Source organism: Gallinula chloropus, assembly GCF_964237585.1.
Source record: "Gallinula chloropus genome assembly, chromosome: 5".
Lineage (NCBI taxonomy): Eukaryota > Metazoa > Chordata > Aves > Gruiformes > Rallidae > Gallinula > Gallinula chloropus.
The window spans coordinates 7273545-7345633 of NC_140090.1; the positions used below are offsets into that span (position 1 = coordinate 7273545).

General features: G+C 38.7%; 1 protein-coding gene across 1 annotated transcript; it reads right to left on the reverse strand.

Moving 5' to 3' along the window:
* Positions 1-237: 237 nt before the first annotated feature.
* On the reverse strand, positions 238-51654 carry R3HDM1 (R3H domain containing 1). Its single transcript, XM_084264770.1, has 26 exons — positions 51602-51654; positions 50299-50509; positions 43147-43188; positions 42610-42699; positions 37271-37385; positions 34851-34929; positions 33234-33293; positions 33013-33153; positions 30413-30521; positions 30221-30316; positions 28841-28878; positions 28708-28758; positions 28330-28556; positions 25414-25671; positions 21817-21971; positions 20270-20371; positions 16892-17146; positions 16270-16390; positions 12018-12172; positions 11311-11450; positions 9014-9117; positions 5327-5496; positions 5000-5144; positions 3456-3538; positions 2657-2741; positions 238-1663 (listed from the first exon to the last, which is right to left on the reverse strand). The coding sequence occupies exons 2-26, from the start codon at positions 50467-50469 to the stop codon at positions 1296-1298; spliced, it is 3360 nt and encodes a 1119-aa protein (XP_084120896.1). The 5' UTR covers positions 50470-50509; positions 51602-51654; the 3' UTR covers positions 238-1295.
* Between the last annotated feature and the right edge of the window lie 20435 nt (positions 51655-72089).

The window sequence follows — 72089 nt, forward strand, 5'->3', positions numbered from 1 at the left end:
TGATAAATTCCCCTCTCATTTTACTTATCTGGGGAAATATCTAAAAGTGATAGAGGGCAGCATAATGTAAATAAATGTTTCAAGAAGAGGAAGAGCAATAGTGGTTCATTGAGAAGTTCTACTATTTGTGTTGTTTGTTCTTCCTCACATCTGAAGGGTTCCAAACCATTAATGTGTGTTCATCCAGGCTTCAGGAGACTCCTAGAAGTTTAAACAAGTGCACTGAAAAAGTTTGTGTTTGTAAACATTTATTTTCTTGAACTGAAAAAGGCTTGCATCAGCACACATTGTACAGCCTTGCAAATTACACAAATTGAAAAAAGTTTGTTTCATTTATGTGCAATGAATCTTTAATGTCCAGTGAGCATCTGCAAATGAAAACTTAAACCATTAAAAAGGTTTCCAGCACTTATCAAACAATTATCTTAGCGTGAAAAGGAAGAGAAAGAGATCCATACTGGTGGGAACACAATTAAAGTGCAAACATTTTGTCACTTGTGAAGATACACTTTAGTTTCTTCACACTTTTGCTCAAAAGAAGAAATATTAGAATGTGATTTGGTGAACATTCTTTGTAACTTATTCATATTCCCCTTCAAATAATTATTAAACTTGCTGGATCAGAAGTGAATCCTTTAAGGGTACAACTTTCTTTTAATTTCTTTTGACACTTCTTGAATTTCAAAAGATAACAACCATCTAAGGAGTTAGTTACTAAAATAATATTTTTTTCTTAAAAACCAAAAAAAAACCCCAAAACAAAACAAAAAAAAACCACAAGGGACAAAGAACAGGTTAACTTGAAGACCTGGAGTAGTTTGCTATAAAGTAAGCATAATTCCTTGAAAATGGTTCTCTTTTCCCCTCCACCAATCCTCAGGTTCCTGCCTTGGAATGGACAGCTGTGTGCTGGCTGTGAAAAGGGTCTATAAAATACAAATCTGAATATGGATTTCTATGAACGTTTGCTGTACAATAGAACTTTGGATCTGATACAAGAATTCAAAAATATAAAACAAAACTACTATAAAAGTAGGGGGCATTTCAACAGCATTCCTTGTAGAAAGCTGCCTGTCTCAAAGATGATTCCGTGCTATTGTCTGGGATTCACTCTTTTTCTTTTTTTCTTCTCCATCTTGCTGGATCACTGGGTTATTTATTCTTCAGTGGCTGATGTCATATGACAAAACATCCCAGGAGTCTCTATGAAGAGAACAGAAACCCCGTAACATCAAGCCAATCAAGGAGAGGAGGACATGGAAGTAGTAAAGGCTGAGTGTCCACTGATGTAACTGCTACTGAGAACTAGCCCTTTCCAGAACATGAAAGTCGTAGTGCTTCTTGCTTGTTCTCAGCCTGAACTTGTTCACTGAGGTACTACTTTGTTTCTTCAATGCATTCTGAGCAGCTGACATTGTAGGGAACGTAGCTAGAACGGTGTAAGTGGAAGCCAAGTCACTAGGTTTGGATGGCTCAGTGTTCACGCTGTTATCTCCGCTGCCACAGTAACGGCGATGGTGCTGCTGCTGCGTTTGTAGACACTGCGAATCCCTCAGCCACCGAATCTTGGCACCAACTTTTAAAAGTTCTCCAAATAGTTTTTCTGCTTCCATACGAGTTATGCCTTCTGGCAGTTCAGTAATTTCTAGAACCTTTCCTGCAACTGAAACAAGAAAAAACACTGAATCAAAATTGGGACGTTGTACTTCATGATACAACAAGCACAATGGAAAGTGGGTTATTTCCTACTTGTACCTCCAGCTGGCTGCTACCAATCACACAGGCATTCCAGTCCTGGTATTCTAGAGAACCTGTTGCTTTCACATTTAGTACTGCCTATAAATAAAAGCTGAGAATACAAAGAGGGCCCTCAAAAGAGAGAGGGAAAGACCAGTAGAAAAATAAAGTGATCAACACCTCATTTAGCAGCAGGCTTGAGGCCTCACTATAGCATCTGACCGGCTTTGCCTGCCAAACTGTTCATGCATCACTCTGCTTAAAAACTAGTCTGTCTTCTCTCAAAAAATCCTCGCCAGGAATTGATAGAAAAAGCGGATTAATCTGTAACTTTCTGCAAAGAATCAATAGTAGGTAACACTTACAATAAAAACTCTTCCTAGAAAGATACAAAGATAGATTATGTCATGTTTTCTTTGCATGACATCTTTAGATTAGCTCCTTGGAGTTGGTATAGATCTCCTAGTATGTCCTCCAAATCCACGTGCTTATTTGTAGTGAGGAGGGAGGGGAAGAAAAAAGAACCACCAACTAATTTGTGGTTTGTTTGATTTCACATTTCACACACATAAAAGGAAGCAGGGGTATGTACATCTCATATAACAAAATTTAATTAACGATAGACCATATGTCCAGTACAATGACAAAGTTGTATTTCCTTTTAGCTCTGTTCAACCCTGATCTTCTCTGCTCTCTGTTCCAACTTTCAAAGCTACACTTAGCTCTTTTAATCTCCCTCTCTCCCCCTCTCCAAATCAGGTCTCTTCTCCATTGTTACATTCCAATGTTCACTATGTCCATTTCTCTCCAATTACTCTTCAGTCTGGCCCTCTTCTCACCTGTGCTTTTCTGGTTACATTCCCAACCCACCACCACAACTCATTTTGCTGGAGGACACCATCAGTCAGCAATTCTGTACCTGGTTCTCCGGCACCAAGATCTGCTGAGGCAGCCTTCTTTGCTGGTTTCTTTCCCCTGTTTCCATGTCTGTTTCCAGGTTGACACTGGAAAGATTGACAGAAATTATCTATTTTTATGACAACACACCAGTATCTTAATACTTCTAGGTTAGTTCACTGAAAAAACTCTTGCAGAGGAATGACTGGAAAAATATCCAGTGCTACCATGGTACAGAAAAGATTTACATCTCCAATTAGCCTTGGAGTTTAGCAATCCTGCAGTTAAACAGGCAATCCTTGGCTTCAGAAAAAAAGGAGAAAGTGATTAAAAAATAAAATCACCTTAAATCCACCCCACCACCACGTGATCTGGCTGATCTCTGGTAGAACTGAGCAAGGTAAAGGTGAGGGAAGTTGTGTGTCTGTCCCAAAAATTAAACAGATGGCAAAACTGTTTATCTTTGCAAACACTACTATTTTGGGCTTTTCTTACAAGAAACAAACCCACACGTTGTTTAGAAATACCCTTTTTTTAAAAAAAAAATTGCTATTCAAATAAAACAGAAGCCTTTTAGCAAACATTCTCTTTGGGATTTTTTTGGAACTGCATGGGAATTGCTTAAAAAAATTTAAAATTCCATGACCTATACTGTGCCTACAGCCAAATTTCAGGCAACTTTCTCACTTTATTTTTAATACAATAAACAAGAACAATGGGAAGTATCAACACACTGTCGCTGGAAGCAAACACAAATCGCCCTATTCGTGGTGGTTCTAATGGTGGTGCTGGTGTTGTCAAGGGATTGTTCTCTGTAATACCTGTTGGCTTGGTACTTGTCCACGTAATAACGATGGAGGATTGTATTGCAGGGGTTGGCCAAGCAATGGGTATCTGGCATCTCCTTAAAGAGAAAGGTAATTAGAAGGGGTTTTCTGCTACATGAAATCTTCCTCCAGGTTGCTCTTAGGATGTCTATCTTACACAGAAGAGAAAGCATAATAACCAGGTACAGAGAGAGGTGTATTTGCGTAGGCTAGCAAGGATTTGGTACAGTTAAATAAATGTCAGTCACGTATTGATCACAAGGTGAACAGGTACAAGCTGTCTTGCATTTAAGTATTAAGCTGAAAAACACCAAAAGCTTTTCTTCACTGCAGTCTTATTTATAATCCTCTCATTTCAAAGTGAGCTTAATAAGGCTAAAGCTCCTCTCCATGTGCCAATTTAATAATTTTCACGGTGATATCCCTAATTAGTGCCAGGTACATCTTCACATTCCTATTTGCTCCAGGGATCCACAGAGACAAGGGAATAGAGCTTTTTATAATCACAGAAGATTAAGAAAGCTGAGATGCAGACTTTGCAGCAGGCAACCTGGACCTTTTGCCAGAACATAGGAATACCAAGCAATGACACGAACGTCGTGCAGAAGATAAACCAGACAAGAATAAGATTTTCTTTATCAATGATGAAGATATGTAGAATTTTCTGCAAGCTTGGCTTTAAAGTAAATCTTTCTGTCAAATATATCCATTAATTTTGAGTCTGGGAACTATACCAGGGCCTCTTTGCTCACTGACTTCTTTTAATAGTTACATTTTAGATGTTATCTCCTATAACATTTCAGTGAAAATTCCCTATTTTCTGTTTACATGGCAACAGGGGACTGAGATTTATCTATAAGGAATTTTTTCGGTCTTTGGCTGGGTACTACTGTCTGAAATACTAACTGATGTAGCAGCAGTACTGGCTAGGAGGGGTTTTGGTCCCACCCTGCTCGTTTTTCCAAGAAGGAATGAAGAATTGTCACTTAGGCAGTGGTTTGATTCAGTGCATCATCAACTACTACGTGAGCTTGGCAATGCATTCAGCTTAGCACTGCACTCCTACATCCTTTCTCCCAAAAGATAATACGCCTACCTAATGTGTTAAGATCAGCTAGTCCCACTTGATTTATTTCACCTTTAGAGCTCTAAAATTATATCCCTTGTGATAGTGTGTCTCCAGCTCCTATATTTATGAACAAAACTTGAATCTAAATTATATGAAACATTTTATTAATATTTTCAGTGTTGAAATAGGGAATTTCTCATATGAGAGGAGTGGTGCATTATAGAAGCTCTCACAATAACAGGAAGATCAAAAGCTTTTGAGAGTACAGGGGACAGTATCAGTGCAGAGAGAGATAAGATGAAATTTTCCATGATGCTCAAAAGTGGGTAATTTTGATGACCCTGCTTCAATAGCACTACTATCAAAGCACGGCACAGTTCAGCAGAAAATCCTCTTATAACTTGTGTTTTAAAACAGTCAAATACCTCCCCTCCTCCCCATATTTAAGTTAACTAAACCAGAAACATACCTTGTCCAGGGACAAAAGGTCTAGAAAACTGGGACACAATAGAAAGGGGTGTTAACGTGGGACGGATGTTCTTCATGTTTGACAGCTGGGCTGGTGCTGGTGATTGGGCCGGTGAGGTGACAGGGCTACCTAGTTGAGGACTATGCTGCAACTGGAACAAAGAACACATCAATGTTTAAAAAGCTCCTACAGTGTTCAAAGACTGAAGCTACTTTAAGTACTATCAGAGCAGATTTTTAATCAACATAGAACTGTAGAAAACCCACACAAAGATGTGATTTATGCAAATTATAGCTAATCCTGGAAAACAAAGCGACACACTCATACCTGTGCAGTGCTGTCTAAAGTGCTAACTTCTGTGGACTTCTGCCCTCTTTGATGATCACAGTAATATTTGTTCTGCTTCCACTGCGGAGGTGAATGGTTCCGAGGCTGAGGGTTGTTAGGGATATTTAGCTGCATCATAACTACTCCTCCACCTGGTGGTGTTGCTACCGCTACAAGACAATCAGTGGATACTCTTAGTTCATTGTACATTTCCATTTCAGCAGAACAGACACAAATTTAAAGAGTGAAACATAATGAATGCTTTGCTAAAGAAGCTGAATTCTAGAAAACTAGAGCAGTGTCTTCTGTACAATTACATTTCTACTGGCAGATACATCTGTGATAGTTAACTTAGAGAGGACTTCCCAGGACTAGAACCACCACAAACTCATTACTGAATGTATTTTGAAAATAAATAATTCCATTTAATAGTAGCTGAAAGCGATCAATATTCACTGTAGTTGCTGTCAGAAGAATGTTTTTAAGAACATTATATGAAGCAAAAATATGCTTTCTTTAAAAACAGAAGTTCCCTAGCTAGTTTTATGTGATACACAGCAACATGGACTCAAGATGTTTCCTTTGGTACACTGGTGTTCATTAGAAAGACCAGGAATCCATCTTCAGTCTGATGCAAAATTACCCTCATTGACAAGCTGTAGATGAGGACGATTTCCGGGCAGGCACTGCACGTGGATCCCTGCACTCTGTACCACTTAGCCACAGAAACACCAGAGTCAGGGAGCACAGTTCAACATCCAACCTGTTCCATAAGGTTTCACTCGAGGAGCTGTGATGAGAGGCTGCCCAAGAGAGAAGCCGCCTTCCCCCTTTCACCTATCCCAGGTAATTTATGTTTACTGGTAAATGGTTGTTTGCAATTTCTGTCTCTGCTCTACCCCAACGTTTACAGCATTTCTCAGAAACCACAATTAAAATACACAGTTTAAACAACATTTTATCATCCATATTTAAAGACGAAGCCTACAATCTTCTCAATTTACTATCTGCATCATAGCATCAGTTAGGAGCAGCTACATGCAGACTGTAAAAAGCACCCATATTTTTAAATTGGGCTATTGTTTTCATTACCCCGTGGCTCCACAAAAAGAAATAAACGCCTTTGAATACGATTTACAAAAGCTAAAGTAGTTTTAATATTAAGAGTTTGTTATTCTACATTGTTTGGTTTGTTTTTCAGAAGTCTTTACTACCTTGATATTTATAAAAATAAGTTAAGCAATACTAGCAATGTCTTCACACTTAGACTTCCATTCTAATGGCAAGAGGTTCTACCCATGCGTTACAGACTGAATTGGAAGCATCAGCTACCTAGCCAAGGTTAGCAGAGGGTATAAGTGAGGAGTCCCTGCTCTGTCCCTCTAAAGGCCCCATAGCAAATAGAACTAGTTTGTTGTGCAGCAAAACACAGCACAGCACTGTGCATGGATACTACATAATCAGGAAAATACCTAACACAACAGAAACGTAGGCAACTGCTACATGTAAAGCTGGGATGTACCAGGCAAACATCTACACACACAACATTTTACACAGGAAATTTGTTCTCGTTTCAGTAGTTTCTGTATGTATTTATAAACATTATAAAAAAGAAAACTTCCTACTTCCAGAAAAACTTGTTCTTTACTCAGCTTCTAGTTCAACAGCATCTCAGTAAATGAAAGCAAATAGACTTTTCCTAAACAAGCAAAACTTCCAAAACAAAGTGCCCTAGATAGAATGCATAGTCAGTTTGCAGATGTTTTTATCACCTGAGAAGGGAATCTCAGAAGAAATCTTGAAAAGCTTCCCAGATTTACAGTCTGGACCTCTAAAACTTCTTCACATGAGAAGAAACACAACTCTGCTGCTTGTCTATGCATATCCTCACTGCCCTTACCTCAGTGGCCTTGATATATCACCTCTTGCTCACTGAAAAGCATGCTTTTCTTTATTCTCTCAGAAGTTGTTCTACGTCATAAAGTGCTTCCCCCTTCCTCAAACTTCTTTAAAATACTGTTTACAGGTTTGAACTGGGCCTTCAAAGCTGCACAAAACCAGCACTTCCAGGATAGATGGGAAGGTGGAAGAACAAACTAGTGCAAGACTGATTTTAGACATCCTGAAAATGAGCATCTTCCAGAATTAAAGCCCAACAAATCTGAGCAAAACCACACCCGCCTGTGAACTGTAACACAGTGCTAATCCAGCTATCTTGCCACTTAACTGTGTATTATCTACTTATTAATGAATGGGCTGTAAAAATATTTTTGAAGATAAATGTTCATAGCACATCTGTAGTGGAATCTAGGTCATTGACCTAGGGCTGTTTAATCTATTACTTGCTTGCAAAATAATGACGTAGCAGTATTTGGGATTACCTCTTGTCAGGCAACCAAACCTCTGCTGTATCTAATTCCCACTGGTACAAGACAGACAATACAGCTGTGATCACAGCAATGTTCTGTAACTTCTTGTTTGGAGACTAACCTTAGTGCTCTCAACTTCCTGACCAGTCCATCAATTTCATGGTTGTAAAGTCAGTTTTAGTGTTTGGACATGAACATTTATAAACATTTCATGGATATGACAAGCTCTCTGTCACTGAGGCTGATATTTATAGAGCTTCTAAAAGTTACCCAAATGTTTTGTTGATCAAAACATTCTGAACGTGATTTAAGTGCTTCTGCTAAGTGACAATTCAGTTCCAAGCCTATTCTTTCACCTTAGCTCCAAGTAGTCATTTTAAAAGTTACAATAACAACAATTCAGATGAAGAATTACAAAAAAGGATTTGCAGAGCAGGTACTCAGGCTTCAGTTTTCTAGCAGTTAGCCATGAAATCAATCGGATACTTTACAACAGATTTCTAGACAGAGTGGCTTAGACAAAAATCCCAATAAAATATACCTTTTATTGGCTGCATGATGGACAGACCAGTGGGCGAACTTTTACATGATGAGGGTGGAGACACTATGCTGTAGTGCACAATGGAAGCAGCCTGTTGTGGCTTTGACTTTGATGAAGGTGGCAATAATGTAGGAGGTGATGGCTTCTGACTTGAATGGTTGCTATAAACTATGAAAGTAAAAGCAGTAAATAAGGCTACCATAAAGACAAAACCAAAACAGCCCCACACAACTCAGGAGTATTTTCATTTAGCTTTTCAGCAGATCAAAAAACTACTACTTTGCTATCCAAACCCTTATGGCTTTCACCCTCTTCTCAGGAACTCTGAAGCAAATTGCTACTCCTACTCCTTTCAGTGAAACCTAGAATGCCCCCTGAGTACCGGAGCCAAGTGTACTGCTTCCTAAATGTACCTTGCTCTTGTTCTATCAAATGCAAACTAGATACCAGATTTTTCAGAGCCATGTAGATATTCAGGAACAGGGGAAAGTCATTCTGCTGAGAACGTATGTTCCCACGTCTGTCTCAGTGCACAAGCAGCATGCAAGGTATCGATGAGCCATGTAACTGAACTCTAAAGCAAGGAACTTGAGAGCTTTCAGAGATAAACGAACCAAGATGTCACGTTAACCTGCCACCAGCGTAACTTCAAAGAGCAGGAGGAGACAGAAGGCAGCAGTTAATTTTAAATGAAACCCTCAGTAGCAGCTATCCAATCACCCAGCACAGTAACTCGACATTTTTTAAACCTTTCAGTAACAACTTTATTCCCCCAACCTGCGCACTGCTGTCCTTGAAGCTGCTGAGAGTTGCATGGTGATGTTGTTCTAGGAAACTGTATCTGCTCTGATCCGGGAGGCTGCAAATATCCTACTGATGGACTGTAATAAAAAAGAACATGACAAACAGGCATTTGTGTGACACTCATTTAGTTAATCATGACTGCTGCATTTGCTGTCTACACACTAAAAATCACTCAGATCATTCATTTTAAAATCAAAAGCATTTCCATCTACCCCCCCCCCCCCCCCAATCTATTTGTTCCTCAGAAGACTGAAGTTTCACATCTCTTCCTTGGCAAAAATTTAGCCCCCGCACACATTAAGAAGCTGTACTAACCTATTTTGATAAATTATTTTTGTGTCAGTAGTGCTATATCAGTATAAAGACACATAGAACAATATTAAAAAGACAATTTGCTGCCTTGCCCAGTTAACCAGAACTGAGTCTCACCAGGGGACCTGCCATGAGGATTTCAGGAGTCCCTCAGCTGGAGGCTAGCCCCATGCAGCTGAGCCAGGCTGCTCAGCACATTGACAGAGCACTCTGCTGCTCCTTTCCATGGCTTTACCAAACACCATGGAAGAAAAGGAAGTGACTCAAGGAGATAAACCACCTTTCATTTGTTTGTAATATGTAGGAAAAGGTTAACTTTACAAGTTCATTTATGGCAGGTACTTTTCAGGGCATTCAGGGGTAAAACAGGTAACTAACAGACATAGGTCTTTTCACTGACTGATTGTACTGCCAAAGCCAGAACATCGTGCTGGTGAACCATAATCAGAACGGTGCCTACAGAATTCTGTACTTGATTTTTGTAGTAACAGATAAAGGAAACATTTTGAGGGAATGACAAAAAAATTGTAATATTTTATCATGTCAAATTGGGGGGAAATGTAGGTGCCATCCTGTTGGATTTAGCATTTTTATCTATGTTGTCATCATCACGGGAAGTTTGTCCTGTCCCTTGTCCCACAGTTCAATTATATAATTTGAATTTAAAGATTCCCTTCCACTAAGGCAGACATGATTCATTGAAAACTAAACCAGTGGGGTTTATATCTGCATGGGCTGTGTGCTTTCACACAGAACCTCATCTGTCTACTGATTCGAGCTTTGTGACCTGTAGGTTTGAGATTATTCAGTTCCTGCAGAAAAGTATTCTGTGTTCCTTGTCCAAGTGCTGCAATGTAATTAGCTTGATGAAAGCAAGATGCTGCTGTTAGTTGTCACTCTGCTCTGAATTCCTAACAAATGTTTCCCTGTTCAGAAGGGAGGGATGTTCTAAATGACAGGAAAGATCAAGAAACAAAACTTACTTCAAAAGAAGTCTGGAATTTTGTCTACCTATGGCATCTGTAGTTATATTTGAGGTTCAGTGAAAAACAGGATAAAAAGAACCTTCAGATACAAAGAACAAGAATTCAGATTTAAGTAGGTGAAGCCATGCAGCGATGACACAAATACTATTTAAGTCGCTGCACTCACAATAGGATGAAGCAAGTGTCATCCTGCTGCTGCTTAAGAGCTGCATTTTTGAATGATGCACATCTGTAAGTTCAAAAAACCAGAGAAAGAAAAATTTCTAACAAGCATTAACCATAATGAATTCCTGTTAGGTATCTGTCCATATGTTCTCTCCCAAAGTCTCCAACTGTGATGGGGACACAGGTGCACACACAGGGAGGTCTGTATGTGTACATCAATTTGCTTTTAACAAGGTCAGTAAAAAAAGTTATTTATCAAACAAAGGCTGAGCACAGGAAAACATTCCTATGTCTGGTTCAGAGCCAGCTTCGTGCCAGCAGGCCTCGTTAGCAACACGGAGGAAGTAAGCTAAGCTCCTTCCAGACAAAGCTCCAAAACAGGAAGGAAGCTGCCTTGTTCTGGGATTCCAATTCTCTTCTCTCTGCACCTAATTAAACTTCTACCTTGGACAAAGGCAGTGAACACAGAAACACAGATAGCCACCTTCAGTGTTACTGGCCAGAGGCACTGCTGCTGAGCACACAGTGCTGCGCGTACAGGACAAGGAACGCAGAAAACTCAAGATGTGAACCTGTATAAACTATTGCTGATAGGGAAACACCTTTTCCAGTCTAACCAGCATGCCCCAATGAAAGCAGCACTGGTTGTTTTAGTTAACTGTGTCAGAGCAAAAAGAAACAGCTAATCATATTTCTCTAAGTCTGTCTTTAAAATACATTTTAATATGTGCAACGCTATAGCAGATCCGGGCAGTTATTACATGGCAATTAAGCCTCGTTTCCAAGAAATAACTCAGGTAAACTCACCTTAAATTATTCTGTTGGCCCGATGGAATGACACTGTAGTAGACTGTTGTGGGCAGTCCTTGGTTTGACTGACTGGGAATTATAACGGGCTGTTGATATGTCTGCTGGGGCACTGCTTGGGAACCTTGAGGCACCGAAACCTAAAATCGAGAACACATTAAGATTCTCTTCTGCAGAGAATGCTTCCTTCTGCCTCTCGACCATCACCTGGTTTATGTAAGAATGTTTAAAGAAAGAAACAGACACCAAAAGATCTAGAGTCCCCTCAATCCAGAGGACTAGTGATAAGAGTAGTTAAGACACTTTACTAAAACAAATAAATAAATAAAAGTATCTTCGCCCAAAATGGAAAAGTTTGTTCCAAGGGATTCTATAAATCAATAATTTTCTTTACAGCAGAGACCAGGGTGACAGGGAAGGAAGCTATATGAGCTCTTTCTTCCCTGTCCTCTGAAACATAATTAGCACGGCACTTGGCATTTAACAGGACTAGAACTTGTACACTTGTGATAGATTTTTCTCCTCACTTCAACCGTGGGATTTTTTGTTCGGTTGGTTTTTAATTGGTCCCCAAAGTCACCTTTGACAGCTGCCTGCAGCTTCCTACTATTTACAAAGCAATGCACTCTAAAAAAACCCCATATAACTGGACAATATCACTCAAATTCACAGAATAGTGACTGGAAAGCCATGAATAAATTACCCACCTGATAAGATGGCACTGAAGGATATGGAACAATCACACCTTGAATTTGATTCCCAACGTTGTTGTGTTGGCCACTGACTAGATTTTGATTCTGAGACTGCTGAACTCCGACTAAACCTTGGTAGTTTTGCTGCTGGTTAGGCAGAACCTGGTAACCTGAAATTATACATTTAAGTCTTATTTTGAAATAATGAACACATTTCATGCACAGTGGCCTATGTGAACATGTACACGTAGCATTTTCCAATGGCTTTTTACATCTAGCAACTTCAGAGAAGAGTTGAACTCATCATGCATGTAAAAACAAACCAAGGGTAAAATTAATAGATCTATTCATTTGGATCCAGCATGAAACACTACACATACTATCTGCAATGCTGCTCTCACATGCTTGTGATATTTGTTTACACTCCAGAGAGTTACATGCATTAGCACCTCGATTTGACAGGTGAAAGCTGAAAGCACTTGAACTGAGCACGCGAGACAGTATCAGAACCAATTACTTCTCTCTTATTGCGACAAAGGCCATCCCAGGTACTTCAGCTTTGAAAGCCTAGGTATCTTACAGTCTACTAGTACCTCAGGTGTCCCAGGGATGACAGTATCTTTACTATGATTCAAACCCGAATCATCCTTCGATAAAATCTGTGTAAAGTATGTGTGCAAATCTTTTTTAAAAGGGCAACTGAGAAAAATCTTCCAGGTAAAAAGCCATCTTCATCAACAGTGGAAGATATTTCCTATTCAAAGTTATCTTTGGGGGGAAAAAAAGGAAGTTGTTCATATTCACCCCTCTACCGGGCCTTGAAAAGCATTTAATATTAACAGATATCCTCAGCTATCTTTCAAAAATGGCTTAAAAAAAACCCCAAATCCTAAAAACCAACCCAAACCAAGCACAAGTGCTGAACAGGAAATCTGTGCATTTATTAGATCTAAGCCCTGCCTATTTTTTTCTTTAAAGCATATAGTAGTAACTACTACCACAACCAAGACACATGCAGAATGCAAGTAAAATTCTTTTCTGCCAAATTCTATTATACAGGTACGTGATACTTACCACATCAGCAACCCCCCAAAACTAACAGTGTTTGAGACAAAGCCAGTTATCGCTCCAGAAAAACAAAACTGGGCTTGTCAAGATGCACTGATGGCAAGAAGAGTCTGTGTTGAACTTCAACATTCATATTCTCTGACCTTGACATTCCCCATCCTCCCTACCTTGCTATGGAACTATGATAACATAAACAGAGCTGCAAAAAAACTGACGTGGACTTTTTTTTTTCCCAACTGTGCTTAACAATTGCAGGGTCTATTTTGAAAATAATTATTCAGTTAAGAGAAACCACTTTTTTCTGTAAACAAAGCCCAGCAATGTTCATTGATTGCATACATACAGGGTACAATGCACATTGTGGGTTAGCAGTCTCAGCTGGCTGTCTCTATAGAAATCACAACAATGAAGACTAAAAAAGACTGTTAATATAATCAAATATTGCTTCAGAAAATTAAAGAGAAGCAGCTTCGGTTTGTTAAACCCGAGAGAGCTATTCATTAGAAGCACACAAGGCAATATAAATATTTTCAAAGCCTATACAGACCTTCAGAACCATCAGGATTAGTAATTAGAATAACTGAGTGTGAGCTCTGCACAGAAATCCAGCTCACATCTGTAACCAACGAAAGGCTCAGATGTACTTTGCTACAAAACAACCCGTGGCACCTAAACCAAGCAGCAGAGCGCGGAGCTGTGGTGTACCACACACCCAATCCACACATCTGCAATCCAAACCCCTCATTTCCCAGGAATTGCAATGCTGCTGTGAAGAGTTTTCAGCATTTTTTCCGGCACTTCCAGAGCCAGACATGATCAATTTTGCAAGCAGAGAGCAGAGGAACAATATAAATTGATTGCCAAGAAGGTTCCCCACAGCGTTCCAAGGAATGCTCTATTTTTAGCTTCACGAGTTCACCTCTGCATAGAGAGTGGTCTGACAGAAATGCAGCACTCAGCAGAAAACCCACACCTGCCACAGCAGACTGTCTCATTACACAGAAACACTCTGAAACAGTAGATAAAAAAAAGCATATTTCTTAGTATTCACATAATTAGAAAGAAATCAATGTTAATGTAAGAAAAATTAATAACTTGCAGGCAGTCTCATGGTAAAAGGGTCTCTATTATCGTGACAAACAGAAATGCCCTTTTCTTAAGAGTTTTCTCCCAAAATCTTTTGGCCCAGCAGAAGCATTCTAATTAAAAGTGATCCCACCCCTCTAACATTTCACGCGAAAACCCTTTAAAAAGGAAGCCAGGAAGCAGCTGAAAAAGAGACCGGTTCACTGTGAGAAATGTAAACCTCTCAGACAGTGTTACGGCCCCGAATCCAACAGCTCATACACAAAGTGAGGCCACCCCACAGCAGTGAAGTTGTCATCTGTATTTGTGTTTGTAAAGTTAGTTCACAGTTAGTAACCACTTTGTTATGAATAGAGTAAGACCCAGAGCTTTGCTTAACAAGATCCAAGCATTCCAGATGTAGCTTTGTGTCAACTTAATACAAATAATTCAAGGTTTAAAAGAAATCTACCAGAGAGGATTTCAGAATACACCATCTCATGAGAAGTTTACAGAACAGAAAACATGATGTGGAACCTCCCATCCCTAGAATTCTGATAAAGCAGCAAATGAACTCAGCAACGCCTAGGCAGCAACTTGGGAGATTTCAACTTGGGAGGTGCTGTTGCTAGTAAAATACTTCTCTACCATTAATGCTAGGTAACTGAACAGGACTGCATCGACTTCAGGACTGGACCACCCCCTTGCTACTTAAATATGACCCCCTCATGCCAGGGTTACCGGTACAAGGTGTGTTACCAGAGCAGCCAAGGAGCTGTCTGCACAGCTTGCTTTTTTTGTTTCTTCTAGGACACAGATGAGAATTTTTTGCTGCTGCTGCTTTTTGCTCTGTCCACATTACAGGCAGTGAAATTCAGTTACAGAGCTAAAAACATACAATTAAAAAAGCTTACTTACCTAACGATTCTTCCCCTTGTGCCTTGGTGCTGATGCACCATCACCCCATGCTTTCAAATTCAGATTGCTTTGGTTAGCTACACTCACACACCAGGCTCTCTCCGATTTAGTGTGTGTGCTATTCACACAGGGAGGTAACCCAGCTGAGCCTCAGACTCTTTGCTATTAGTAGTCTAGGCAGGACAAGTTCCAAGGAAGAGAAGCAGGTTGTGTAACAGTTGGATAACACACCTTTAACACTGATGAATGATTTGCAAAACAGAGTAGTTTGTTTTCCTTTGAAAAAATGTCAAGATGCTTTCACTTCTGAAGAGTGAGAAGTGCTGATCTCTTATCCCTTTTGCAGTAACCAGGTACTAATAGTATTTTAAAATGATCCCATAGCCCTTCCACCATAAGCAGGCATCTATCTTGATGATTCAGCAGTGACAATCCTGCCTAAATTTCTGAACTGAACCCTGAATAACACCTTAAAGCGTTGCTGTTGTTGGAGTATTTCCCAGAAGGACCGCAGAAGAGGGAGACACCCCTCTTATAGGCTACTTCATACAACAGCTATAAAGAAATCCACTTAATGTTTGTAAAAGCCGATCATTCTTCCTATTTCTGTTGAGCAACACGGAGTTGGGGGCAGGGGGAGGTAATGAAAAAAGACTCCTTCTTCCCAAAGGAAACTCCAAAGGACACCAAGTCTAACATATATATACACTACATATTCATAGTACAAATGTCTGGCTTTTAAGGATCTCTGCCTCCAAGCAGCACTAGTTACTTCTGAAAGTTTTGACTGTGAGTCAAGGTATTACTCAGAAGTAAATTTGTCTCAGGAATCCAACTCTAATTGAAGTTGTCATAACAATATTTTATAGTATAGATTATTACAATAATGGTAGGTACAGTTACAATTTCTAAGGAAAAAAGACAAGAAGAAATGGAGACAAACACAGCTTGATAATATTGATAGGTAACTCAGGAGCAGTAGAAAAGTCTTTACTAGAAACAGGGAAAGCAGAAAACTTATTGTAACCCCTCAGGTCTTATTGTTAAGGTACGTCTGCAATGTTACCTCATTTAAAGGTACCAATTAATTTTACTTAGTGACTAACTTTGAAGTTACTTGCAAAGTTACAAGTTTTTTAAATTATTTGGTTCTAAACAAAAAGAAAAAAAAAAGAAATATAATCTATAATTAAAGAAAGAAAAAAGTTCAACAAACCTGTCTGCTGCCCAGGCTGTGCCAGTGGCTGGTTCTGCTGCGTGCTGTAATGGACAGAAACGGGCCGGTATTGTTGACTGGAGTGCGGGTACTGATTGGGGGTACAGTAACAAGCTGGCATCTAAAACCAAACAGCAATTAAAGAGATGCATTATCTGCAGGTTTATAGGAGGCAGACATCTAAATGCAAAAAGAATCACGCAATAGAAGGAAGATGCAAAGCTTATTAAATAGTTTAACAGTTAAAAAATACTTGTACTACACAGATTCCCTCCTTAACAGCTGATTTCTTCTACCTTTACTGCAGGAAGTAACAATTCCCACTTCCTACAAAAGAAGATCTGAGACTCTAGAAGACTACAGAACATGAGCTTTACCAGCTACAGGTAAATAGGAAAACCTAGGTGATTACATTCTGAAGTAAACTGAAGTCAGTCATTTCTGTCCAGCTTTGTGTGAACCCAGGACACTTCCAAAGTGCTTAAGCCAGAAAAATCCTTCAACTCCAGAACAAATGCACAGTGCTGCAATTTAACACACCACACACAGAGGTCACTAACAGAACAGCATGATCCATTTTTAAATACAGAGTTTTGGGCAGATGAAAACAGAGCCACTGTACCTGTGGCACAGGTTGCTGCACATATCCCTGCTGCTGCAGGACTTGCTGGTTGACTGGGTGGCTAGATGTCGAGTAGCCTGGAGCAGAAACTGCTTGGCCAGAGGGCGGTGGAGCAGCTGCGATGATATAACCGGGCTGCTGTGGGGGCTGGAGCACGACAGTGGACTGGAACATAGCAGCGTGAGGTTCCGCTGGGTCAGCAGGCGGCTGGCGGGCAAGACTCATATGGCTAAACTGTGATCCTAGGTTGTCTTGCTGTGATGGTTAAAAAAAAAAACCAAGACACAAAACATTCTCAAATGTACATGAAAGAAAGAAAGATTAAAATAACCAAATAGTTAAGTTCCAGATATGCACATCTCAGATTACCGTGCAATAGCAACACCAGCCAAGGAACAACAGGAAAGAACAAGATGGAACACAGTAGTAAATGATCTTCAGGGCTGACAGCAGGAAAGAACATCCATATCCAGAAGCTTTACTCATTTCACAGCAAATATTCAATTTTTGGATTATATCTGCCTCTATCTAGTTACTGTATGACTTCAGTTGTCAAAAATAAAGTCTGACTGGCCTCCAAAGCTTGAGTGAAAACATCTAACTCCAGTTAAAACAGCAGAAGGCATTAATATTGCTGAAGTAATTTCTGATTTTGAAAGCTTAAGTTAATGAGGCTCTAATCCTGAATAATGAGGTACATTCCTCTAACTTGGTATTACACTAGATGCAAGGATTAACTTTTCTTAGCCTGAAATCAACTAACAGTCACAAGAAAGGTATACCAGTGGGTACCTAGTGTCCATATTTTATTAACATCTGAAACTACAACACTCCTTGCCCTGAGCACTGCAGGAGCAATGTGGAATTCCAAACTTCAAACCCCAAGCTCCTCTTCCTTACAAGCAGCTCAGCATTATCACATGCTGGAAATGAGAACTTAATGAGTATTGCATTTTTTTTTTTTGCTGAACAGGAAGATTTGGTTCATACTTCAGAAGTGGACTCTGCAAACGTGGAGGAACATTAAAAATGTTTGAAGACCAACTGATCTTAGATCATTCTGAAGGAGGTAGGAGTTCAATCAAGAAAGAGTAAGTGCAAAATCTCTCTTTTACTGATTAGCTGTGCTCATTTTATGACATTTTATTGTTGCGAGACTACAGATATTCTTAGTATCACTGAAAATATTAAAAGGGACCTACAGTACAAGCACGATTAACCACCAAAGCATGGAGCTACCACCAACTGGATGAAGCAAACATTCCTGGTACTAACTGAAGATGGGCTGCATTTAGATTACAAACCAAGACCATCAGCCCTTTTCACTAACTGAAGTGACCATAGGCAGGAATAAATTATTGAAATTGCCAGTATTTAACCCATTTCCTGCATGTGAAAGGTTCTGAGAAGTTTCATTCTCTGCTTTAACAGGGGTTGTGAATGACAGCCCCTGAACTAGCTGCACTACCAGCACTTCAGTCACATGCTGAACTCGTGTAGGAAGCTGACACTGGTTCATTAACCATTCTCATTTGAGGCTAAAGAGGTAACTTACACTGAGTGAAGCCTCCATGCGTGCAAACTAGAAAGTAACAGGTCAAAGTGTGGCTAGTATCAAAACATCCTCCATGAAGTGCAGTTTCCTCTAGGATGGCATGCTCAACACACAGATAACAGTTACAATATAGCTTTAATTATGTGCAGGGTATTGCATTCAGATGAATCTGTATCTATCACTAGAAGATGTTTCTGATTAGTGTTCAAATCATAACAAAATAAAGCCTCTGAATACACAGTGAAATAGCTATTGTGTAACACTGCGGTGAGTTACCCTTGGCTGGCTGTCAGGTGCCCACCAAGCTTCTCCATCACTCCCCCATCCTTACCAATAACCAGGGAGAAAATAAGATGAAAAGCTTGTGGGTCAAGAAAAGGAGAGATCACTCACCAATTACCATCCAGGCAAACCTGACTCAACCTGGGGAAGATTAATTTACTAACCCCCCCCCCCCCCAATTAATATCAGAGTAGGATAGCAAGAAATACAAACAAATCTAAACGCAGCTTCCCACAACTCCCCTGCTTCTTTCCAGGCTCAGCTTCGCTCACAGCTCTTCTACCTCCTCCCCAAGTGTCACAGGGGGACAGGGAATGGGGGTTGTGATTGGTTCCTAACACTTCATCTCTGCTGCTCCTTCCCCCTCACTCTTCCCTGCCCCATTGTGGGTCCCTCCCATGGGATATGGTCCTTCAGGAACAGACTGCTCCAGTATGGGACCCCCATGGGGTGACAGGGCACACCAGCAAACCTGCTCTGGTATGGACTCCTCTCCATGGGCCACAGCTCCTGCCCTCCACAGGCTGCAGCTTCCTTCATGGAATCACTGCTTACTCTGGAGTGGGATACTACATGGGCTGCAGGTGAATATGTGTTCCACCATGATCCTCCATGGGCTGCAGTGGAATAGCTTGCCTCACCATAGTCTTCTCCAAGGGCTTCAAGGGAATCTCTGCTCCAGCACCTGGACCACCTCCTCCCTTTCTTCCTTCTGAACTTGGTGCCTGCAGGGCTGTTTCTCTCTCATCTCCCTCACAGCCGCTGCACAGGACTTCCTACCCTTTCTCCAACACATTCTGTCAGAGATGCCACCAGCGTTGACAAGTGACTCAGCCTTGGGCAGGACAGCGTCAGTCTTGGAACCACCAGAAATTGGCTCTGTCCAACACAGTGGCAGCTCCTGGGCTGCTCTCACTAGGCTTCAGTTTCAATTCGTGGGTTTTTCAGGGTGTGTGTGTGTGTGTTTGTGGTGTTTTGTCTGGGGTTTTTTATTCATGTTTTTGTTGGCTTTGTTTTTTCCTTAAAGACTAAGATATACTTCATTTCCAGCTTCTATTTATTAAACATGGGATGTCAGTGAAGTGGGAGCATTAAGAGTTTTGGCAAAGAGGACAGAACAAGGTAACCTCAAAAAACCAGAACAGCTGATCCCCTAAAATGTATTAGGGTTCAGCAGAAGAGCGAGCAGACAGAGAAACAAGAAGGAAGGATGGAAAGAGGTTAATTCAGACGTAGCAAGGTACTGACTGGCTAACAAAACAGTAACAATGGTCCTTTACAAAGGAGAAATAATAGATATCTAAATACAGAGATACACAGATAGAGCCTTAATTATATACATTTCTGCTGCACTTGAAGCAAATGCATTAACATCTCAGAACTATTCCTCCCCCCTCCCTCCCAGGTAATGTTTGACTGTGACCAAAAAGCTAGCCAGTCATTACACTGGTATCACACAGCACTTACAACCAACCAAGCAAAGGTCAGCATCCACTAAAGATTAACCCACACAGAGAAGAAATGAAGAGAAGATATAATACCACAGAATATTGCTGTGTAGAGGAGACTGGCAGGAGCGGGGGTGGATAAGAGACTGCAGAGTACTGAACAGGCTGGGAAGAAGGCTGCAGAGGCCGCATAGGCTGAAGAGATAACAGGTTTATAAACATGGTTAACATCAGGGTAAGAGAAGTGAGAATAAAGTCAAAGTCTTTTCTAATAGAAAAAGCAACTATGGTCCAGAAAAGCAACGATGCTGCATTACTACAAAGGGAATGGATACGTCTTTTTTTCAGCTCAAGACTGCACAGAATTAACACAGAAGTAGTTTTCAATAGCTGTCTCCCAGCAGAAACACATTTGCTTTACTGGTTATATATCCTATTAGCTATACATCAACAAATTGCTTGAATTTAACATTCACTGTTTCTTTTAGAGGGATTTATGTAAAATTATAAAATAAAGCCTACAAATTCATTCTAAAGGCACCTTGTTTCAAAGTATCTAAACCAGAATTAATTTACTACTAACCACAGACTAAAATGTACTACTTGGGTTTAGTCAACAAGACTAAAATATTTTCTCTAGACTGTGGCTATCTGAACATCAAACAGGTGTCACTGCTGAGAATATTTTGGACAGGTTCATTCTCCATTGAGACAGCAGTCCCAGCAGTAGGAAGGAGTTTGTGAATTAGAGTGCAAATGCCACATACACACTCCCATAAGCTAGGTAGGGAGAGAGACTACAAATGAGCCTTTTCCAAAATGGACCATCTCTACTGTGGCATGTGCAGGTATCCTGAACAGGAGATTTAAACAAGGAAGCGGAACAAAGATAAATGTTTAGATGAAGTTCTATAAATAGCTTTGTGATAAAATTTGAGGACATCTTTCAAATGCCACAGGAGACTATAGCCAGTAGCTTGGCGCCTGAAACAGCTGCTGTGAAAAGAGGCAGAACCCTCCCTCTTCCTGCATGTATATGCTCTTTACCTTTCTTCTTCAAGGGCTGAGGTCATCTTTAATCTGTCCTGTTTTACTAAATTTCTCTTCTATGAGATTAGGATGAAATACATCCTGCACTGCTCACAGAACTGCATGCTGAAGAGTCAACCAAGGTGCTGCTAAAGCAGCCTTCACAGTCTACCATCTTAAGCTACTTTTGTGCTACACATACTGCTTGTGCAGTACAGCCCAAGAGTTCATCTGGCTGAAAAATAATGCCAGGTCAAGGAGACAAAGATTTCAGTTCGATTAACTCTCTCCCCAGATTGCTAAATAAATGACTGTTAATGCCAGGGGTAACCACATGGCATAACTAAGGACAAAGGCAGAGCCTCTTCTCCAGAGCAATCCAGGCTACTAAAATACCTTCTAGATTCCTAAGAAAAGGCTGCCTACCATGGTCAGTTATCAGCAGTTCTGAGGGCTGCAGGGGGGAAACATCCAGTTTCCCCCTATCTGCACAGCCAGTATTTCTTATTCCATGCTTCAACGCAACAAGCCTACTGCTGACCCCTTGTTACCAGACAGCATCCTGACAGCATCAGTTGTCAATACAAGCATCATGTGTTTGACATGTGCACCTGTGAGAGGATGTGATTAGCCGCTGGCTGTTGCTGAGGTGGTGCAGGAAGAGGTGGCTGTTGCGGAGGTCCAGGCACTTGGGTCCTAACAGGTTGCTGAGGCATAGGAGGGTTGTACACAACTGGAGTGCCGTCTGGATTAAGGAATGGCTGACCTGGGAAGTTGAAAGAGAACACAACCAAATGACAGCCAGTTGCAGCATCTAGGTTTGGAGAAAATAAAGACAAATATATTTACAGTAGGCAGATTGAATAAATTAATAAAATTTAAAAAAATAAACAAAGTCATATTGGTTTATGTGGAGGATGATCTAAGCCAAATCCACACAACTGCACTCACAGCAGCAATGACTAAACATTTCACAAGCTACATGCAATTAAACCCCCAAACATTTAAGGTAAATAAAGTTATCCCAGTCTCTACCTAGTGAACACAGATAAATATTTGCTGGTCTTGAAGACTCGATTTTAATAAAGTGGATTGAAAAGGGTAGGAGTAATAAAGAGAAAAACCTCCTGAAAATGCTATTTTTAAGGACCTTTTAAAACACCATTAAATGAATCTCTTTTAACCAGAACACAGGAGAGCTTAAAGGCAAATATTTAAAAACACAGATAAAAAGCAGCTGCTGCAATGGCATTCCCATAACTGCTAATAAGATTACTGTCAAAGGGCTCTTCCCCTACTCGTAGATAAACTGGCTTTCCGCTTTCAAATTAAACAATGTATTATTTTTTTCCTATTTAATAATTTGCAAGTTCAATATTACAGCAGTGGAGTAATGGAAAAAAAATTAAAAATAAATTACTTAGAAGTAAATTATACACAAACAGTGATTTATTTTGGTGCCTGGGTTGGAAATACCCAAAACAAATCACAGGAACAACAGATTAGCTAGCCAAGACCAGTGTCTAGCTGCTTAATGACATGTGCCTTTCAATGGTTTATTTTGACATTAAAGGTCCAAATACTGATGTATATTTTTCTCTTCTCTGATGTAAATGTTTTCTAGTCTGAGACTCTTTCCCAAAAGGTAAAAAACTGAGACTAAAGCCTATGACAGGACCCTAGTTGGGGTGCAAAGGAGATGAAAGCTGCTTCAGACTTCATCACGCCATCGTACTTCACACACTTATAGAATGCTTTGGGTAAGGAGGGACCTTGAAGACCATCTAGTCATGCTCCCCTGCCATGGGCAGTGACTACCTCCACTATACCAGGCTGTTCAAAGCTCCATGCAACCTGGGCTTGATTTAATTCAACTGGCCAACAGAGCAGTGTAGCAGATACTGGAGAGGGGCCTGGGGCAATTAATACAAACTCTAGACAGGAAGCACCTACAGACTTGCAGAAAGAAGCTACATATTATCAGTTCAACTGCAGGTGATCAGGCTACATTCAATGTAGGTGAATGGATTTCTCTTTGGTGCTCAAGAATGGGGAATGTTCACACTAACACAGAGTCAGATATTCTTATTTCCTTCTACAACTTTCTGGTAATTGCAGGAGCCCCTCCTTGTGTCCTATAGTGGCTGAACGAGTGTCTCGACCATTACTGTCTTCAGCTACTGAGAACAACACTCTTTTTGACCTAAGCTCTGAGATCCTCTGTCAGAAACACTAATCTATGGTTTTTGAACTCTGTCACTTGGAGCAATAAAGCCAGGTGAACAGTTACAGAATATGATAATTTGAGTACATTGTAAATGGAAAGTTTATCTGAACCTGGGTATTCCTTGTTCTGGACTATTAGACAGTCAATTAGACACTAATAAAGACTTTTGTTAGAAAAGGCTATTAATGACTGGTTTAAATACATTAAAAATCGACACACTGTAGGAATGACCACAATGTCTACAATTCTGCTGCCTTTTCTGAAGAGGGTGCAAGTTCAAGATGTTTTCAGAAGAACAACTTTCACAATCATGTTTGTTTGCCCTTCCCTGTCAATATGTGGAAGGCCCATCAATGTAACAGGGAAAGTGACCAACAGTACAGGAGGAAGAAAGTGAAACACATCAAGTGCAAAAAATATGGAGGAGGACAAAACTGAAGTGAAAAGGACTTAAAACCTGCTACTTTTGAAATGGCAGAAATCTACCATGTTTCACATGCAAGCACTTCCAAGCTGATGGTGTCATTTCAGTGCCTGCAATCTCTGTTTTGCTGTGCAGCAACTCTAAAGACTGCGTTGTGGTCGTGCTATAATCTCATAGAATGACACACACCAACGTTCTTCATACCTCCTGCAGAGTACAACTACCCTAGTGCATACAGACACTAACCCCACTTATTTTTCTACAGAACTTGTTCACTAATTGTATTTGTCTTCAGATGGTCAGAGGGAACGGAAAACCCTTGTCTAAGCTGCACAACTAGAAAACCCAAGTCAGTAGCACTACAGTCCAGAACCCAGAGCTAAGTTGGCAAATGCATCCTGCTCCACATCCAATGTCTGTCTATGGAAATTAAGACATTACAGCTACTCATTTCTAACCAATGTTTTTAGCAGGCTTGGCTTAAACCATTCATTCACACAGTGGGGTATTTAAGAGGAAACTTAGTCAGCATATCAATATGCAGAATTGTTAAAATGAAAAAAAGCACCTCATTTTCTACATAACTGAAACTGATTTATATTAAGGAAAAAGAAAATTAACTAAAAGGTTTAACATTGGAATAGGTAAAGAAATAACCAGTCATTTTAACAATCCCAATGATAAAAACTTAGTTTAAAAGATCACAGGTTTTATCTTAAAACATAATAAAGTCCATCTACGGAATGGTAGGGAGTATTTTCTTTTTTACAAGAAAAGCAAATTTTTAAAATGACAATGTAATAATTTTTCCAAAGATTACTACGTTAGATAAAAGGTAAATGAAAATCTTCAGAATTTCTTAACTTCTACAGCAAACTCTAAGCTTGCCCAGAGAATGCTAACTAGCCATTTAACCCACCCATCTCCTTGCATCTACTTTATGAAATATCAATTTCCTAATACTTACTAAAATATCAGTATTGGCCAATTACCCCAATATCCATTTAATCCTGTTTTAAATTGACAAACAGACATTTGGAAATAGCATGTAACCTCATGCTTATTTCTTTCACTTGTATTAAGTCAGTGTCAGGAGCACAGAGAGATGAGACTATGCTGCCACAAACAAAGTGAGGGATGATAAATTCTTCCAAGTCAATATAAATACTTCTTCAGGCTCTCCCCTCACAGAAACTGTTTTATAGTAGCACAGGGACAGACTTTTAATTAGACTTTTCCCCCTTCTGAAAAAATCCGAAATGAATTTTAGTTCAAGTTATTCTGTGTTCTGGATAAGAAATCAGGATTTTCTTATTTTGTGCAGATCACTGAAAAATTTACATACAAGTTAAAACTCTACCAGAGAAAAGCAAGCAAGTTACTTATTCCTTTGAACCTAGAGTCATGCTTTCTTTTCAAATCAAGTGCACTGAACAAACACAACCACAGAGAAAAAGAAAGAAAAAGGACAACACTGACATTCAGCCTTATGTAAACACTCGTGCATTTTTCTCCACCTTCCCCATTGAACAAAAACATCCACAAGCTTGTACCAACCTGTTTGAGGGTTGATCAGAACACTGCCAGGTGGTATGCCTGCCGCTTCCAAGGGAAGCAGAAAGAAGCTAGCGCTAGTAGGTGCCACTTGCCCGCTTACGCCGCCACCATCAAAGGAAAGAGAGTTACTAGTGCTGACAGTTGGATAGACGGCAGGCGTGCCATGAGAAGGCTGGCTTAGAGCTGGCACTGGAAGGGGCTGCTGGGTGTGAGAAAGAGAACCCGTGGATGACCCTACACTACTAGAAGACTCTGAACCTAGGAAAGGAGTAATGAGAAATTGTTTTTACCTAGAGACAGAAACATCATGCTCACTTAAAAAGTATATATACGTGCAAACGCTTACCCTTAAAGCTCAGTATTTAAGTACATTATTAAACAGTGGCCTTTTCAATGAACTCCCCCCTTCATCTCCCCTGGAATATCATTACAAGGTCCCTTCTGCGAACCAAGGGTCAATTCAGCACTGCTTTGCACTGAAAGTGAGGTTTTTCGTATCTAGCTGATGTTCTGGACAGAAAATACATGCCTGCTTATTCCAAAATGATGGATGCACATGTGTCAGCTGGATTCACCAAGTGATGAACACACAGCCTGCAACTACTGCACATGTGCAGGCCATAGGGTAACTAACGCACATGTGGCAGGCCCAAGGTCCCTTCAGATATGTTTGCTTAATTCACATGCTCTGTAGATAGAGCCTGTGTGCAAGCAATGACCATTTTCTTTTCACTAATAGATGCCAGAGATCATCTCTGACTCACCTGCTTGACAACTTGCAGAATACTAAAACCCTCTAAACAATTTTTCCCTCCTCTGACAATTTTCAGACTGAAATCAAGAAAGCAGCTGGAAAAAAAATATGGTAATGTGGTAGCTTTAGCCTAGTTTTATACAACAATTGAAAGCTCAAAAGGAGCATGAATAAGTGTGTGAAAGCAATAATAATCTTACAGATATGACTGACTAAACATTGCAAAGCAGTGAAGAACCAGACCCCGAGCTTTCTGAAAGCCAAGGCATGCAGCTAAAGCAATTTTCCCAAACTCCAAAACGGAGAGATCTGTAGAACTGCACTGATCCTTGATCGTTATATACCCAGAGATCTAGGTATACAGTTTATCTTTTTATTAAGTCTTTGCTGTGATAGCTGCAGTACTTGGAAGCAAAATGTAGTAGTTAAATTTAAGAAGTCTTCATTAGCAGCCTCTATACAATCTAGAAGAGAATGCAAAGAAGGGCTGTGACAAAACTGATCTACTGAAGTTTCTCTGCAGCCCTTCATAAAAATTTCAAATTGTGACACTTGTACTTGTGTGTATAACAAGATATTGTAGCTTGAAGCATTTGCTGATGCTGACTGTTAACCTTTTTTCATTGCTAGATGAAGTGAAACACAAAGCTATTAATTGTAACCTGGCCAAAGCAGCATAACCCAGCTCTGTGAAACAACCTTCACCTGACCAGTTACTCTGATTAAAATTTGTTTACAAGCGCATCCACTTCTAGATTGTGTAGAGAAATTTGGCTGAAGCCATCCTAATTAAAGCCAATTATACCCTTGATCAAAATGAACAAACAAACCAGTCTCAACACATGCAAAAATCACCACAACCTGTAACCACCATCAAGACAGGCCTTCTGAACTGTGAATGTTGACTCTCAGAATGCCAAAATAAAGTTTCCAGGAAATGATAAGAATCCATGTATATTCTTGCAATTTAGAAAACAAAGGTTTTTAAGACTGTATTTTATATATAAGCTATTGTTGGGTTGTAGTTTCTTTACAAGCTGTGCCAAACAGCATTACTACTTTGCTAAACAAAATACTTCAACACGATGGCACAACTTCACAGCATATGCAGGAGCACCTTGGGATGTTAATTCTTCCGTACAAGTATACAACAGACAAACAGAATTTGTACTACAGTTGTTTCACTGCATTAAGATGCAGAAGTGTGGTGATGTGCCTATAAGGCAGTGGTGGTTTAAGGGAAAGCAAAAGATTTAAACAGATCCTCATAACCAATAAGCTTTATCAATAAGAACAAAGCCAAGCATAAGACAGGCAAGCAACGACATGCTTTTTTCACAGTTATACTTCCAATTCTGAAGTAGTGGATCTGTAACCCACCCATGTGTTACAAGCCTCAAAATCCTTCATAACCAAGACTGTCTATTGTATCAAATTATGTTGCCATTTGGAATACAAGTATTTACCAAGTTTCATTTTTGTCCCACAGCAGATTTATATCCCTATTTTCTGGGATTTTGGTTTGATGTTAATTACAAGTTAACACACTTTGAAACTCAAGAGTCATAGAACACATATTTTCAACCCTAGCATTTCTGAATCTTACACTTTGTTCCACTTATCTGATTTTTCAGCAATCTAAAAATTAACTATGCTTTTTAGTTATATTCAGCTAAATGTAGCAACGGCAGTAGAAGATAACACAGCAGAGATAACTAACAATTCACAGGCTTTAATACTGGTTTTCCTAGCCAGTAGGACAGCAGTGCATGGTTTCCCAAGACTGCACAAGGCAGCTTTGCCAGGCTAAAACTGAAGAGCTCATCTCTAAATTTGTATTTTGACCAAAGTACTTGTGTTAATAAACACTCCCAGACATGAAACACATTTAGCTTACAGCCATCTATAATGCACTTTAAGTTCTAATTTAAAAGTCAAATAGTTCTCATTTAATTTGTTACCCAAATTCTACCTCTCTGAGGCAGTTAAGCACCACAGGGCTGTGTCTGTAGTCACTCCATGTACACAGCACCCAGTGCATCCAGAGGGAGTTGTACTCATGGAGCACCTACAAGACTGAAGCCTCTACACATGTACCCATCTGCCACACGCATCGAGTATCACACCATCGGAACAATGCATTTGTACCAAGTGTATTATACCTGTCTTAGACAGCCTGCCTGTGCTTTTGCTGCTTCCAGAGCTATCTCCTCTTGTCAGAACTGATATCCCACTGAAGCTGCTGGCTTTCGTTACAGCTGGCTTCAGATTGCGGATGGAGCTATCCGAGTCGGTGCTGCTCCAGGGACGGGGTTCACAATACTTCAGCTCATTCTCAGTACTGCTCTGATGGCTGTTGGCTGATCTCCCTGACGTTTCCTTATTGATTCTGCAAGTTATAAACTAAACTTTTAGCACAAGCATCAATTGCAAAATAAGGGAAAATAAAAAAAAAAGAGGAAAAAAAAGAAGAAAGAAAAGGTGAAATGCATGCAGAATACTTTAGGGTTTTATTTTATTTTAAAGAAAGTATCAAATACCTAAGTATCTGTCGTCTTTGTTGTGTACTATTAGTTTCTTCCTCCTGGATTCTGTTGACATTTTAATAAGATAGCTTAATATTTATTAAGCAAATAGGAAAATGAAACAGAATTAAACTGCAAGTGTTCTTACCTTTTATCAGTGAAATAATTCTCTTGGGAACACAGGGACTGAGGGGCAAAGAAGTGTAGAAATTAATACAAATTGCATCTAGAAGCCCTACTACAGTGCAGTAACAAAACATGCTGCAGTCTGGAGTCTTCTGTATTATACATGGACTTTTACAGCACATCTCTTTAAAATAAGCTGCCTGAAACATGAAGCTCCTTGGTGTATAATTTCCATGTTATGGAGAAAAAAGGCTATATAAATAATATAAAACAAGATAAAATGGCCCATCTGCAGGAAAGAAAAGTTAGCAATGGAACAGTTACAACGCTGACTATTCTGTTTATATCCATTTTTTTCCTGAAATTACAATTTTTCCATTGCACCTTTGCTGCCTTATGTGTCTTCCAGATGATACTTCACCACAACTCTGTCAACAACACCCAACTGAAAGTGTGAAGTAGAAGACTGTAGTAATTGCACTGAATTCTTTAGGCACAAAACCACATTATGCTAAAAACCAGACAGAATATACAATCAAAAAGGCTATTATTAACCTCAACCATGTTGTCCTTGACTGAGACCTCAAACATTTAGCACAAAACTTCTAAGGGTACAACATATGGTAAGTGAGCATGCAAAAGGTTATTTTATATCCAAAGGGCCATTCTTTTTGTTCGTAACTAAGGTGAACAAAACCAGGCTTTTGGAAAAAGATTTGGATATAGTCCATTAGCCTCTCAGAGCTCATTACTCTTTTTTCAGAACATGAATTTGGTTTTGGATGTGCAAAAGCTGCAGATAAATGTCAGAAAAAATGGATTATTAGAAGTAACATGTATTTTTGAAAAGGTATTTGTTCTGTATCACTCAATATAATAAAACATAATCACTATTTGTGATTGACTTATAGTTTACAATGACACCTTGATAACACCAGTCAAGGGAGACTGTGTTTCTACATCTCTGACTGCAATTTCATACATGAGAACTCAAATCATTTTACTCTGACTAGTCACAAGATAACAGACAAGAAGTCAGAACCCCCTCCAGTATTTTGGTTTTCTTTTTTAAGTAATTATTTCTCTGAGTAACAACTGAAAATATCACAGTAACACGACTAACAGTAAGGAGTAAATTAATGCACTGAAATAGGCAATGCTAGATAATGCACCAAAATCCTTCTGGAAGGTTGCTTGAGTTAAAGCAGTAGTGATTAGAGAAGACAGGAAATTTCTTTGTAACTTCAGTATCACTCCAGTTGCACTGATGATTCCTATCTGCTCAGTACCTGTCAGATACAGAAAGTTTCTGGAAAAAAGTATCTTTTAGAAGAATCCACATGTGCATGTATATGTGCAAAGTATTAATACAAAATACCATCAGATTTTCTTTGATACATACATCTTGTGCAAATATTCTTTCTCTAGCTCTCTGATATTCTTCTTCACGTTCTTCTATGGATTTACTTCTTCTGTCATCTTTTAATCGTATTCTCATCTAAATTAAGTGATACAGTGTCAACTTCTACAGGAAAGTAGCAAAAGTGGACAATAAAATACAGCAAGTGGAAGGAAATAATCTGTATGTATTTACCTGGTTGTCATCTTTGTCTAAACTAGAGTTATCTCTTTTAAGGATATACCGCTTCTGGAAATCATCGCTCTTCTCATCCTTTATATGCTCACAAAACTTTTGGTCAGGTCTATGGAAAGTTGCCAAAAAGAAAAGATTTATGGTTTTGTAAACATATACTATAGACTGTGGAACAAACTGACATATACTCAAGATCTATATTAAGTATATGTAATATTCTAACTGAAGTGACAGGTTGTTGTTGTCCAGGCAATGATAAAGGTACCAAAGACATGAGATTGCATGTACCCCTGAAGTCTTGTTCCTGAGGCATAACAAACCTGCTTTCAAAACCTCTTCCTCCTTCAAAGCTTTTCCTTCAATTTCCAATTAAGATGGCAAGCAAACCACATGCCCTTGGGGAATCAGAAGTGCTCTCGAATCCAGACTGGTGCCATGCAAGGGATACTGGGCATGCATGGAAGAGAAGATAGGTGCTTTCTGCTAGAGCTGTAATACCTCAGAATTCATTTCAAGGGAAAACAGGAGAAGGTAGAGGAGAAAGCATCGAAACTTACAAACTTCTAAAACAAAATTAAATAGAAGTGAGCAAGAGAAGAATAGTACAATGCAGGCAAGCAAGAGCTTCACAAGACCATAGTGAGAAGATGAAGCAACAGATTATATATGTATATTGTTTTGTGAAAGAACATAAGGTGTTTTGCAAACTCTTGTTATTAAAAATAGATACCAAGTACCTCAACAATAAAAAAGGCTGCCACTATCATAAGAGAAGTTCTCAATCAGGAAATATTTGTCTAATAAAAGACAAAACATGTATACTGTTCTCTACTTCTGTTTCTTTATTCATTACCCAGGACATCTGTATAGAGTCAGGAGATTTCTCTATAAAACAGCCAACCCTAACTATTAGTTACTGGATGCCCAAACATAATTAGCAGGCATTTCAGAGAACCTTTAGACTGTCTTACCTCTTTCTTTTAAAGGTCCCTGAATTTACTGCCCTGCAATCACCAACTTCCCACTCCACTGAGACGTCCCAGTATGCACTGGGTTGTTGATGTCAGTAACATCACTGATCGGCGATGGAGCCGGGAATCTGCCTATGAGGAAAAGGTAAGTTTGGGTTTATTCAACATGGAGCAGATCTCCAAGGTTTTCTTTCTAAATTCTTATTTTATATCCAAAGTGATTTAAAATAAGAATGCTGAAAACATTAAGAATCTTAATGTCTGCAGGTTAGATGAAATGCCTGCTAATTAGTAACTATACCTAGAAGGGGCTTCCAGAGGCCATATGCCATTTATATATGGTCTAGAAAAAAATGCATTCAAATGAAGAAATAGCTTTTAATAATTCTTATTCCCCACTTGAAGCACTAGACTGAAGCTTCAGTCTAGAGATGCTGACAGATGCAAAGGCAGATTTGAAATATATGCCTTTGTAAGTCAATTTAGATAGAGAATGTATAGCCAAAGCAAAACCATATACATGAATATATAAATTATTCCACATGTACTTTAGACTTTATATGTTTTTCTATAAATTTTTGAGGATGAAATTGTTTCAGTGAAATTTCAGTGTAGTATATTATTTCAGTTGTGATTCTAAGATTAGGGTGGCTTATTAAAGGTTTTTCACCCAAAGCTATAGGGAGTGTACAAAGAGACTGGGACTAGCACGCAGGAGCTGTAACCTCCCATTTCCATGTCCAAATCATACAGTACCTTAAAAAGCCGACAAAAAATGGTGTCTGGCAAATGTTTTAAGTTAAAACTAGGAAGTAGGTGGTAGAAATATACCTACACAGCAGTCCTTTGTCCTACTGAGAGAAAAATGAGGAGACAGAGCAAGTGCAGAGGACAGAGAGAAGAGCTGGGTCCTTTAAATGAAAATGTCATTTGTGCATGGGGTTTGGAGTTGCTGTGGTCCCCAGGGCTACTTCTTTTATAATATGGATTTGCCTTGTGGTTCTCCAAACACTCCATAGCCCTCATAGTAAAGTACACACCATGACTGGCTAACCTGACTGACACTTCTACTGATGAGGTGTCTCTCTTCCCTGCTATGTTTAGTTTGTAAGGCCATGTGAGATCTGTAAGCAACACTACTTCCACAAAAGACTTCAATGCCTGAATTCTCCCAGTAGATTTTTAGAATACAAAAGCCCAAGTTGTGCAAGACTTGTCCCCTCTCTTCAGCAAACCAGAAATAACTCTAAGTTAAGAGGTGGTTCTCCTTGCCAAAAGAAACAAAGAACATAGTTTGTAACTTTACTGGTATAAACCTTCAAACAGATAAATTTTTTATATAAATTCTTATTTCCTTGAAACAAAGTTAGCAACGCATCCACAAGAAAAGCAACAAAGTCTTAATTTACAGATGACATCCCCTTTTCCCCCAGAAGTAGTTTAAACAAGAAACAGATTGCATTATTACACAGAGCTGGAAGTCGAACAGTCAAGATCTTGCAACTACCTCTCCTTGCTGCATGGTTCCCAATGAGCAGATTGGTGCTACAGATGCAGCACCAGTTCACTATGTACCCCAGGTGTTAAACCTATGTGCCTAAAAACTTTTTTCAAGACTGTTACACTTACATTCTTGTATTGCTAGTTTTATTTACTATGACTGACTTCCCACTCTGGTCCACGTTGTGCTCTAATCCAAAGTAAGCAGCTACCCTGTGCAACAGCATTCTATGGTAAGATGTCATTGGGGGAAACTTTTTCCTTGGAACTCTGGAAAAAAGGAACAGTAGCTTTATTAAGTACATAGGAACACTCTTGAATTCTTTTTCCTATAAGAGTACAGTACTTACTCATTATTACCAATGAAATCTAAAATTTCCTGTTCTAATTTCAGCAGCATCATTCTGTCCCTGAAAATAAAAACACAGCAACTCACATATGAGACACTCCAATAACTGCAGCTGTATTCATCTTAAGAATACACAAAGATCTGTGATCAAGGGATGATGGCAGACTCTAAACAGGACCACCAGGTGTCAAACCAGTATTTTTAGGACAAAGTATTCATTTTTCACTAAGCTATATTTTATTGAACCCGCCTAGTGAAATATGCAGTTCTCATCTCAGAAATCAGAATACAAAGACCCCTCAAGTAATTTCTGCCCAGTGGAATCAACAGAAAATACAGTCACAGAGAAGACAGTTTCAAGAAGGAAGAGCAGGGAATAGGTTGTTTCCTGTTGGCTAGTATGCATAGTAAGATTTGCAGAGGCCTGAACTGGTCTCCCTTGATTGTGCAGAACATCATGGGACCAATGAGACAGGGTGACAGAGTACTGGTAACAGGGGACACTACTACAACATCAACAGCTGACACGCTGCAGTGTGATGAGATATAAAGAGAAGACAAAAAAAGCTAAAACTCCCAAGTGATAGACATGAACATTAGCTGAAGCACCAGAAAACAAGTCTTAAAAATGTTTATGCCAGTTCCCATATATCATTAGTGTGAAATTAATCATCCCACAGTTCATAACTTGTGCACATCAGATAACCCAGTTTTCCCAATTATTGAGCATGTAAATCCAATTTCTTGTTGTCATTGGGATGCTTTATGACTTCAAATTGGAACAGCATAACAGTCTAGTAGAGAGGTCTGTGCATTCTAATTTGACTCTCTAAGACAGAACAGTGTTGGCCCCTTATTATAGCTCATTTTACAGTTTTTGCCAATAAAATAGAATGCCAATACATTATCATACTGGAAATAATAACTATAATACTAACAAATAACAAATGGTAGTGGAATAGCTTTTGTGACAATCCCACTGAGTTGACTGCTTGCCTTGTATATATATAAAGCCACAGACCTCCTGTTAAACCCCACTGAGAAAAAGAACAAAGAAGATAGACACAGCAGTGTACCACAAACCTCAAAGCATCAGAACCATGTCAGCTCCACTGCTAACAAAATGATGGACCTGAATTAAATCAGCTTTGATTCCTGATGTGCAGAGAGAAGATCTATACCTCTAACTATGGCTATACAGCTTTTTAAAAAAGAACAACTCCCTTTGTCTAGGAATTCAGTGCAAGGCATATTGAAGTGAGAAAAGGCCATTTATTCTAACATGTAGATGCCAAAAGAGTAGTAGTTTTAGAGACAGATCACAAGAGTCCCATCAGGGATAGAATTACACGCAGAGAGAACTCATTATTTGCTTATTAAACAGTAAAAGCTTTTAAACCATTTCAGTGTCCTGAACCTCTGCTCATATAACACACAAATTACAATGGATTGGTACTTCAGATAGGTATTTAGGATGAGATTCTTGTTGCACAGGCTGACGTGTTAGACACATAAAGGGCAGGGGAAGAATAACAAAAAACCAAACTCAAACACATGGTGTTACATCTCAGGCAACGACAAGACAGAAAAGCAGAAAGTTGACTTTACCAGTGCTTACCTGGGATTGTTTTTTAACGTATTTACTAAAAATTCATGAAGATCTATACCAGTGGAATCTGTGTATTCTTGGCTGGAATCTAAGGATCAGGGGAAGAGAGCAAAATTACACTTTGAACAAACATGAATGCTATTCTTTTCCACAATTATTGTTGAACATGGCATTTCTGAAACAGTACTATTTAACTACTAGGCATATTGCTCTCCAAATTAAACACTTCCAGTTTCCAGGGAAAATGCTCACAGATGAAATAAACGAAAAAAGAAAACCCAACATCACTTTCCCCAGCCCCCTAATTCAAGTGTAATACAGAAGGCAAAAGCTTCAGTAACACTGCACATCTATTAACAGGTACTAGGTGTTCTGAAGCAGTACGATCACCCTGAGTCACCCAAGTTCTCAATATACTGTTGTATACACTTCTGCTGACCAGCAGCTGATATACAGAATTACTGGATGTCACCCAAAGAAATACTGTAATTCAGAATGTAACAGTTCAAACTTCAACATTGTTATTTTGTATTATCAAAAATCCTTGTTCTGTTGGACTTGTTTTCACAACATAAGGTTTAGAAGTTTTCAAAAAGTATCACTTCTGTCTTCTGTCTGGTTTTATTAAAATAAAATCTTCAAAGTTACATTTTCTTCTCTAAAATCTGTCACTAAAAGCAATGGTTTTACACCAAATCTACCCTCACATCAGCACCTTCCAGAGTTTCAGGTGTTATTTGTAAAGCTAGAGGTGTTTTAACAGTATCTTGGAACTAGATTTCTTTCAAGAACTACTGTATCAGGTTAGGCACAGCTCAAACTTATGTCCACATGCTAGCTGTTCCAGGTCTTTTTGTGGTCAGTATGGAGAGCAGTTATTGAAAATCAGTTTCTATTGGAGCAACAGTGTCAGCAGTGAAACCTAAACTATTCCCAGAGAAAATCCGAGGACAAGGAATCACTAGTACCCTAAAAGACAAATTACAGCAGGTTCCTTTATCTGCAGAGCTTGCTAAGCAATCAAACCCACCCCTACATAAACAAGAAAGCATAAATGAAACCAAGCTTGCACATTTATGGTTTGGGAAGAGTGCTGATTCCAAGGAAGGGAAGGCAAAAAAGAATAAAAAAGTAAGCCTGGTAAAACAACTTTAAGATTGCATAATTATTTACTTTGTTATTTTGCAAGTGAGCAATAATTTAGCTATAATTACTACAAGAGTGATGCCTAAATTGCATCATTTTCTATTTTAGCATACCCTAAATTGGGAAGTAATTAATCTCCAGAGTATATACCAGGTGAATTTAAAACAGCTACTTCTACCTTAGGCATTTTGTTACTTTCATCTTAATTCTTTATCATTGCCTAACATGTTGGTGGGGTTTTGTTTTGTGGTGGTGATTTTGGGGTGATTTTATCTGTGTGGAGTTTTGTTTGTATGTACTTTAAAGGTGGAGCAAGTTAGCTCCTAAAGAACAAGCTAGTTTCAGGCATCTTTTCCAAGACTGAGATTTATAAATGCAGCCAAGTTTTCTATACCAGCACTTTCTATTTCACCAATACCTGCCTGCCAGCTGGGATGAGATGCACTGAAATCCCACAAGAGGAAGACCTTATGGAATTGCAGGACACAAAATGGACAAGTGCTACCTGTCTCAAAAAGAATTCTAGCTTTAAAGACATTTCCTACACACAGATTGATCTAAGATGTTTAGATAAACATTCCATATCCTTCATGTAAAGCAAAAGCTGTACAAGGGCTTGCCAATCTAAAGGCATAAAAGCCTTCTACCTTTAGGAGGCATTAGGAAACACGGACAGAGATGGGCTTGTATCATCAATTTTGCAGTTCTATTCCAAGTTAAAAAACCAAAGGTTTCCAACAGGTAGATCTTCAATCCAGAATGCAGGGAACTGAAGTGAAAATTGCACTTCTCATTTTTACTTCCACAGTTCCACTCTTGCTGCAAAGCTTTGTAAAAAAATTCTAGGTACTATGAGAAGTAAAATAAGCAAACAAGGACACTGGCTTCTGGTGAATAAAGATCCAAACAAGTACAAAAGGTAGTTGCCATTCTCACTTAAGTTTCACAAAGGTGGTAACAAAGTCTAGGAATGAGTAACTTTTACAAAAGTCAGTTTTACAAAGAACATCTGGATACAAGTGAGGCTTTTATGCTGATCTGCATAGCTTGACAGGCAAGAAAGGAAAGGAATAGCACATGCTGGAGTGCATGTGTTTGCTGATGCCTCGAAAGCACTGTACCCTCTGGGACCAATTTCTTCTCCAGCTCAAATATGTCTGTTCCCTTCATTTGCTAAAATGAACAGTAACACTTATGCAATCATGTCCTGGAAGCAAACCACATCATCTTTAAATATTCCTATCTACACAGTATATTTAAAAGCACCATGACAGATAGCAAACCTCTTGATAACATTTTTCTGGACAGTTTATCACTGGATTTTTCCTTTTCTGTTTCATCTTTTGCAGGCTTTTCTTCTTTTTCAAAAGACTGTGACAACTGGATCTGAATTTTCTCCTGTAAAAAAAATAAAAATCAGTCATCATGGAAATGATTTCAAACAATACCTGGAGGAGAACTGTTTTGTAATATATTACCTGCAAAATAAAGAAGTAACTAGGAAAATAATTGCCTTCATATTCTTTCTGATCCCACATGTACTTTATGTGACCATAAAATGAAATTACTCATCAGCAAATCAAATATTAGAGAGACAACATAGAAAGTCACCATATAAAATTTAGGATTTACACATACTTCCAAGGTCCTAGGTGTTATTTCAAAATGAATTTAAGTACTACAGTACACAAAAATATTTCAGTTTTTTAGATTTATAAAAGTGAAATAGCTTCTAAGTTTTTAGGTAATGCATCATCCACAACACTCCCTCCCTCCACCCCATTCTTCAGTTCTTGACTGTAAAAGCTTGTTTCAAGTTTCAGTTTGGTTTATATCACACAAAAAAACCCCAAGCAAACACCCAAACAACCCACACCAAAACCTCCCCAGATGTTTCCATCTAAGACAGACCAACATTCCCAGATCCACGGGGAAAGGGATAAAGGGAAATGTTTACAGCACAAGATACCAAGACAAAGTTTGCAAATATTACTATCATCTTCAATTCTTAACTTCCTGTATATTTGAACAGCAGCTTTCTGTGTGTGATCATCTCAAAAATCCATGTTTTTATACAAGCAGGTGAAGTACCATAAAGTCTGTTCCCCAAATGCAGCAAAAAAAAAAAAGCACTTATGTTTGTAATTATAGTGACATAATGGTCCCCACTAAATAGTGGAAGTTTGTGATTTGCTTTTCAAGCCTCTCTACTCTTTTGACCCTCAGTGAGGCACTAAAATATTTCAGACAGCAAAACCTGAGTAGGCAAGGGGAAATATAGACATCATGTGTCTGAATGACTTGGGGAGGTAAGAGCACAACTCCCCCAACACCTTTTACCCTGAGCTCCCTCAAATGTTGATTCTGCTCCTCAGACGCCAACAGAGCTGATGCTGGCACTCCCTCCACCAGAGAGCATCTGATCCTTCCCGACCCAAAGAACCTGCCCCTCATCCATTCTCACCTACCACTCTTCTGTCCTACACTGAATCCTTCCCCACGTGCACCCAGACAGTTCTTCAAACCTGCTCTAAGCTCCTCCTCATGTGTCATCCCACAGACTCGACCTCACTCACGTAAGCTGGCCAGAGTTAAATATAGTTCAGGATTCACCAAGGCTAAAGACTGTTTCACATACAAACACATCCTTGCACAACCTGCAGCAACACTCCTCCCTGCCCTAGCACACCAACCTGCTTGCTCTCCCTTAGTCCCTTCAAAGCTGGGCAATGAAAACCCTACACCCACAAGGTTATGGCTAGAAACTAGTTTCAATAGGCATTTTTGAAGTTTTTCAAGTGAGAGGAAAAAATGTTTAGAGGATAGTTTTACCAGCTCTCCCTTTCATTATGATTTTCCCCCACATTAAATCTTCTAATTAAACTTACCAGCTCTCAAACTCCCTGCAAAACAGCATTACAAGTGTGAAGACTTCTCAGCTTTTATGACATTATCTATAAACAAATCTGATAAAAACCCATTGCCAATCACTATTAAAGCACTCTTTTGTTATTTCTTTCCTTGTCTTGAGAATTCACTTGACTACAAACCTTAAGGAGGTCCAAACGAAAACTTTGCATTCCTCACCTCATAAACCTGAACTCAAATAAACGGCTTTGTCACTGTAGACTATGAGACCTACTGTTACCTTAGTAGCTGCATCGCTGTTACTTGAAAAGAAAGTTTGTCTTTTATTTGGATTCACCAATATGATATTCTCTGTTTTACAATAACACTCTACAAAACTACAGGTAAATTAAGGAAGTATTCATAGTCTGATTTTCCTTCACTAGAAAATTGATTGACTGCATATTCTAAACTCATCTGAAGTAAAGGTTTACAGCAACAGTTTAGTCAAAGGATTTCAGCAAGTAATCATTTTCATACTTCTTTTCCCAACAAGAGCTAAAAAAGGAATAGCCATCTGAACAGCCACTTCTACTATCACCAATTTCACTTCAAAGTGTGATACAACAGAACGGTACACCAAAGGGCACTTTCTTGTGAATTCATGCTATAAAAACTGTAGCATCTAATTAAATATGACCTACTTGACTGGAAAGCTGCTGAAAAATCTTTTAACTTTTATTTCCTAAAATACTTTCAATCCCACCCTATTTTTGTAGCTTGTCTCTGATGGCAAACTGATTTAGCCAACTCCTCGCTGTAGCTCAGATCTCCTATCTGAAGTTCTCATTGTAGCAGAAGAAATTGTCACCAAACCCTGATTAAACAAGCTAGGCAAAGAGCAAAGCCCCTTAACCCATCAAAACCTGCTAAATTCTCCCAGCTTACAAACACTTGAGAACATGGCAAGAGTCAGGAAACACTACACAGTATTACTCAAATGCCCTATTGTCCTGAGACCTTTACCTGGCTTTTTACCAGCAATCTCTAAACCTGAATTTATACAGGTCAGCATAAGCAGCATTACAGACCCTGGTGGTCTCCTGCCACTGTTCTTGTATTTTGCTAAAGAAAGAGTTCAAGTCTTTGGAAGGTTTATTTTTAAACCCATAATAATTGTCCTTCATAGCCAAACAGCCACTCCTTAAAGGGCTGAAACAGCTGATCCTTGCTAGTGTTTGTACTTCCTATTAGAGCATACAGAATTAGAACAACCCCAGCTAATATTTAGACAAAGGATAGCAAGAAAATAAGGAGTTGGCATATTTACAAAGATGAAAGATCAAATAAACCAGTTATGTTTGTCTTCCAGCAACAAATGGATAAGCTTGTTCTTCCATAGCAGCTTTTAGTAAAAGGCTGACAGTGCATTTCAACAAATCAGGTGTAAACATTTGTGAGCTTTTACCTTCATTTCTCAGTATCTTTTTTAATGTTGCAATTGCTAAAGAAAAAATAAACAAGTGTACAATAAAATCAATTGATCTGCTTGAGACAATTTGGCAGGTCTGCCAACTCTTTCATTAAAGCCTCTGGAGAAGCAGCCAGCAGTGACTTGCTAATGACTCCTACACCTGCACATGCCTAGGAGCTTTACTGTGCTAAGAGCTGCCATACACACACGAGTGAAGGAGGGGTGACTCCAGAAGTCACAGGCAAGACTAGAGAGTTATCCCAAAACTCACACCAGTTCTGGTTGAGCAAGTGTGTTTTACATCTTATCAAGGCTAATGCTTTCTAATCATTAAAACCTGGTATTCTTCAAGTATCATCAGCAACATTATCCTGAATTTTATTCTTCCTATGGCCTAAAATCCATGTTATATATGAACACAGCTAGCCTGGCCACTGACCTCGCAGACACAATAAACACCTACACATCAGGCTTCACAGTGCGGGGCTTGAGGCACCAGCAGTGAACTGGTGCTTACAGAAGAAATATTCCCTGCCATTCCCAAAGGTTCTTTGGGAAAGAAAGCAGAATAGGCAAAGAAATTGCCTGTTATGAGTTGCTACAGAGGGTCATGGAAGACCTGTGCCTCATAGGATGGGCACTTCAGCATCAGAACTTGTAACAAATTCCTACTTGTAACTTCTCAACAGCACACATCTCCCCACTCCACAGGGAAGAATTACATTTGCTCTCTCGATCATTTGCATAGTTATTGGGCTCTGCCATCTTCTCTAATTACTGTTTCTGAAGAAAATCACAGCTACATCTAATTTTGTTTCTTAATGTACCGTTGGCTTCATGGTTTTCCCTCCATTTCAGCTTTGGTTATCACACAGGTCAGGTCATTCTGCAGACCTGGCCTCTACATCTCTTTCTCCTACTACAGAAACTCCTTACAACAAGGACCGGTGTGCAGCTACAGATTCCCAGATGACACAGTAACAAATACCATCTGCAGAGAACACATTACAAACATCTGATTTAAGATTAAAATACATGGTGCTTCTATAGTGCTGGAGGTTTTTGAAATCTGAGTGTCTCTTGAATTTGAGATATACTATGGATGAACCACCTACCAAAACAGGATGCTCTCTTCATGTAATTAGTGACCGAAGAAGTTAAACCCCACTGCTTCAGACTAAACAACTAAGCCTGAACTAGACCTCTCAGTCAATTTTGTTAGTCCTATGCAAAACATTACAACACACTTGTAAATAGCATTAACTTTTGTTGTTTTAATCTGTTACCCTGCAGCCTGTACCAATCCAAGACGTAGATTTTCATCAAATTATCAGGCCCAGTTTCAAAAATGTCTCTAGTTAGCTCTTCAAATACTTGTATATTAGTAGGACAACAACAAAAAATACTATAAATACTGTTTTCTCAGTTTTCTCAAGGGAAAAAAAAAGAAAATTTATTTTGTGGTTCAACCTTAGGGAATTTTAATTTGCTTGACAAGTACCTACATGAGTTCTCAACCTCCCTCAAACTGACCACTCACCCAGCAAAAAACCTCACAGCCTGCTATTCCACTGGTTCTTTCTGCTTAAGAAAAGGAGTCTTTTCACAAGTATAGAAGCTTTTCAAATAACAGCAAGTCAGTCACCACTAATTTTGGTTTAGGAGTGAAAAAGAAAAGCATTTTGATGTTCCTCATTCACACACAGAACTAAAACCCGTAATAGTATCTTCCTTTTATAATTACAGACTTGTGTGAAGGTAAAGTCAGGAAAGCTAGAGTTTGTTTTAAATTCTTGAAAGTGTTTTTTACATCTTTTGTATAGCATTTAGGAACTTCTTGTACCATCTCAATAGACATAGCTCAGGCATGTGTTAACAGAACTATGAACAATTATGGCTAATATGCAGGAATTCAGTTAACACACCAGAACTTAAAGCTGTTTAAATTTTCCAAATATAAGAAACTGTTAAATTACACTGTATATCAACTCTAATTTTTCTGTCTTACTGATGGGAGACAGCACTTGAGGAGTTTAATACTGCCTCAAGTGGGCTGTAGCACTAGAAAGTTAAATCTAATAACAAAACCCCTCCTCCTGTTGCCCAGAAAAAACATTGTAGTTCAGAAAAACAAAGCAGCAAATTCTTTGCCTGATATTGCCAATTCTATTAAAGCTGTATAAAAAAAAAGTCACATCATATGATGTCTGCATAGTTTTATTAAAGAGTACCCAGAAGATTTATTTTTGAACAATAAGTTACTTCAAACTGTTTCAGAAACTTCAGTAATGTGATTTTTACCTGGACATCCTGTGATATTTCAGCTGTGGGAGGTGGTGGATATTCTTCACATACAGCAAGGCTCCGAACTAACTTTAACTTTGTGTTTGACTAAAGGAAAGTATGTAAAATTAAAACCTATGGCTCATAAAAATTATATAAATATACTATAAGCCATTCTTTTCCCATTCATTTAATGTAAAACAAAATGGCTGAAAGCCAGCATTTTTAATATGTTCAATAGAATAAATCATTTCCTACAGGACAAAAATACCCAAGCAATTGCAGCTTTTGAAGGCACTGTCAGCACAATAGAGCACATCTAATGAAAATTAAATGAAATCTTTGGGAAAGTGTTTCTCTCCATAACAATAAAAAGCCACCAAAAATATAAAGGCAAACCACAAAAGCAGACAACTAGGCAAGACAAAAATCCAACAGAATAAAACAAAGCTTCAATGCCAAAAAAATAAAACTAAAGGCACTTTTCACAAAGTAACAAAGCTTCATCAAGCATGAAGGGCTTCCTTAGCATGCCAGCACACAAGTCTACTGTACCTTCGACCTTTTTGCTGTCTGTCCAAAAGACTGCACTGGCCGCTGAATGATAGGCACAACAGAAAAGGTTCAAATTAAACTTAGTAGAACGATTTTATTAATGCAAAAGTCTGTATAGAAAAAAAAGCTTTCAGAGTTATTACTGACATGATGGTCAAATCTGTGAAAGGACCAGCAGGGGCTTTTGAATGAAGAATTAAATGCTTTCCCAATTTCACCATGCTTGTCCTTGATTTCTCCTCTTCATTTATTAACAACATATTACAGGAATTGAAAAGGAAGCAAGCATTCTTCTTGTTCAGCAACATCCAAGCAGTTTACTCTCTCAACCAGCTTTGACAATTTGAATTCTCATGTCCTGATTTCCCTGGCAACACGACATGGTTTTTATAAACTTTCTTCCTATTCTTGAAACCCACCTGGAAAAACAGGGGGAAGAGGAACAGAAGCCTCTACCAGGGGAACAGATGATGGCTACTTATAAGCAGGTTAAAATATATGGGGTTCTTTCTTTCTTTCATCTTAGGAACTACGAAAATAGACTTTAAATGGGCTGTTGGTCAATCTTCCCCCACCCCAATTCAGTAATTTATTGTGCATTACTTTGCTCTTTCTTCCCCCAGATCTCTTCTTCTATTGCTATTGTTTCTTTTTTTTTTAAAACAAAAGCATTACCAGAATGTTATTCCAGTATGTATGATTGAAAGGTACATTTGAATCAACAGAAGTGTCTTTACAATTTCTTAACTGCACCCTCTGTGACAGTTAGAGAGAAACAGAAGCACTTACAATGACAAAATAATTTAAATACTGGTTTCGCTGTAAAACTAAAACTGATGAATGGACAAGCTTTTAACAGAACGGGTTTTACTGAGCACAGACCTCATATTTGCAAAGAAAAAGTAACATTGGTAATATAATTTCAAATGTTTAATAAACAATAATTCCTCCTTTGTGAGAGGGATATCCTTTCAGAAGGAAATTAAAAATCCCTGCTCGAAAGCTAGATGAAACCAGCCCTCCTTGCCCCTAGACTCACAGTAGCAGATGTTTATTGAATGCCTTGATTTCTTCACAGGACATAAATATTGCTAAAAAGAACACCTAAGCTCCAGCAAAGGATTCTACAAGTCCTGCTTCACTCATTTTCCTCAGGTCTCAAGTGTCCTTTTTGGACGCTGCACCAGCTTAGCTGAAGAGCAGCAGAAAGGGCACTCCTTTAAGCTCATCTCGCTGTGTAACAGGATTTTAAAGAGCAGCACTGAAAACAATCTTTGATAGACTTTTTCCAAAGGAAGCTTGCTGAGATTTTGAGCAGCAAAGACTGTTCAAACAGACTCACACCTGGAATGATAGAGACTTTAAGTTCTGCTGTTACCTGCAACATATTTTTCCTTTCCATGAGCTCTGCTGAAAGCATACATTGCATACTGAAGGCTGGCGATCCCTTGCAAAGCTGCTATTACACCAAGCTAAACTCAAGAACTGGATGATTTCCCATCCTCATACCAATTACTCCAGCATCAATTACCTTAGGTGAGTTCAAATCAAGTAGTGCAAACTTAAAATCACATCAGCTCTGCCAGTTGGGTCCTGCGTTCACAAACAACAGGCCAAAGAACCTACACATGGGCAACTGTTTACCTTGTGCAAAAGGGAGTGTAAAACTGAGGAAGAGTATACAGAGGCAAACACCCCAGATCCACAATTCAGAGGGCAGGGGAAGATCAACTTCATTATACAGGAGATAAAACATTTTAAACTAGTCAAACCAAATTTCTAATACCGTTGACCAAATCTGGACATGTAGTTGAAATCTCTACATCTTCAAAGTGATTAAAAATAGACACCCCCAAACCCAACTCCAAACAAACCAAAAATACTAAACCAGGTAAGAGACTGTGACTGGAACTGTAGCATAATAAAGTTTTAATTAAGTTCTGTACAAAGCACGTATCTCCTCCTCACCTCAATTTAATTGGGATACTGAAATTGATCTAGTACCAAATCTGAATTATTTGTGTTTAAAATTAATGTGGTTTTCAGACATCAATCACAATAGAAACATTTTGATGGTACATTCAATAAAGTGTTTTGTGTGTGTTGTATCTCATCTTCCATTTTGCCTGCATAATGTCAGTGCCGTTTCCAAGCTGGAAAGCAAACTCAACTAATGCTCTCAATTATGCTGCATTTAAAGGTTTTCTTTGTTTGTTTTTAAAGATGAGCATTTGAAACCTATGAGGAATATGTTAAAGCAATATAGGATATTCAGGATAGTAACCTAAGGTATTTTAGTATCATGGTGCTCCATTTTGTGGGCACCTGACAATTTTTGGGGACCAAAGCAACACCAGTATCACTGGGGAGAGTTGGGGGACTACAGCAAGAGGGAGATTCTCCCATGGCTGAAATAACTCATGTAACTTTGAGGTTTAAGTATCACTCCACCCATTGTCTAGAAACCACTGCCTTGCAAAGCAATCCTTTGATAGACTTCTGCTTTCCTGCATGACTTTTAGGGATGTCAAAACCTGAAATACAAGCCCTCACATCCAGCTGTAACTGTTAGGATTAAGCACCACACACCTCACAGGTGTCCCATTTCTGCTGGGATTCCAGGACAATAGGTAGCCAATGCATGCTGTAGCTACTAATACACATTTTCTCCTTTCAAGTCCATGGGTTGTAGTTCCATCCTAATTTCTGTTTATTAAGTTTTGCTCCTACAGAGCAGCTTTATATTCCCAATTTGTGAAAAACAATGTATAGCTACTTTAGAATACGCAGTCCCTGGTGAGTGCAAATTAACCAATTTCTTTATATTTGCAGCTCTCAATGACTTTTACCGACCTGAGAAAACACTGTGTTAATGAAACCAAGATTAAAAATGAATTTAATGTCCCATTTGAAGTGATTATAGGCATGATTCCAAGAAAGCGTTTAAAAGCAAGTATTCTAAACAATTGAGAACAGTCGTTTTTGGCTTTAAAAACCAAAACACCCAGCAGCCTTAAAGACCAACAAGTATGCTTCATTTCCAGCTACAAGGGAATTAAGATAAAGAATTTACCAGCCACATATAATCATATATATCCGGGAGTAGGAGTATTTGCCTATTTTATATTTTCCTAATTACCTCCACAGGTCATGCATATTAAATATGGAGTGATGATCTGAAGCTGTTACATGCCTGCCTCTATTATCACTCTGCTATCTAAACAAGTTGGATAAAAACAGGTCAGGCACAAGATGACAAACTTAGAAGTGTGAAAGGTTTTGTGAGAAGGTACTGTATCTATTTCTGAAGTACCATGTGGACTTTTCAGAGGACAGGCATGACATGACAGACCTGAACAAAGATACTCAGTTTTTCACCCCTCTGAATTAGGTCTCAATTTTAAATCCTGTTAAGGTCTGAACAACCACAGATAGCTTCATACTACTGCAGGAAAGAACGTGGTCTATGGTTACTTCCCCTCCTGTCTTGGCAAGCAGTGACAGCAGTTTTCCATGACATAGTAGAGGATGACTGAAGGAAAAATTGTTTCACTGTTGAACGGAGGCATTTCCAACAGTTCACAAGCAACTAAACTAAATCTGCCTGATCTTTTCTCTGTTAAAGTATTAGGTCACATATTTGGGAGGCAGGCAGGCAAATTCCAACAAGACCAAAACAGCTGGGGAGGATGCAAAGAAAGACTTCAGAGAACTCAAGCAGAAGAACAGAAAGAAAATGAAGGTTTGTGCTATTAATGAAGGGAAGAAACTTGTAAAAAGAGACATGTCTAGTTCCTATGTAAAAAAAATCCAATTCCTCAGAAGGACAGGGACATCTGCTTAACTAGAATAAATCCACTTTCCTTGTCCACATCATAGAGTGGATGCTTCCAACTCCTGCATTCATGCACCACCCTTCATCCTTCTGTGAGGTTGGCGGTATTTGGTTTCACTTTTGACAGCTTGCAAGCGCTCTTCCTCATACAGAGCAACATGCAGCTTGTTTTCTCTCACTCCTTTACTGCCTTGGCAATCATCATCCCATCAAGGATCTTACATTGACCTAACAATGGTTACTTTTTGGTGCAGAGATGACGGTATTTACAACCAACATCCCTCTTCCCCCCCCAGCCCCCATAATGCATGGACTATAGAGGAAGAACAAGCAGCCTTTTCTGGGTTCTATATAACCAGTGTGAAAATTTTAAAAATACATCTTCTTAATAATGAATAAAAGGAACCACTATGTAAGATAAATCCAGGCTGTTCTGTCAATATTTCCTGACACATTAACTTTGTTACAGCAGTCCTTACAATGAGTTATTGCCTGTCCCACCACACAGGGACAAAGGCAACAAACTTCAGACCCTGTACTCTAGCTAGTTAGGAACTAGTATGTTGTTACCTGACTTGGGATAAGATAAACAGGTTGGAGACAACTGTGACTAGGGCACTGAAAACATTTTTGGTCACAAAAACTACCATAGTGCTGACATGCACATGACTTCTAGAGAAGTACTTTGCATATCAATTTAGAGCTGAAGTTACATTTCAAAATATAAATCACCATTTTCTGGAACTGTGAAGATCCAGAAACGTGCTTGAATTCAAACCATGATAGGTTTAGACAGGGCAGGTATCATAGCATGCTTGTTACTTGGCTGCAAGCAAGTTAAATCACAGTACATGCAGTGAAATTCCACTAGTTAAACTATTAAATCATCTATTAGTTAAAAGCTTGCTGATTCCTCTGCCATTCCTAGAAGTTTTGTCCACTACAGACAAGCCAAAACTTTTGTTTTGTATTTTAGCACAGGATATGCTTTCGATGAGAAAGCCTTACATATAGGACACATACATTTGCGCCAGCAGCTGCCACAGTACAAACGCCATTCACTGCCACTAGCAAGGTACCACTTTGTAACTGACTGTCTTCCTCCCAGTCTGGAAAACAACACCCTCACCCTACAAAGCTGAGGTTTTAATTACACTACTCGTGGCAACAACGTTCAGATTCTGATGGAGATCCCTGAACACACTCACAGCAGCTCTAAATAAAGACGACAGTAAAGCTGTCTCCATCAAACAGCTTTCGTACAGCTTTCAGTTCATTGTGTGTACCCTAGACAGTTATTTCAGCCACCAGTTCTCCTCCTGTACAAGAACAAAACCAAGCACCCACCACCACTGCCAAACCCCACACCCATTCGCAGCACTGACAGATTCATTGCTCCAGACTAGGTCTGACTGCACAGCAATGCTTCTTTGCAAGAAGGCAGGTTTGCTACTTGAGCCTTGTAGAAATTTCCATGCTAAAATTGTTGAATAAGAAAATGTGAATGAGATTTTTTTCCCCAAGTTCCTGAACTGTATGAGAATAAATAGACCTGAAATTATTTTTTAAGGCTCACTTCTGAGATATTTCATTGATTAAAGAAAATATGAGCTCAGCTATAACATTTACCTGCGTTTCAGTAGCACTTATTTCTCATATGTTGAAGAGTAGTATTTCATTTTGAAGGATTTATTTTTTCCATAAAATCACCTATTTACACTGATGCCAGCCTTAATAAAGCCAGTAGATATTAAAGTGTAAGACTGTATTATTATTACAGCAGTCCTCAAGATTCATTCGGAAGCAATTTAACATAGCAGATAAAGCTCACTTTACTCAATGGAATATTGAATTGTTAAGTCTTGAACAAAACTACTCCCAAAAGAAACTTCTACTCAACTCTCAATAACATGAATCTAATAAGCTACTGTCCTGTTTTTGTAATCCACAGTAGAGTATTGCCATGTCCCAATCAGGATTTTTATCAGAAAATTGTTTATTGTTAACCTACAGATGCAAAGTTTCTACAGAACAGTAGTTTTTGTCTAACCAGCTTCTGTATTTTCTCTGCCTGTGCCAGAAAACTTTCAGCTGCTTTCCTTAACTTCTCACCTCATTTAAGACACAATCTTCAAAGACCAAGTGGACAGCCTCAGCCAGGAGTTGGCTAGTGTGTCCCATGCAAAAGAGCCAGCTTTCAGTGCTCTGGAGCATAAATGCTAACTACACACAGACTTCAGAGGTATTGAATCTGCTGTCATAAATTCTTAATCCACCCTTATTGGCACATTCTTCTTTAATAAAATATTATATTATATTTTATTTTTAATAAAATATTATATTTTCATGCTATTTCTCCTCTTCTCACTTTCTCACTGGAGATTTGATGCCATTATTTCTGCACATCTCCCACCTTGCAAAGGCCACTTTTTATATGCATCAGCCCTTCGGTGTATGCATGAGGACTGCCTAAGCTTTTCTACCTAACAAATCACATACCAAGACTGTCAAACAGTGAAGAGCAGAGGAAAATGGAAGTTATGGGGAGTACTGGCTAGCAGCCACAATAGGATGATAGCTCACTCCATCATTGATGCAGGGGGAAGAGGCTGGACCCTCTGCCCATGGCTAGGGCAGGACCCAGGCCTACTGGCCTCAGGAGCTCTGCTGACTTGATTCCTTTGACACTTGGGGATTTGGATTACCTACATCTGATTATTTTAGCCTTATGCTGTACAGCCCTGCTGGAAAGGTTACACCTGAGCCACCTGCAAGCTGCACGTAGAGCTCTGGATGGGTAATCTCTACTCAGGGCAAACATACTGGGCTGTGCTGTAGTGCTTTGTTCATACAAGCAACACTCAATATTTTTAGTGTTTTGATCAAACCACACTATTACTATATAGTGTATTCTTAATCCAGACCAATCTCTCAAAATAAGTCAGGATTGAGCAACAGTAAACGACAGTTTAAGTGCCATGGTTTTCCCTTGTTCTGCTATACTGAAACAACTCAACTTCACATGTGCACTCAGAAAAACACAAAATATGGACAAATTGTGTAGTTCCCATGAAAAATGCTCATCAACTTCAAACAATTAAAAATCACTGCTTCTCATTTTTACATGACTATAAACAGAGAAGTGGGGCAAAGGAGGAGAGGGGAAGCAATAATCATCATACTTGCTTCCTTAACACCAGTCAGGCTTTTTCCTGGCCTGTACCAAAGAAACACATAAGAGGAGAAAGGGAGAAGAACAAGACAGAGACTTACTTAACATGATATATGTGTGAGAAGTAAAGTGAAACACTTCTTACCGGCATATTGTTTTTGCAATCAGGACAGTTTTCATCCTTCTCCACTTGAATCTGCTCCTGACTTCCTGATTTTATAAGGCTTTCAACTGGGTCTGTATCTTTAAATTCAGCTTCTGAACCCTTCATTGCATCAGTTTCATCTTTTACAGTTAGAATATCAGACATCCTCATTAGAAAAAGTTATTTTAAATTTCTACAAGAAATACGGAACCTTTAGGATGAAGAAAAAAGTAATTTTAAATTAATTTTTTTTACCTAAATAGCTACCCAAAATAAACATACTATGTGGCAAAAATGAAGCCTCTTCCTGTTATATTTTTCCTTAGAGGAGTGATCGTTTTCTTAGCCATTTTTATCAAGATGCTTCTAACAAGAGGTAACTATACAAATAAGAATTAAGAGCTACACTATAGGATAATGCTTGCTTGCAGATTTTCCCTTTTGTTCTTCAAAACAGACACCCATGCATTCAGGTACTCCAAATCAAACTAACTTCTAACAGAAACAAGGGAAATTTCTCAACTGAAAGGAAGAGAATTACATACAGATTTACAAAGGGTTGAAATTAAATAGTTGCATAAGTGTGCAAGCATTCGTAACTTTCATTAAAACCTTAAAGTTTCTTGGTTGCCAGATCACAACTAGACAAACTCTGTGTGCAGGAACTATCTTACCTACTAAATGTAGCAAAATTAGTCTTAATTGTATTAAGTACTCTCTCAAAAGCAGTAAAAAAGAGAACGAACCAGCTTTGGTCATTAGGATAACAACAGAAATCAGTAATTTTAATTTACTGGAATAATAATTTATAAAAATAATTTAACTACTATATGAAGATACCTATAATGATTGTAGGTTGTAACAGAACCACCCAATTTTCCTTAAGAAATAAGAATCCTAGCAAGGTTTGGGCTAGAAGGGACATCAAAGCCCATCTAGTCCCACCCCCCTGCCATGAGCAGGGACACCCCCCACTAGCCCAGGTTGATCAAAGCTCCACCCAGCCTGGCCTTGAACCCTGCCATGGATCCAGGGGCAGCCACAGATTCTCTGGGCAACCTGTGCCAGTGTCTCACCATCCTTGTAGGGAAGAATTTCTTCCTAACATGTAATCTAAATCCACCTTCAGCTTAAGAAGGACCACAACTTCTTGACATCACTCAGCTACATTGCAAGACATACAAATAAAAGTTTTCCATTTCTTAAGGGAAACAAAGAATAAGATCTGAATGCCTGAAGATAGAAAACAAGTAACAATGAAATAACATTATGGAAAAGTCTAACGAAGTATCTGATTTCGTACCTGATATGTCCTACAGTTTGGGGATTGTGGCCTCCCACAAAAGTAAAATAAAATAATCCAAAGTTCCTTTTCACAGTTGTCAACCAAGATGTCAGTTGTAATGAACCATCTGGAATCTGTCAGGAGGAGTCCCATGTCCTTATCCCCAGTGTAGAGTCCTGGACAAAACTATGTTGTCTTGAATCAGCAAGAACATCCCTTTGAAATGCCTAAAAATCAACAAAGAAAACACACAACAGTTTTATTTGGGCTGGAATGGGAGAGGGAACATGATGAGATTTAAAACCTAAAATAGTAATTAAAAAAAAAAAGCACAGAAGAATTGAGCATGTTGTATCTATTCATTCTACTTGCTATTTTATTTTCATTTGACTTCTAAGATATTTACATATTACAGAGTTACCAAGTAGTCATAATAAATATTCTGTTGGCATTCCTAGTGAAACTGTCTCTAAAGACAAACAGGTATCTTCCAGAAGAGTCTGAAATAAGCAGCCTAGTAGGTGGGGAGGAGTAATAGGCCATGAAAGCTCACAAATCTGCATTAGCATACCAGCATTTTTCTGCCATAGTTAATACTGTACATGCATCACACATATTTTAGGCAATCTGAAGAAAATAAAATCGCCACCTGTAGTTCCAAGTAATGCACTTGAATGAGGATTTACACACTTCTAAAAAACTGACAGTGTTCCATTTCCACTCCTTTTCAGATTTGCTCTTCTGAGAGCTACGTAACACCACCACCCACAAGGAAGCATGCATTTCAAGTCGTGGGCAACAACAGATGTCTAATAGCAAATAAAATGTCACCTGTGAACACAGCAAAAATATCCTAACGCGAAGAACACAAATAACCCCCTTTCCAACCTGTGAAAGATACACTGAAATAAGATTGCTGTAAAGGATCTCTGTATTGCATTCCTCAAACACTTTTGTCATGACTAGTCAGGGGCTTACTAAAAACAGTACAAATCATAATAAACATCCCAAATACCTTCTGTCACCTCAATTGAACTACCTCATGGCCATGTAACACAGTAATTAGAATTGTTTCAGGAAAAACAAGTGAGTAACATCAGAATAGTTTGAAGGGAAATTAAGAAACAAACAAGGCTATAAACACAATTTTAATCCATGTCAGTGAAGAGCCTGTACTGAACTGTCCTCTTTTGAAATGATGAGTTGCACTAAACGCAGGAAGAAAGGTCAGAAAGGCAAGTCACGCAAGATCTTCATGTCTACAACAAGTTGCATCTTGGCTGAAAGAATTTGAAAGCATCTAAATGTTCTGTTATATGAGCTCACTAGAAAGGAGTATCAAAATTACAAGGTCAGGCTGTGACAGTGCCCAGACTTTTATCAGTTTTAGTGCTTTGTCAACACAGTAATTCAGAGTTTAATAAAAAATGACGTAACAGAAAACCAGCTAAATATAACACAGGTAAACACTGAACTCGTGAAGAAAAAAAGCCATATATTGTTCCAAGAAAAGTCTACAGAACTCAAGATGGGAAGGAGGATTTACAATGAAACAGAAGCAAATAATTTATCCTCTCTACATTCCACAACAGTACCACCAGCTTGCATTCAAACCGCTTTGTATACACAGAAAGATACTGCAGTCTCCTGATCCCTTCCTGGAACACAGCACAAAGCAACTCTTCAGAAGGTACAAAAACATAAAGAATGAAGAATAATGTTCTTTCCCCTTGCCCCCAAATAAGCCTTGCAAAAGAATTTTGGGTAAGATGAATGTTAAATTTAAACCATGTGTAGGATTTAACACCTCTTCCTTAAGCACTAAGGGATCTTAACTCATCATAAATAGCTACAACTCTGAGAACACCTCATCGTGTTGAGCTACTCTGTACAGCTACAGCCCACAAACTTCCAGGCTTCCTCAGAGGCAAGAAAAAAGCCTGGCTAGAATTAATTCTTTAAGACCTGAAGAAATACAGATGCTTTGACTTAATAAAACTTACTGCAAAGAAGCATAGAAAAGAAGAAGCCCATAAGAGATGGGCTGTGACTGAGGTCTGCAAAAGTATGAGCTTGGTGTATCTAATAGAGAGAAAAGAATTAAATGAAAGAATAAATTGTAAACAAACAAGTGCAGAAGTGCAATAAAGAATATACAGTACTGCTTGATTGTTGAGTTAGTTTTTTTCCAGACAATCCAGATGGTGATTTAATATGAAGAAGCTCAGATTAACAACCTTTAGTGTAAACAAGACTTGAATAGGGATGCTGTTTGCTTTTGTTGACTGACTTGACCTGTATTGTGTTTAGAGAAAAGTTAAAAAAGGTTACAGGCTGAAGACAGGGGAAAAAACCACGTGTCCACCTGCAAATATAATCTTGAAAATTAAGAGTAATTTAATTACTACTCAGTACACAAGTCACAAATGCAATCTCTGTAATCAATATCTTGGAAGTTTTTCACTAAAAGCTCCTGTCCCTTTGCAACACCATTAAAAAGGGCATCAGCATACTCAGCAGAACTCATGCTGCAAACATATATCCTTACCTATGCCAATCCACAAAATTGATGAGGAAAGTCCTTATACTTTCTACAACTGCTCTAATTGCAAATCATCTTATAACTTATCAGATTTTTCACCTGCAGAGATTTACAGCCCACAGAATTTGTGCTGTACAACCCACATGGATTTTCCTTGATTCTGTTCCTTTTACTGCAGACTTAATTCACAAGAAATAATACACACTTTTTGGTTTTATAGAACACAGATATTTTGAGTCAACTGGAATTACTATACACACCCACAAGTAGATCTGAAGCATAGGCTTTGCCATTAACAGCAAAACACGCATAAAAAATGAATCTTTGCTTACCTGACTTTTTTTTTAGACATAGTAACAGCCAAAGATTAATTAAAAATGGTAATACAACCCTAAGTTTGTGACCCACAACAGTGAGTTACTAGTACTTGGATGTAGGTATAGAACATTACCTGGTTTTACACTTAGATTCAAACAGCTAGCAACAGGTGTCATGAAAAAAGTCTTCCAATTTTAGTATCTTATAGGTGACAGTGACAGGCACCTACTTTAACAGATAGGAAGTATGAGGCATCTACATTAACAGATAGGAAGTATGAGGACTTGTATATCAGAGCGAAGGAAAACATGCCACATTTATCTGCTTGAACCCTTGTGATTGCTGGCCCCATCCAAACACTATTGAAATGTGTGCTCTTCCCCTCCATCATATCAGCTATGCCATACTACCACCATTTAGTCTAAAAATCTATAAATTCTCTTTGTGAAGAGTAACCACTTTATCCAGGCAGCTACTCTGCACATGCCCCTTTTCAGAAGGAGAATTGGTATCACCAGCTGTGAGATGGAAGTCATCGCTGTGCTCTCATTGCTTTCTTTTGCACAATCCAGAGGACAAGTGATAAAAAAGAAGATACTAAGCAAAACCACTGCTGAGTTTTACAACAGAACTGTCCTGAACTGTGACACATAGAAAACAGGTCTTTTGTGTAAGGCTATGACTTGAAAATAATCATATGCAAACCTGCTAAAGTGACTTGTAATGAGTGACTAAAGAGCAAGGATATTTCTGGGAACAGGACCTACTCAACTTAATCCAATTTCTCTAATAGGCATCAGAGCTTCCATCTCCTTGCTGGCAATGCAGATGGAAATACGAAGCTTTGCTCTGTCCATGATGGAAGAAATAAATTCTTTTTCTTTAAAAAAAAAAAAGGTAAAAAAGACAGAGATTATTTTTTTAATTCTTTGTTGGTTATTATTGGTATCGTTGCTGTCAGAAACATACCATGAACAGCTGTCAAAACTGGTATCACCTTCACAATAAAATTAGGTGAAGAGGCTGGGAGTGTGCTCTAACAGTGGGGACAGAGTTGAGAACAGACTATTAATCTAACAAAAAGATATCTCCAATTACACTTTTTTTTTTTTTGCTGTTGGCTTGCTTTCACTACATTTTATTTCTTAATTCTCCTAGCTTGGAGTCAAAGAGCTGACATTCCTCTGCTTAAAAGACCCCTTTATGCATGCACACATACCCAGAAATCACAGTGGTAGGTTGTTTTCTGTACTATTTAGGCTGTATTCCATTAAACTGAGAAGAATCAATGCTGTACCTACTTCTATTCTCTTGGAAGCAGGACTGTAAGGATCATCTTCCTTATATAGAAAGTATCCAGAAGAGGAAAAAAAAAAGATGCTCTGCATAAACAATGACATTTACTACAAAAAGACTAAATTAGCATTGTGCTTACCAGAAGCTGTACTGTCTACTTAAAGGGAATCTACAAATTCACCTGTTTGTCCCTTGGGAGACCCGAGCTTTGTACAGGATCCATGTTATTTCAAAAAACTCTGCTATTGAAGTAGCTGCATGAGATTAAAAAAAGCCCAGCACTGGCCTCTTACTTATATGGCAACTTCATGCAACAACTCGCTCCACAGCTTAAGTGGAAAGACTGACTGATGAGTACTGGGATCAGTCTTGCCTTACCCCAGCATAAGGGTGATACAAGCCTGCCCTGGATGTGGAGACACTACATATGTCTTTTTTTTTTAAAAAAAGATTAAGACCTCTGCTAGAAAAATGATTTTTGAAGGACTTATATACTACCCCCTGCCATGCACAAGAGCTTGTCCAGCTAACTTTTCACCTCAGTTTTAGGCAATATTTAAATAGAATATAAGCATATTTATATTAGCATCATAACCTCAGGGTTACTGTGATTAGAACAAACACCAAACCTCTCAGCCATCCCAAAAAGTTAGATATGTTTCTTTGTTAGGATGAAAGACACCCATCAAAATTCTCTCACTCTTACGTTAACAAAAAAGATGGGTATAACTACATGAGATCCAATGCATCCAGCCACTGCTTAGTTCTTGAGAACACAGTTTATACAGTTCTCAGAAACAATTTTGGCAATGATATCACTGCCTCAAACAGCTATATCAATGGAAAACTCCCCCGTCAGGAAACTCACAGCTATCATAAAAGTGAGGTCTTGCTGCTGCTTTTCCCTGTAGCCTCTCCCCTATGCTCTTGAAGTGTGGTCCCACCTTCACATCAGCACTGGTGTTTGCTTAACTTTCCCATGGTGTGAATCAACACCATGACTGAGAACCATAAAGCTTTAGGGTAGATTTTGCTGGGCTGAGCTATGGAGGTGCACAAGGAGTTTACACGAGCACCAGCTGGCATGAAGCAAACAAGAGGGACAGAGAAACAGTTATACCTCCTTCTGTTCTAACAATGGTGACTTTTATATCAGCTCTGCCCTAGCAGTCAATTAGAGAACACTCTTCCACAGCAGCAGGCTAATTAAAATAAAGCTACGTGAAGGTGCAGATTAATAATTATTTCATTCACAAAGTATATATTAATCAAGAGGCTAAATAGATAAATCCTGAGACAAAAGATGGACAAGCTGATAAGGACCTCTATTTAAAACAGGTTACATCCTTCTGGGAAAGTTTCCCTAGGAGAGGGGTGGGAAAAGCACTGGAGGAAACTGCCTCACATGGTAAAGGAGAGGAAAGGAGAAGGAAAAACAAAAACTCCATACAAACTTAATTTTGACTTGAAGAACAAGGGTGGTTTCCAGATGTATCTGTGATTCTCCTGCCCAGGAACGGACCAAGCTACACTTGCAGATGGTCTGAGAGCCATAAGCTACGGTCTGAAACCAAAGTTTCACTGTTCCTTATTCAATTTGTGCTTTACTTTGTGGTGTGGGGATTCAAAGACTTTTGAAAGTCTACCACACAGCTTTTACAGAAACATAGCAGCTGATCTTAAGATTACCATTCATCTGACAGAAATCCAAAGCAGCTCTGTCCAACTGAGTCACAGAAACTGGAATTATGCAGAGGTAGCTGTTCTGTTTTTCAAAAAAAAAAAAAGCCAACACACACATAACACTGCACTTGCTTTCTGCATGTTATCTTATCTCTAAAGTTTCAGACCCATTAAACTAATTAGAGCACAAAGAATCCTGGCCTCCGCACTGTACTATGATATTGTGCAGATCTAACCTGATTAATAACATAGCATTGAAAGAAGAAACTTGTCCATTTGTGAAGCATAAATAATTTAAAAAAACACCTAAATCCTGATCTTGTCTACATTTATATACTACGAAATGATCTACAAATGAATCCATACTGCACTGACTTATATACACTTAAATCAAAGACTTATGCTCTTCCAATGATACCATCTACATGGGTTTTGAAGTTATACATTAATCAGTTAACAACTGCATTAGCATCAGAAGATACATTTTATTTGATTCAATTTATCAAGCTATTTAGTAATCAGGCTTTGAGAGAAACAACACAACCACGTATCAGAACACAAAAGCATACTGTGCAGTTACTCTATCTGTTCCTAAATGAAGAACTGGATGCATCCCACTGTCTATGCAAGTTATGTCCTACTACCTACTGAATGCAGACATCATTTAAAAAACTAACTGGACATAAGTAGCACCAAATTTATCAGAAGACATTTGCAGACTTTTTTCAGAAAACTTCATCCAAAAGAAATTCAAAAGACAGAAGGAAAATCCCACAATTGCTTTGCACTGTGTGATCAAATCACCACCACATTACCTCCACATCCAGACTTCACTGCAAAGTCAACAGCCTTGAGAGAGGAAGACAAGACAGAAAGATAAGTTGTCTTAAAGCACAGCAGCAAGATTCACCAGAACATTTCTGTCAAACACCTACTTCAAACTTATACAGACTTTGCATAGGTACAGGTTACCTGCTCTAGATTATTACAATAAAGTGGCACATTAGAAACAAAAATTACCGTCAATCTTATACTAAAGACCTCCTTTTCTTTACTGGCAAGTTTTGCATACTACAATCTTTCAAGCAATTAAAAAACCCCCAATATAGTCCCTCTGTCACACTCAAGCTATAAGCTAAGACACTACCATTGTTCCTAAGATGAATGACAGGCTTTTAGAGACATAATAGGCATGTGAGAAGCCAAGACCTATCAGTAACCATCCCTCCCCTTCCTTCGTATTTTAAATTCTGAGCAATAAACTAAGGCTCTTTAACCTCACCTTCTGTGAGTCAACTACTGAATGCAATACAAATGCTTAGCTGACAGTGACAAAGTATAACAAGGTAACTCCTTCAGGACTCCAGATGCATATATGACAATAATAAATTCTTCAACCAGCAAGGCTAGAGCGGTATTTATTCTGCATATTGATAGGAAACTACAGTAGTAAAGGACTTATGGAAATCTCTTGGATTTTGTTGTTGGCATGTAATCTATGAACTCAAAAATTCTGCCCCAGAAAAGTTTAGAAATAGACTGATAGGCTGGAAAAAACACTGAAGCTACACAGTGCTGTTCAGCAGGGTCAGCCATCCCATTCTGCACAGTGCACTATCATTCTCTTATTAGTTCCCTTCTTGGGCTTCACTTACAACCTTTAGGATATGAAAAATCAGAGCAAAGTACATCAAAGTAAACAACTTGGGTTTCCTCCTGGCAAATGAAACAAACAGTCCCCAGGATGTAGGCCCTGCTACAATGTAGCCTGACAAAGGGGTTTACTGCTTATCATTAAATGTAGCCAGCTTCAGGTATTTTTCTTTTTTATGGTGCCAAAGTATGCACTTCTAATTAAAATAAATGCAGACAATGGAACCACTTAACCATGGATTGAAAGCAGCCTTGAGGAGGAGGACTTGGAGGCACTGGTGGAGGAGATCAACGTGACCCAGCAATCTGTGCTTGCAGCTCAGAAAGCCAACTGTGTCCTGGGTTGCATCAAAAGAAGTGTGACCTGACCAGCAGGTTGAGGGAGGGAATTCTTCCCCTCTGCTCTGGTGAGACTTCTCCCTGCAGCGCTGTGTCCAGTACAAGATGGACATGGAGCTGTTAGTGCGAGTCCAGGGAAGGCCATGAAGACAGTCACACAGGCTGCAGCACCTCCTGTGAGGACAGGCTGAGAGAGTTGGGCTTGTTCAGCCTGGAGAAGGCTCAGAGGAAAGCTTACAGCAGCCTTCCACTACCTCAAGGGGCTACAGATCCCATTTTAGGAGATTTCATTAAATTGCTGTTTGTATGTGACAGTATAGTATGGCGGTCACTTTCATTACTTATAATTTATACTACAATATTGCATTGGAAAAGAAGTGAAACAAACAATACAGTAGCTGCACTAGAACAGGACATTCTCCTAGGTCCCTTCCAACCCAAACTGTTGTAGGATTTTTAGGAAAAGGAAAGGGTTGGCATACTAGTGTGCAGCCCAAAGAAAAAAACAACCAAACCACAATACAGTCCCATTTTGGACTATGGGAACTACATAGAATGAAGAACTAAATAAGTCTTCCTGACAGACCAGGAATGTTCAACCCTCATTTTATCAGATGCAGGATTTCTGATGTTACATTTCTAGCATTGAATACTCTGTATTGGGATAGAAAAAAACCTCTGCTGGCACCTGCACCTTGGTTTAAAGCACAATTCTGTGGCTAGTCCACTCTCCTTAAGGTAGATAATTTCAAATTATTTACACACTATTTAAAGTTACAGCTCTATTAAGATCTGTTCTTGCTGGTTTTGGGGAGGGAGTTTCAGCTGAACAGCAGGGGGGAGAGAAAATTTCTGAAACAGACCTAAAGACAGTTAAATAAAAGCTTTTTCTATCATTGTCTCACTGGCAGGCATCTGCACAGGGTAACATACATTGGCAGACAAAAGCCATGTGTCCATTATAACATTAACCTTTAAAAAATTACATACCTCAGAAATAGCAAAGCATTAGGTTAGTGGATAATTTATATTGAAAGGCTAAGCCCCTCCTCCCCCAAAGAACACATCTGTCTAAAGCCATGAGTAAAGAGTATTTAGAAATGCTTATGAAATACAACATGACGTATCTTTCAGTTTTTTGCTGGCATAGTTCTGTTGACTTGGGAGGTGAAAAATGAATGCCCTTCTCACATGACATTGCTGTACCAGCAAAAGCTCTGTAGAAACAACTATGCTGACAGAAGACTTTGTTGGCTTAGTTTACATCATTCAGAGAAACCTAACTGACAGCAGAAAAACTCCTCCTGTCTCTTAAGCCATTTCTGCTCTGGGAGCTCTACAGCAGCAGAACAATTCCATGAAACACACTGTAGTACCACATAGCACAAAACTCTGCATCACTGTCAAATATTGTTCTGTATTCATTTCATACCTTTAGGTCAAAATCATTCAGATCAAGGAGCCAAAACTAAAGCATCTACCTGGATAGCAGGAAAAGACTCTTAAGAGTTACCAGGACAGATTAAAGATTCTGTTAGGGCCTTAGATACTAAAAATTATAAAATGAGCTGGGTTAAAAGAAAAAAGTTATAAAGAAAAAGCTTCAAATACAACAGGCACTTTCTCTCCCTCTTATAACAAGAATCACTAACTTGGTGAATTAATTTATGGTCCCTCCCTGCATAAAGTAAAATAAAAACCATCAAAGCAAACAAAAGAAACATGACAAAACTTTCAATGGGGCACTATCAATACTCTCACCTATGTCTAATTTCCATAGCTTCACAAAATACTACATCATATCATCAAGATAAATATGTAATTGAGTACCTTGAAAAAATTTCTGGATTATAAACATCATTTAACAACAAATCAGTATTTTAAAAGTGTCTAACAAACACCATCCTTTAGCAGTGCATTTTTGCTCAGTTTATAAAAAAGCCGTAGGAGTTCTGACATCTATTCAGACCAACTTATTGCAGAAATTTGAAAAAATTGTCTCCATTCCATTGAACTTCATAGAATGAAGTGTCATAACTTCTAACAGTTAACCAAAATTTAATTCTTCTCTCAACAATAGATTTTGTCAGCAATATAGAAGGCAGTCATCAATATCCTGCGTAGGAAAAAACACTTATGTAGTCTACTGTAAATACTCCTGCTATTTTGAGTTGAAACCCATTTTTCAGTTCAAAAGTTATCTTTATTGAAAAAAATCAGTCTTAATTATAGTTCCTCATTAAAATGGAGGATAAGAGTACAACTTAAAATAAAATAAGCATCTCCCCCATTTTTACCACCTAGCAAAATTGTCAGGTGCGATATATTTATAATGGCTTTCCAATCCTAGCACAAGTAGAACATCCACTAAAAAATTAGCAAGAATGACGTTATTAAATGAAATAAGAAAAAGTATTTTAAAGTCAATGTTTAAAGAAGAGATTTAGGGATGGTGATGATCTCTTAACTGATTAGACCTAAAATAGCTTTTGTGGGAAAAAAAGAAAGCTAAATGCAAACTGCAATTTGCCTCCAGACATTTTATTCTTCTCCTTCCCACATTTAAATACCCTGTTTCAGAACTCACATACCTGCACTGATTGGGCATTTTGCTTCATTATGCAGTTACTGAAGAGGTGCTTTCCATAGCGCACAGGGCTCAGTGTACTGCTCAGACAGGCTTAGCTTACCACCCAGCATCCCCAGGTCCACACTGAAGCAAGCAGGCTGTTGAGGCACTTGCTGAAGCCTCTGAGACAACAGCAAACCAACAGCTAGGCACTGTGCTGACAGGGATGCCACACACAGTCACCAAAATGTGCAGAGCCCATAACCCAGCTCCTCGTTAGCAATTTGCAAAAGCACTGAATGCACAAGCCTTCCGAAGCACTGAATACACTATGAAATGGCTGTACAGATTTTAATTGCTTTTGCCACTAGCATTTAAACACATTTGAGAGTCAGGCTACTCTCAAAACAAAAGTTTACACCACGCTGAAAGAAGTTTTCATGTGACACAAGTGGGACAAAAACGTTTCTACCATGCAGATACAGCTTTCATTTCTAAACGTTTTCATTTCTTCAGTTTGGCATTTTGAACACAACAAAAACCCCCATCAGTAACTTAGCTCACAGTGCCAGCAGATAAATGCTGTTGTCACTGACAGTATGAATGCCATGATAATTTTCTTGACTGGCACATAACCACTACCAGAACCCAAATAAGGAAGAAAAACTTTCTAAACAGGGGTAGGAAAAATGTCGATATGCTAATTATCATACTTCCAAAATGAGTATCCAGACTAGGGGTCTATAATTTTCTTGCTTGTGAGAAACTGCTATCATTATCCTAATCTGTAGCATTAGCACAGTGCTCAGCAGTACCACTGCAGAACGATACTTCTCTAGTGACCATTCTGAAGAATCTGCCTTATAAGTAAGGCTTGAAGGCAAAAGGAACAGGATGTTTAATCTGGAGGCTCCAGAGAGGCAAGGTGGATGCTTGTGAGGTTACCATGCCTGACCAACAGGAAATCAGGACCCTATAGTTTTAAGTGACAGAGTTAAAAAAGTAATTAAAAATATTAAAATATATATATTATTTATATAATAGCATCAAGCAAAGGAAATAATAACAAACAATAAATATAAGAAGATTGAGACAGATTGTAGCAGCCTCAGTATCAAAAGATCTTTTCATAAATGCATAGAAACAAAAGGTATGTAAAAATATCTTTTGGTACTGGGACTGCTATGGTCTAAATCTAAGTCTTCCTACACTTGTTATTACCCTCTTCTTCTACCTCTACCTTCTGTCTTTAAATCCTCCACTCTTCCTGGCTGCAAGTGACAGAGGTCCACACTCCAACCACCTCAGCTGGCGTCTCTGACCAGCAAGTTCATACAAAAAAGCCCCAAATAAACCCACCTTTATCCTTCAGCTGAAGAGGGCAACTCTTGCAATAGCGATTTTCTTCTTGTGCATGGCAGGTTCAGTGTAACTGCTGGCAATATCTCTTCTCTGCTCAACAGTTACCTCCTCAGATTAGCACACAAGCCAGCCATTCCTGTTGTCCCCAGGCTATGGCTTCCCAGTTGTTTTGATCTAGATAATGCTCCACCATTTCAGGCTTGTGCCATCAACACACCCAAACAGCTCCCAGCAGAAGTGTCTTTAGCAACTCTAAGAAAATACATTAAAAGAGGCATAATTCTGGGAGGCCCTAGATATTTTCACTGAGGTTTCACCTCTTCTCTTTTACCTGGTCTGCAATGGGAACATTATTCATCATGGCAAAGATTTCATTGGAGAGATGTTAGAGAAGAAATATTATGTTTAAAAAAGCCCCAAATATATAATGAATTCCATATAGGTGACTACCTACAGACACAAGCCATTCGTTGCAGAGTCCGTACTTTGAATGTTACCCAGGAAAAGGGTTTTTAATTTTTGGATGCCTTCTACACATTACATTAACATCAGAATAATCTTTTAAGTAGTCTCCTTAAACAAGGCTGCCTGGGCAGACTTCTGTATCCACCTACTGTTACAGTCAGATTTGGCATTCATATACATGTCTGCAGAGAACCCAGTATGTTTTCAATCAATAGTATCAGCAGCAAGATGCAGCTAACCATGAACAGGAAATAAATCAGTATGCAAAGGAAAAAAAGAGAACTGAGCAGTGAACTAGTGTTATACTCTGTACTGCTCCTTAGAAAAATTCTCTCAGTTTTTCTGAAAGTCATACATGCACACATCCTAAAGTCATGAACATATTAAATACTTTTTTTTTTTTGCTTTTATTAACTTCTATCACTCCTATCCTGAAGATTGTCATCCAGCAGGAGAAAATAAACTGGTCTGGGTTTACTTTCTCATAAGCAAAGCAAAAGCTTCTCCGCCTCTCCTCCCCCCAAATTCACTGGTCTGCTGTGAGGGATTAAAAGTGGGAATAGCAGCCATGTTACCCCCTATGTGCCCCCCCCCCCCCCCAACTAGAAGCTTATTCTTCAGCAGGACCTTGGGAAAGAAAAAGCCTGGAGTGAATTCCATGAGGCACTTCCACATAATCCCCACTTTCTAGTTGTACAGATTCTATTAGATAACATTCCTTCTTTCTAGGAATTCAGTTTCTCATTATTTCCTTTAGAAGACAATGTCTAAGGTTAGACCACATCTCCAACCTGAGACCAGAGGAGAATGCTATTTATATATTAAAAAGAGAGAGAGAAAAAAAATGAGTTCTAGGCAAAGAACAAAGCAGGCTGGTATACACTATTACACCCCATAACCATAAGCACGACAGGTCCCTCTCATGACTTCAAACATGTGTCAGAATGATGGAATGAATTTCATCTTAATACTTGAGAATTTCCACTTCTGCAATAGGGTTCTATAAATTATAATCTTGTTGAGAACTGGGAATAAAAACCAGACTTCTTTTTTTATAAAAAAAAGTAAACTAACCAACAAACACAGTATTTGTGATGTGTACCCATGGCCAATTAAGTCTGTTAACTATCATCATTACCACATGCCCTTTTGAATAAAAGCATAGATAGATAAGAGACTAAAGACATGAGACATCATTTTTAGCTTAATATTAAAATAGTCTCCAGGGCTTCTCTACTTAACATTAAAAAGCAAAAGAGGATTTTGACAGGAAAGAATAGTTAACCTGATACAGTCCTGCCTAGGAAATGTACTACATAAATGCTTGTTTGATGTTGTGTGTACAGCTCTATGCATGCCTTTATACAGAGATTGTGCCAAATGCCACTATGTGTAAATGAATACAGAAATAACTTGTTAATGTGTGTGAAATAGGAAAATAATTTGAACTGGCTACTGTAAAAATAACACCTTAAAGTTTCTCTTATACGTGACAAGACACAATTAATATGCTTAAGATAAATAACAACTTACACCCTGGAAACATGAGTCAGAGTACCTGAAGATAGCTTACAGTTGATTTAGCAACCCTTAGTCCATCTTCAACTCAAACATGACTAAACTGCATCTCTTACCAAATGCAATTACATTTGTTGAACTACTATCTAACAGAATAGGCACTATAAGCTCAGAAACAGATACATAAATATGAACTCTCAATTCAACTTAAATACCACATAGCAAGCATGCAAGTCAGATATTCAAGAGAAATGAAAAGCAGTCTAGAAAGCAGGAAGATGCTTGCTGAAGGAGGAAGGATTCTCTAGGGTTGCTCCACAAAGAAGTGAAGTCACACAACACAGTCATCACCAAATCAAAATCATTCTCCTGACAAAACAATAATCTCCATCATAGTTGTAATGAAAACCTCAATGAGTTATTGTGAAAAATCGACATCTTAACTTTTCTAAATTTACTTTAAAACTCCTAACAAAAGCATATCCAACTCAGTAAATGGCTAAAGTGCACAATCAGGTTCCCCCAAACCAGAGTCTGACCAGCAGAATAGACTGACTCCCCTGAATGACATTTTCTTTTGAACTTGTGCAAGGGTATTGACACAGGCAGAAGTCTGACTGATTAAAAACCAGTGAAGACCAGCCTGCTCTGTTTCATGGGACATGCTGGGGAAGCAGGTGTTACTGGCTCTGCAATACCAAATCACTGGAGGCACACTCCCCCAAACAGCTCTCAGTAAGATTTACAGGCCTGTACTTTTTCAGGGCACAAAAGCCTGGACACAGACTCCTGGAGAAGGAAGCACACAGCTAGAACACTGAAACGTTCTAATAGCAGCCTCTCCTTTTAGAAGAGCAAACAAAAGAAGAGAAGGAAGATTAGTTCTTTGAAAACAAAAAAAGCAGGACCATAAGACATTTAAGAAAATGCTTGAGGAGCAAAGAAGCTTGAAACATAGATTACAATGGAATACTTCAAGTAAATGACTTACTGCAATTCCAAAATTAAGTTTATTTATAAACCTAAAGGAAATAGAGCAGATTTCCCCAGTTCTGTGAGAGCAGGAAACACTTAATAGTTTAAGCCATAGTTGGGCTATCAATGTGGGCTTAACAGAAGTGCCATAAGAAGCCATCTTCTGATCACACCGAGTTTCATCCACTTGACTGATTTTGAGTTTGTCTTTTCTGAACTGTTTTTAAGTCTTAAACCTCTGATTGAACAGAAATATCTTTATCTCTACCCTTAGAGAAAGTACAGAACTCCAGGCTGGTTATAAATGCCTATTCTGTATTTAGTTCATGTTATCTCCCTATAAAAACACCCCTCTCTTCCAAGAAAGCACAAACCCTAAAGCATTGCAATTTCATTCCTTTGTACCATAAGCACAGTTTAGTCAGTGTAGTGGTGAAACTAAAATAAACATCTTTCTCTGGTGGTTTTATTTTTGTTTCAAGAAGCTAAATATATCCCCATTCTTACTAGTACAAACGAAACAATTTTACTACGCACTGATAAGCTACAGTTACTAGATAAAGAAAAATGTTGTCCAGGTCTAAACGCAGTAGATCTTAAGCTGAAGTTCTAAATTTAAACAAATCTCAAGAAACTGACTTCGCAAAGCTACTCTTAAAGACTACAGACAATTATGTTTCAAATGCCTTCTCCACAATGGATACCAATTGAGCAAGTGTCTGTTTCTGATGGGTCCATTTGTAGGGATGATCGCTGATGAAAGTCACAGCATTCACAGAATCTAAAACTAAAAATCTTCTCACAAGTGCTGCAGTTTAAGCAAACAACTGAGAAATGCCTCATACCAAACAAAAGACTAAATATATCACAAAGCCAGACTAAAGATCAGTTACTTAGTTTTGTCAAGTAAGTGTTTAATCCCTGTATTCTGTCATTCCACTCCCAACTGTTCCCATCTGAACATTCTCATTCATTGTTACTTAAAAAAGGGTCTATAGCTCATTGCACACCTTTAAACTTTCTCCACAAATGAGGCCTAACCTACTTAATTGTTCATTAAAAATATTAAAGGAATTGTAAATTTAGTCTCAAGATGATAGATTCATTCAATCTAATGAACACACCATGCGATGTTAACTTTTTCCTGAACTGTAGTTTAAATTCAGGCTGTTCTAGACGTCCTGCTTTTAGCCAGTCTCATCCCAATGCCAGGCATTAACTAAGCAGAAAATTAAGGTACACACTTGCAGCTTGGAGTTTAAGGTCATCTTAACTGCCTGAAAGCAGTAACAATATACTGTAATGTCCTCTCAGCCACATGAGGTTCATTGTGGTTTGTTGTTGGTTTTTTTCTTTCTTTTTTTTTTTTTTTATGAAAAAGCAACAGTCTGAACAAAAAGTAACATCTCTGATAAATTTCCTCTGGGCTTGCCCAGAGTCACCAAGTGGACTGACATAGTAGGCCAGCTCTATGAACATCCCAGATACTGAACAGGAAGTTTTTAAATCACAGTATCTGCTTTAAGCACCAACACTTAGAACAAATTTGTGTTGTCTCACTGGATATATTTTTTCTATTCCCACCCCCCCCCTATCTTTGAGAACAAACCACAGTCTCCATAACATATAGAATATACAAATCTTCATTATTTGTAACACACTGATTTTGAAGCCATGTTGTCCAAAAACCCATGAGCAATACATACAGAGCTGTCACACTAGACAGGGGACAGGGAATGCTGACAGGTTGCAAAATCAACATTTTCTTTAAAAAAAGACACTATCAAGCAACAAACAAAGCTAAAGGTTTTTTGGGGTTATTTTTATTCCAGCAACAAGTCACAATGACCAGTAGTTTTTGTGAACACAAAAAATGAGTAGAGAACTGCAAGACACTGTTTATTCTAAACCACTGTTATTTTCTGCAAAGGGATAGCTGAAATAGAAGTTCCCAAATAACAACGCCTACTCCCAAAATAACAAAAGCCCAAACAATAAACCTTCTCACATTTATAAAACTCTATGTTTGCGTTATCACCCCAAAGGATTCTAAACAACTGTGAACATGGGAACAGGGCTTCAGCACCAGGTGTCTAAAAGCAAGAGAATAGGACAGGGGGAAGCTTCAGCTAGAGGCACAATCAGCCAATCTGATGTTTCTCACTTACTTCGCTTGTTCCCTGACCTTTCCCACAACTTCACATTTACTATGTCACTAGTTATCAGGTGCCTTGACTGAACGTGTTTAAAATCACTATAAGCCAAACCAGACAGTTCTTGGAAATATTATTACTCCAGCCTTCTGGAAAGCCCATGACTTGTCAGAAGTCCTTTCCTTCTGTGTTCTCTCTGCAGTTCCATGCACTCCCACACACATTGCAAACTGATAGCAATGGCTGTGAGTACGCTTTCATATCATGAAGCGGCCACAAAGAAAATCCCTGAGAAACCACAAAGCTTCTCATCAGTTCCAATCCTCAGGTACTTGAGAGGCAAAAAGACCATGGAATGTATCTGTCTAAACCAAGGGTGATGCAAGAGTCTGGACAAATAAGTATTTTTCTAGAGTGAAGGTCAACTACAGCCTGCTAATTTAGAAGAAGTCTTTATCACTTTCTGTTACTCAGAACCTGAAAATTATCAGATCAGATAGGACAAGAGCAACAAGTTTCCTCAGAGCAGGTATATGTTATCTTTCACCCATACAGAAAAGTAAGAGAGTAACTGTAGGAATGAACAAAACAAGTGACAATACAACATGGAAGGAGGATCTGAACCACCTATAAAAGAGGGGTACGGGAATGAATTGCAGCTCTTGTTTCATAACAGTGGAGAGGACTTAAGCATTACTTTTTAATATTTTCCAAATTATTTTCTCTCTGAAAAAAAATCCAGAATATCAGCTTTTGTTCCAAAAGTAAACGGAGTTGGTATGTCTTGCGAGATAAGCACGTTCAACCTGAAACAGTGAGAGCTGAAGTTGTGAGAGCTGTGGTATCATCAGTTTCGAGGACTATGTTAACACCACCCCTACTCCCACCCCAAATTTGGCTAATGTCAAATCAACACAAAGATCTTGTTAAATCAGAGAGTGTTTAAGGTCAAGATAAGACTTCTGGAAAATTCAACAGGGAGGGGGAGACAAGGAGAGAGATGGGTAGGAGAAAGAGAGGGACCCTAAGAACACCAGGAGTCACCATGTGATTTTTACTTTCTCGCCTGTCTGTACCATCAAGCATCTCTAGTCAAACAAGATTATATAATGGCATTATCAGACCCTAAAGGGATTTAAGGAAAACCAGCATCATATTTAATATCTATGACTAGTTAAAAGAACCCCCAACAAACCACCAACAAAAAGGAACAATTTTCAGTTAAAGCCACATAAAATGATATTATTTTTTAATGGGACCTGGAGTAGCCACTTGAGATACACTGTGCAAAAATACAGATTGGATAGTGGGTTTTGCTAGATAAACAAAAGCTTTTTCATAGATGCAACACTAATTTTCAGAATGTTGCTAGGGCAACAGCAGACTGTAACAAGAATTTCTGAATAATGAGCAGGTGGCAATATACGAAGATCCTAGACTCCTGACTGAATTATTCATATGTGCTCCTGAATAGTGAGATTTATAAAAGCAATAGCCTTATTCCATCAACACAAATGGAAATACTATATACCCTGTCTAGAATATTTATTAAGAGTTTTAAACATGCATCTTTATTGCTTTAACATGACATAAGGCAAGATCACTAGTCTGAACAACAACGTTCATGGCTCCAGTGTAGAGATATAAGCAGTTATTTTGCATAAAATACTGTTATAAATTCCAAAATAAGTTTTCCTATGGTAAAGCTGTATCTAATTTTGTGTCCAAGATTCTCCTTAAACTGATTAAAACAGTTCCAGAGTGTACAGGAAAAAATCTTGTCTATCACAAAGTAAGGACCAGACTTGAGAAGAACAGGACACACTTTATCCATCATACACATACATAGCAGGAATTTTGCCACATACAAATGCTAAGGGGAAGAAGCCTTGAAACAGTCTAGAGTAGTCTCTTGCTGCACCCAAAAAGCAATGGCAGTAAGACTTGGCAAGATTTTTCTTAACTGAACACTTTCAACTCCGGTAAGTCAATACACCAGTAAAAGTTCAGAACCAATATAAAGTCCTTCACTTGACTTTCCAACAAAGTCTCTGACTAGTTGGAAACCAATGATTTGAGTACTTCGACAAATCAAGCTGTAACATTCTTCTTTTGCTGAACATAACAGAAGACAACTGTTCTAACAGCTTCTAGGACAGAACTGCTGCTCTTCCCTGTGAGAAGCTGCAATGAAATATGCAAATAAAAAAAACCCTGCCCCACAATTTGGGGCTTCTTTTCTCACAGATCCTGAATCTCCATTTTAAACACCAATAAAATAGTAAAATCTGTAGTTATTTTAAGCAAAGTTCATAGTTTCTAGATATTAACATAGTCTATGTATTGAGATATAAATTTACAAGCCAATGACTGTATATTTATGTTTGTAATTAGAGCTGTTTTACAAAGCTGACATTATTTTAAAAGTTGCTAAAATACAGTAAAAGCAGATAACCTAATTTTGTGATATTGTTCTGATAAATACTCTTCAATTCTACATGAAGCCCTTCACTACATGACAGACATTGATTGAGGTACTGGTCCATGTCCAAAGAGCAGCAAAAGCTGATGACAGGTCTAGAGCACAAGTCTTATGAGGAGAGCTGAGGGAACTGGAGTTGTTTAGCCTGGAGAAAAGGAGGCTTTAGGGGAGATTTTATCCGTCTCTACAGCTACCTGAAAGGAGGTTGTAAGCCAGGTGGATGCTGTTCTCTTCTCCTAACTGACAGGACAAGTGAAACAGCCTTAAGTTGTGCCAGGGGAGGTTTAGATTGAATGTTAGGAAAGATTTCTTCACTGAAAAGGTTGTCAATTACTGGAACAGGCTGCCCAGGAATGTGGCAGTCACCATCACAGAGATATTGAAAAGACATGTTAGTTGTGATGCTTAGTGACACGGTTTAGTGGTAGACTTGGCAGTGCTAAGTTAATGGTTGGACTTGATCTTAAGAGTTCTTTCCAACCTAAACGATTCTATGATTTATAGTGCAACTATTTCAATTCAGACTACTTTCAATGTGCATTAATTTCAGGACAAGCCCTGGAACAAGTTACACATTAAATTGTCTTGTCATAATGCATGACAGCTGTGCAGATCTGAATACTGAAGTTCTTGCAATGAAATCTCACAACAATAAGCTGACATCTAGTCAAGTTTTACCCAGCAAAGCTTCCCTAGTTAGGTTACAGCTAAACCAGTTTTCTGTGGAATCCACAATTCAAGAATAATGTTCAGTGGAGACAGCCTAACTCACAGGAGATTAAAGTATCAGATTCTTGCAGCTAGTCTTCCTGCATTGTTTATAAATGAGCTACTGTCCTTGCAGCAGCTTCAGTCTAAACAGGCTTAAGACCTAGTGCTGAGCAGTACCCTGCTGCATTGCAGTTGAATCTTGTAGATTCTTTTGTTCAACTTCTAATGTGAGGATGGTTAGAAAACAATTACCTCACCAATATGATGGTCTCATCTAACAGCTGTTTAAACAGCATTTTATATCTCTAAACTGAAAATTCTGGAAACAAAGGAAAGCAGAGTAAAACCAGTATCTTGCTACTTCCTGCTGGACACTTCTGAAAGCACATCATCAGAACAGCAGTTTAATTGTCCAGACCCAAGCACAAGGGAGACAGAGC

Coding starts and splice junctions, on each gene's coding strand:
- R3HDM1 (XM_084264770.1), bottom strand. CDS start 50,469: ATGAGGATGTCTGATATTCTAACTGTAAAAGATGAAACTGATGCAATG. Junction 30,522..33,012: donor AAAACTAGCAATACAAGAAT/GTAAGTGTAACA, acceptor AACTTTCCATAG/ACCTGACCAAAAGTTTTGTG. Junction 12,173..16,269: donor ACAGCCTGGGCAGCAGACAG/GTTTGTTGAACT, acceptor GTATAATTTCAG/GTTACCAGGTTCTGCCTAAC.